The sequence below is a fragment of the Lygodium microphyllum genome, chromosome 20 (assembly GCF_053477565.2).
Source record: "Lygodium microphyllum isolate KBCC chromosome 20, Lygodium_microphyllum_v1.1.10, whole genome shotgun sequence".
Lineage (NCBI taxonomy): Eukaryota > Viridiplantae > Streptophyta > Polypodiopsida > Schizaeales > Lygodiaceae > Lygodium > Lygodium microphyllum.
In genome coordinates this window covers 56,091,399-56,163,487 of record NC_141154.1, presented here as the reverse complement: position 1 = coordinate 56,163,487, position 72,089 = coordinate 56,091,399, and positions in this window count along the sequence as shown.

The following is a 72,089-nucleotide window of genomic DNA, read 5'->3' as shown; positions in this document are numbered from 1 at the left end:
ACTATTACCAGGCCAGATTTGAGCTATGCTGTTGGATTGGTAAGTCAGTTTATGCAGGCTCCAAGGAAACCACATTTGGATGCGGCTAGACGCATACTCAGGTATGTGAAGTCCACATTGCAGTATGGACTATTTTATGAGACCGGGGTTCAGATACAGTTGCATGGATACACTGATTCTGATTGGGCTGGTAGTATTTCTGATAGACGATCTACCAGTGGATATGTGTTCTCTTTTGGGAGTGCTGCAGTCACTTGGAGCAGCAAGAAAGAGCCTACAGTTGCCTTATCCAGCACAGAGGCTGAGTACAGGGACGCAGCAATGGCTGCATGTGAGGTAGCTTGGTTGCATAAGCTACTTTATGATATGCATCAACCTACAGATGGACCAGTTGTCATTTATTGTGACAACATGAGTAGTATACACTTGGCAAATAACCCAGTCTATCATGCTAGAATAAAGCACATTGAGGTGCATTATCACTATGTACGAGAGAGGATTTTACTAGGTCTTATTGATCTAGTTTATGTCAGCACAAAGGATCATGTAGCTGACATATTCACGAAGGCATTGGGCGCAGAGAAGCTGCGCAAGTTCAGAGACCTGCTTGGTGTGCAGGAATTGGGATTGAGCTCGAGGGGGAGTGTTGAGATATCGAGCTCCACTTGTGATACGCCAGGGTGACCGTTGTGTATTTATGTCACTGACTTGTCAGTTGCAGACGCGGTTGGTACACTGCCCATGAATAATAGCTACATGATAGCTATCCTTATTTACTCTAGTTTGTGGCTCAGTTAGTATGCCACCTTAGTTAGTTGAGTTTGGTTTGAGACCCATATATAGGGTTCTTCTATTTCTTTGTACTTGAGTTCTTTTGGCTTACACAACTAAGAAGAGAAAAACTGTTTTCAGCCTCCACCCTTGTGTGTATTCCCCCATTGTGCAAGCAAGAAAGCTTCAAGTGAGACTCCTTCCTGCTCTCCCACAATCTTGACAGTGTGTACAGCTGTCTACATGTGACTACATTAAATAAGTCGGGTTAGTAGTCAGTCAGTGACCTGACTAGAGTTAGTCAGTCTAGTCTACATTTACACTAGGTCACTTTATCTTGTAGTGGGAGTGTGCTTTTCAGTAGAGTGTGTGGAAATGAAGGAATGAGCATGAGAGCCTGAAGGCTCATGGATATGGAGTCTTCCCTTTCTCTCTCACTACTCTTTGAACACCAATATGGTGTGAGGTCTACTCTAAACAAATCTCATTCACTGGACATTCTAAAAAGGTTCCCTATCCCCTGCAACTTCTCTTGTGGGTATGCAGGACATGATCTGGCCATATATTGTTGTTTTCCCTTGCGTATGACCACATAGAAGTCAAATTCCAAAACCGAAAGTAACCATCATGCAATGTGTCCCTTTACATAGGGTTTATTCACAAGATAAAGCAATGCTTGATGATCCACAAAGAAGGTAAAGGGTGTTGCTAGAAGATAGTGTTTGAAATTCTTTACAGTGAACACGATGGCTAACCCTTCCCTCTCCATTGTGGAATAGTTTATTTCTGTCTCAATGAGATGTCTCCTAGCAAAGCTCACTGGATAGTCTAAGTTATGTTTGCTAGGTTGGCACAACACTGCCCCCACAAAAAAATTTGATGCATCAATGTGCACTCAAAGGTAATGGATTAATTTGGGGCTCTTAAGATAGGAGCTAAAGTTAGAGCTTGTTTAAGCCTTTCATAGGCCCAGGATGACATTCTTTGGTCCACTTAAATACTATCAATAGCCTGTACAAGGATCTAGCAATCAATGCATAGTTTAGTACAAATCGCTGGAAGGATCTTATGTGGCCTAAGAAACATTAAACTCCCTTGAAGTTAGTCAAATGGGAAAGGTCTATAATCACCTTGTTTTTAGAGAATTCTAAGGCTATTCCATTCTTCAACACACCATGTCCTAAGTGTCAAGATTGTGGGAGAGAAGGAAGGAGTCTCGCTTGAAGCTTTCTTGCTTGCACAATGGGGGAAGACACACAAGGGTGGAGGCTGAAAACAGTTTTCCTCTTCTTAGTTGTGTAAGCCAAAAAAACTCAAGTACAAAGAAATAGAAGAACCCTCTATATGGGTCTCAAACCAAACTCAACTAACTAAGGTGGCATACTAACTGAGCCACGAACTAGAGTAGATAAGGATAGCTATCATGTAGCTATTATTCATGGGCGGTGTACCAACCGCGTCTGCAACTGACAAGTTGGTGACATAAATACACAACGGTCACCCTGGCGTATCACGAGTGGAGCTCGATATCTCAACACTCCCCCTCGAGCTCAATCCCAATTCCTGCACACCAAGCAAGTCTCTGAACTTGTGCAGCTTCTCTGCGCCCAATGCCTTCGTGAATATGTCAACTACCTGATCCTCTGTGCTGACATAAACTAGATCAATAAGACCTAGTAAAACCCTCTCTCGCACATAGTGATAATGCACCTCAATGTGCTTTGTTCTAGCATGATAGACTGGGTTATTTGCCAAGTGTATACTACTCATGTTGTCACAATAAATGACAACTGGTCCATCTGTAGACTGATGCATATCATAAAGTAGCTTATGCAACCAAGCTACCTCACATGCAGCCATTGCTGCACCCTTGTACTCAGCCTCTGTGCTCGACAAGGCAACTGTAGGCTCTTTCTTGCTGCTCCAAGTGACTGCAGCACTCCCAAAAGAGAACACATATCCACTGGTAGATAGTCTATCAGAAATACTACCAGCCCAATCAGCATCAGTGTATCCATGCAACTGTATATGAACCCCAGTCTCATAAAATAGTCCATACTGCAATGTGGACTTCACATACCTAAGTATGCATCTAGCCGCATCCAAATGTGGTTTTCTTGGAGCCTGCATAAACTGACTTACCAATCCAACAGCATAGCTCAAATCTGGCCTGGTAATAGTCATATAAATCAAACTTCCTACTATGCGTCTGTACATAGTAGGGTCTTCTAGAAGCTCACCTGCATCTGTGCTCAGCTTCACATTCTGCTCCAAAGGAATTGAAATAGGCTTACAGCCTGTCATCCCATATTTGGACAGCATGTCCAATCCATACTGCCTCTGCAAGAGCTGTATCCCACTTGGTGATCTAATCACCTCAATGCCCAAGAAATAACGCAGCTCTCCCAAATCCTTCATCTCAAACTTCTGCTTCAATAGCATTTTCACATGAAGGATATCTTCATCACTGTCACCTGTCATAATCAAATCATCAACATAAATGACAAGTAGCATAATACCTTTCTCTGTTTTTCTCACATAAAGTGAGAAATCTGAAAGCCAATAATGACAAGATACTGTCCTATCTTGTCAGACCATGCTCTAGGTGCTTGCTTCAAGCCATACAAGGCTTTCTTCAACCTACAAACAAACTCAGGATGAACAGCATGCACATAACCTGGTGGCTGCTCCATATAGACCTCTTCTTGCAAATCACCATGCAAGAAGGCATTCTTTACATCCATCTGATGTAAAGACCATCCCTTTGATGTAGCCATAGCAATGACCACTCTTACGGTTGCCATCCTTGCAACCGGACTGAATGTTTGTTCATAGTCAATACCATATGTTTGTGCATACCCCTTGATTACTAATCTTGCCTTGTATCTGTTCACAGAACCATCTGCATTGTGCTTCACCTTATAAACCCACTTACAGCCAATTGCATTTTTACCTTTAGGCAAAGGTACCAATTCCCATGTAGCATTTGCTTCCAAGGCATCCATTTCTTCATCCATGGCTTTCTCCCATTTTTCTTTTCCCATGGCTTCCTCAAAAGAAGTGGGTTCTGGTTCCTGTATCACTTTGACCATATATGCATAGTGAATGGCTGTAAATCCATCATATTTCAGCCTATCCACAAGATACCTAGCTCTCGTAGACCTGCGCAAAGTAGGTTCACTCCCAGGTGCTCTCAAAACATCCCTGGTCTTCCTTACTCCAGGTGTAACAATAGAAGGAATACCCAACTCATCATCAATGCTCTGTTGTGAGCCACTGGATTCACCATCCACATAAGAGTGACCTACATTCACATCAAACATGGGCTGATCAACCTTCTCTTTTCCTTTTCGTGATACATGCATACCACTATCTGCATTACTTTGAGAAGATTCTCCTGATCTCAATCTGCCTGTCCATGGCGAAGAATGTGAACCACTGCTAGAGGACACTCCAGGTCCACTAATATTTTGTGACTGCTGCTGTGAATCTTGTGCAGCATTACCATTTTGTGCATCTACATCATCAATCACATTTACTGGTTTATACCAGCTACTCATCTCATAAAAAACAACATCTCTGCTCACTGTAAACTTACGAGTAGAAGGGTTATAGCATCTATACCCTTTTTGCTGCAGAGAGTAACCAATAAAGATGCACTTCTCAGCTTTTGGATCCAACTTGGATCTCAACTCATCTGGCACATGTACATAGGCAATGCAACCAAAAATTTTCAAATGAGAAATATCTGGTTTCCTACCAGTATACCTCTCCTCTGGATTCATTCCATGTATTGCTGCAGTGGGAGTCCTGTTCATTATGTAGACTGTTGTAGCAACTGCTTCAGCCCAATAAAAATCTCGCAAGTCTTTTTCATTGAGCATGGCACGAGATACCTCTCCAATATGCCTGGTTTTCCTTTCTGCAATTCCATTTTGTTGTGGGGTATGACTGCATGAATATTGCTGCATTATGCCATGCTCCTGCAGGAACCTTGCAAACTCATTTGAGAGGTACTCTCCCCCTCCATCTGACCTTAGGCATTTTATCTGCAGGCCTGTTTCTTTTTCAACCATCGCTTTAAGAGTTTTGAAATGCCCAAAAACTTCACTTTTCTTTTTCATAAAATACACCCAAACTTTTCTGCTATAGTCATCAATAAAACTGACAAAATAATGACAGCCTCCAAGAGATGCAGCTTTAGTTGTCCACACATCAGAGTGGATTAATTCCAATGGCTTCTTACTCTCTTGAACATGTCTAGGAAATGGTTTCCTTGCCTATTTTCCAAATTGACAGGCTTCACATACCTTATGCATTTCTGTAACCTTGAATTTCGGCAAACCTGCAACAATATTTTGGGCCTGCATTGATTTAAGTCACTGTACATTAACATGACCAATGCGTTTATGCCAGATATCAATATCTGCAGCTACACCGGTCCCATGTGCAAACATTGCTGCACTCAATTTAGACATGTCTGCATCCAATGTAAACATTCTGCCCTTCTTCTTTCCTTTTGCTATCAAGCGACCTTTATTTTTCATATCCTCAACAAAGCATCCATGAGGATTAAATTTGACGTGCAAGCCCTGTTCAACCATTTGACCAACAGAAACCAGATTCTTGGTGATATTCGGGACATGAAATACATCGGACAGGTATTTCTTTTTCCCATCCTGCATAGACAAGGGAATTTTTCCAATCTGCACAATAGGATGTGCAGTATCATCACCAGTCTCCACAAATCCTGGTTTTTCCATTTTCCTTGCATCCTCCATCCATTCTGCATGACCTGTCATGTGGTTTGATGCACCTGAGTCAACATACCATACATCATTGCTTTCTTCTACATTTGTCACAGAGTTGTTCATGTGCTGCACCATAAATAGATGCTCATTTCTGTCATCACCCTGTCTACTAGAGGATGCATAATTTCCTTGTTGCAGTTTTCCATTCATGATGACATTCTGCTTTTTATAGCAGTCTTTAGCCATATGACCCATTTTACCACAATAGTAGCATTCAACATTACTGTTTGCATTTTGGCCTCTTTGCCATCCACCACGACCTCTTTGGCTCCCCCTGCCTCTAGAGTTACCACGTCCTCCTCCATAGGACTAGTTTTCTTGAGTTTGCTGCATATTCTGATTTCTACCACGGCCTCCATATCGGCCTCCTCTACCTCTGCCTCTACCTCTTCCAGCATTTGAGTAGAAGACAGCTTCTTTTGAAGTTCCTCCTGAAGAAGATGCGCCACCATTTATTTGCTCCTCAGAAATTAGAAGAGCAATCAGCTCCTCAAAATCAGGAAATCTTTCACGAACTGAAATGGATGTCCGAAACTGTGCATAATCCTTTCCTAGACCATTCAAGGTCACATAAACTAAATCATCATCTTCCACTAGTGACCCAATGGAAGCAAGTGCATCTGCAATCTTCTTCACCTTCATGTGGTAGTCGTTGATGCTCATATTTTCTCTTTGCACATTGTGCAACTCTTGCTTGAGCTACATTTTCCTGGCTTGCATATTTGTGCTATACATTTTTGACAAAGTATCCCATGCCTCCTTTGGCGTACTTGCATCCTGAATATGCACAATCATAGAGTCTGAAATGTTGATAGACAGCCAATACATAACTTTCCTGGCTCTCTCATGCCATGCTTTAAATGCCTGCATTTGTTGTTGATTGGGAACATCAGGAAGAACTGGTTCTTCTTCATTTCCTGCAACAAATTCCCAATATCCTTTTCCCATAAGGAAATTCGTCATTCTAAACTTCCATGCTTGGAAGTTGTTCTTGTCAAGCTTTTCAGTGACAATCTGTGAAAGAGAATCAGATGCCATTATAGAAGACTGCAAAAAATTCTGTCACTGCAAAAACCACAGCTTCACCCTCGCAAGGGAAAATATGCAAAACTGGCGAAAGTGGTATTTGACCACATAGTCACTTCCTAGTGACGATTTTGCATCAACAGGCAACATGGATGATTCTGTAACTCCCAATGTCTCTGCGCACAAGCATACAATGCAATTTTTACAGTAACTATTCACCGACCTGTAGAACAGTGGCTGCACAGCATAAAACTGAGCCTTTTCTTGAGTGCGTGCAGAAAACTTCCGCCTCCAAAACAGGCCCAGAAATGGCCTTAAATCAAAAAAACAAGGTTGCCAATGGCTAAAGCCCTGTCCCGCAGCATATACTGCCCTCTTGCTTCACCGCGAAGGGCGTCTCAACCTGAGACAATGCACTCCTGCACTTTCCGGCTGTGCTACCTGCAGAGATCTGCTCCCAAAACAGAAGATGAAAGCAACACTGCTCCTCTTACCAGAACACCGCGAGCTTGGCTTGCTTTCTTGAGCTCCTTACCACGAACAAGGCTCTGATACCATGTCAAGATTGTGGGAGAGAAGGAAGGAGTCTCGCTTGAAGCTTTCTTGCTTGCACAATGGGGGAAGACACACAAGGGTGGAGGCTGAAAACAGTTTTCCTCTTCTTAGTTGTGTAAGCCAAAAAAACTCAAGTACAAAGAAATAGAAGAACCCTCTATATGGGTCTCAAACCAAACTCAACTAACTAAGGTGGCATACTAACTGAGCCATGAACTAGAGTAGATAAGGATAGCTATCATGTAGCTATTATTCATGGGCGGTGTACCAACCACGTCTGCAACTGACAAGTCAGTGACATAAATACACAACGGTCACCCTGGCGTATCACGAGTGGAGCTCGATATCTCAACACTAAGATGCAACCATGCTTTATCCAAAACTAGCACTTTAAGGGGTTCAATGAGAGACCATAATGTTGATGCCGTTCAAAAACTATTCACAGCTTTTCCAGGTGCCCTTCCTAGTTGTGTGGGTACATAAGTCATCGACAAAGACTTCTAACCATTCTTTGAGCATGTCCTTGAACATGCACACATGAGGTGCTGAAAGGTAGCAAGAGTATTAGTCAATCCAAAGGGCATGACTATGTAGGCAATTGCCCCCCCCCCCCCCCCCCATTCGATGGCAAATTCCATCTTGCACTTGTCATCTAAATGGACTTGCACTTGGTTATAGCCTGAGAAGCCATCCAAAAAGCTATAGGCTTATTTTCTTACCACTCTCTCTAGCATATGCTCTGTGTATGGTATCGGTTAATTATCTCTCTTGGTGACTACATTGACCTTCTTATAGTTTATGCATACTTGAATCTTGCCATTTTTTTTCATTACTATGACTATGGGTGACACCCAGTTCTATCTCATAAATGAATCTGCCTTTAATAGATTATCAATCTCCTCCTTCGTGGTGTGTGCATGCTTAGGATTCATTGCATATGGTCACTCCTTGACTGGTACTACTTTGTGGGTCATGGGAATGTTGTGAGTTACGATACTTGGATCTATTCCCTTAAATTCGTCTAAGGACCATGCAAACACATTAGTGAACTCCCTTAGGAGATATATGAGATTATTCTCTTCCTCCTCAGCTAGGTTGTCTACTATGTACATGGGTTGAGGCTTATCCTCTCCTCTCACCAAGTTGATCTCCTTAACCTTGGCTGGGTTCACTTGCTTGCCCTTCCCGTTTGGTTCCTACCAACACCACTATTCTATCACCCTTTTTATACTTTGTGAAGCACTTGGGCAAGTCCTAGGGTTTCTTCTACCATTCAGCTTTTGACGACTCTGGATGTTTCTTTTTCTCCTCCTTTAGGCTTCTACACCTTAGGTGGACTAGAATGTCCCCCTTGGTGCATTGGGTTCCAACAAGTGGTCAATGTATTTTAGGGTCACTATCAGAGCTTGCCTATGACTCGGAATTACACTTGTCAACTTCACTAGAAGAGGCTGTCTCCCCTAGTGCTTGCAACTTTGAAGTTGAGTCCGCTCCAAATAGTGGTGTGGTGCAAGGACAAGCTAGTTTTGCTTGCTCATAATCTACCACCTCGAGGCATTCTAGCCAAGCTTGATCACAATCTACCTTGGCAACTCCTTTGCTCACTCGAAACGTGTTGAACTCTCAAGGTTTAGTGTCCACTTTGATTTGCTCAATCACTCTACCATCTGTGTCATATTCTATGGTCCTTACTTTCTCTTTACTCTCCTCATTAATCGAACAATAGTCTTGATATCGATTGTCAAAATCCTCATACTAGAACTATGTGTCACTTGCACACAGTTCCTAATTCTGAGCTCTACCACACTTGTCATGAGATTCTAGTTATATGACAAGTTTAGGTTGTGCACCTTAGTCCATTGCCAATCTCTAATTTCCATAAGATCCTTGAGAGGCTTTAAATTGATAGCTAGATTACCCACAACCTGACTTGATAGGTACCCAAGGATTTTGTGAAGTTCTAATTTTTTTGCTAGGACACGATAGGTGATTGGTGTTGGTTGAACCATGGAACTCGCAATCATCATGCACAAGGGTACCATGGGTAAGTTAGAAGTGATGGTAATGCTAGGTTTGCTAGCTAAGTCTACAACTTGCCTGGATCCACCCTTGTCCTCCAAGAATGGCAGATCAATGGTTTCCAATACGTGCATCGAGTCTCGTTCATCCTCGAGGTAAGGAAGGTACCTTGTTAGAGCTCCATAATCACTTCCAAGCCTTGAGTCACCCTTTAGTAGGGTAGAGGTGGTATTTACGTCCATTGGTGAGATTTTCCATTTGTTTATCTCTATTTAGATTGCTTCTAATCAATTACCCAAGAATATTAGGCCATTACCCCAATCCTCTATCACTCTAACATTCCTTATCCATGGTCTTCCAAGCAAAATATCATAATTCACTCCCTTCATAACTATGAAGTTCACTAAGAATTAGATTCCTGCTATCTTTAGAAGCCAGTCCTATAGGACTCCGAAGGGTCTAACCTTCATTCCATTTTCTATAGTGACATTGAGTTGTGCAATTTCCACCGATGGGCTTCCCCAAGCTTACAAGACTATGTGACTAAGTACACTAACCCCTAATCACGTGTCCACTATCCCCTTTCATGTAGCATCTCCTAAGGTAACAATAGGTAAGACTGCATGCATCTCAGTGTCCGCCCAAAAGGCATTTACTTGTAGGGACTTAGACATTTGATTCAGCATTAGGCTTTGGTATGTGTGTCACTACATCATGGTCTGGAAAGTCTTGCGGTTCATATTCATTACTACATTCTACCCATCGCTTTAATTCTTTCCAAAGTGCAGAGTTTTGCCTAAGCAATTCTCCCAACAACAATGTCACAGGAGTTGTTATTAGTGTGGTTAGCAATTTTCCATCCATCCTTCCCTCCTCAGCTTCATGCGCTCCTTTCCAATGCTCATGAGCTAGTTGCGCAGTCATGGCCCCCTTATTTTTTCCATGCTGGTGGTGTTGTCTCTCCTACCCTTAAATATGTGAGAGAGATTGGTGAGTGCATGGTTGAGAGTTCGTTAATCTTGTCTCAAATGATAGTTTCGACATCTTGAAGGTGAGCTTGTGCTTCTTTTATCCACTCCTTGACCTTGTCCATAGCCCTCAGACTGTTGGTTGGGATCAGGGTACTCTCCAAACTTAGCACTTCCCTTCTCTCTCATCTTAGGAGTAGATGTTTCTAATTTAGCATTAGTGATATGTTTTCCTTTGGTTAATGTGATCTCACTCTCAATCTTGAGTGTTATTTTTGCATCGGTTCTCTTTTTTCTTCATCGTTGACTCTTCTTCCCTATAGAGGATACATCTAGGTTGCTAGGTCTAGGTAATGACATACCAGTGTGCTTTGTTTGAGCTCATGTCATGACATTTAGGGAAATAGGTGTGGCATCATTGTCAGATGACTCAACACAAAATAGTCAGAGTGGCATAGATGGTATGATTGCCAAGCTAGTGGAGGGTTTCTGCCTAGGGCGATCAATGAACAAGTGCATGACCACATGTCCAATATGGGTTCTTGGTTTTAAGCTCCTTTTCAAGGTAGCCAGACAAGATATGCCCTAGATGGCCACATGTCCAATATGGGTTCTTGGTTTTAAGCTCCTCCTAGGCCTCTACCTCGTCCTTTGCCTAGGCCATGACTGGCACAGTTCTATAGTCCATCAATATGGGATTACCCTCTTCGTCATAAGAGACATAAGAGTTCAAGTAAGAATCTTTCTCTATTGGTTTCTCCACAAAGTGTACTAGAGCATCACTTGGTGGATGGGTCACGATAGGTCTTGGAATTCTAGGGATTCCCATCAGGTGATGTCTATATATATTTATTTATTTATTTATAATCATTAGACATAGGGAGAGCCAAAGGGGCTCCCCTTTAGAAATATGTTTGTCTAACTCCTGGATAATATGGTTGAGTGTAATGCTGTTGGTAAGGCAACCATCTTGGCAAATGGTAGTGCATAGTGTTATGCTCAAATCTTCCACAATTGGCACAAGGCCTTGATTTGGGATTGGGAGATTTGAAAGGCATGGGGTTCCCTCCACAATGCACACACTACATGTGAGGTTGTAGTGGCCTTCGTATTGACACTTGTAGTCTCGCCAGTTCCGATTTTAGGTCAGCTATAGGTTAGGTTTGGTCAACTCTCTTCCCTTTTTCTTGTTAACTGGGGGCTACTCATTCACTAGTTACTATAGCTCTCTTTTTGTTCCTAAATGCATTATTACCTTAATGTGTATCCTGAGAGCTTCTCTCCCTAAGCAAGTCATATATCGATATGGCCTCCTCAAACACTCTTGAAAGCACGTCCCTTTCCATGTTTGAGTTGCTTGCAAGGGCCTTATAGAGTTCTTCATTGTAGATCCTATTAATGAATACAATAGAGACTACTCTCTCATTGGATTGCTCAGCTGCAAGTATCCTCTCATAGAGACTCCTCACATGTGTGACGTAGTCTCATATGTTCTCTTTGTCTTTTTGGTTGACATACATTAACTTAACAATGAGGTTATCAGAGTATCTTGCCCCCTCTGAGAATCTCTTGATGAAGAGATCCTTCAACTGAGTGAAGTTAGTACATTCAACATTGTCTAGATTGGTGAACCAAGTTCTTCCCTTGTCTCCTAAGGAAAGACCAAATGCATGTGCTCATTGAGCGGGGTTTGTGAGGTTATTAGCCTCACACACCTACTCAAACTACTCGACAAAGCTATAAGGGCCATGTTTATCAAGTTACTTTACAAATTTGGGCATTTTTGTTTGGCTCTTGGCATTTGGGGTAACTCCCAATCTGGCTAGCAATGATGCTACCAAGGCTGCCTCACTTTGCTCAGCATTGGTATTGTCTAGCAATATTTTTGTGAGTAGCTACCTCTTTGTAAGGTTGCCTTCCAGGGCTCTCTCCCTATCAGGGTTGCCTCCCATTCTATTATTATTGTAGACGGCTAGGATCTTGTGAATCTCATTGAGCTCTCTCTCATGATGCAACCTTTGAGCCCTTTGCTCTTGGCTATAACTCACAATGTGTTGCAATGTTATCCTTGCTTGTCTCCTCTCTTCCTCAAGGTTAGATATGACATCATCTATTGGTCTTCCATGGTGCACTATCCTCGTCCGTTGATCGTATTCTATACCAAGTCATTGGATGTCGTCTAAGTACTCAACCATGTTAAGGTCAAGGTCAAGGTTGAGGTTGAGACTACTCTCATTCGAGCTAGTGACTGCCATAATAGTTGCCTTATGACACACTAGTGTGTCTATGAGGTCAACTAGGCTAGCTAAAGATGTATCCCTAATCTTGGCTAGTTCTTCCTTTCCTTACAAGTCTGATGGGTGTGTCTCCTCTAGATCTTTATGCTCAGTGTCTTTGGTCACTTGTCTGACTCTTATGATTATACTCCTATTGGTGGGTTTTTAAACCTTAATCCCCCTTAGCATGTTTTTTGTTAATCCAACAATTTAAAAATGTGCAATACTTATACATCAACAGTGCGACTCGATGTGTGCGCTATGTAAAATCAAGCTTTCCAGATTTCACATTTGTTTAAATGCCTAGACTGTCGAGTGTGACCTTTGATTGAGTCAACTGTGTCAATCAATTTCCTAGTCTTGCTGCTTTTGGAGGGGGTTTTGAATACTCCTAACAATTGAAATTTATTTCTCTATGGGGGGTCGTGACAGGTAGTCAATCTCGAACGTTCCAGTCAAGTGAGTCAACTTAGGTATCTACCTAGGTAGGCAATCAGACATTCAACCAAGTGAGACAACTTAGGTTTCTACCTAGGTAGTGGTCAGTTCTTTCAATCCCCCCACGGATTGCTAAGTTGAGGATTTGTAGAGGCGACCTCAACTGCCAAGACCCACTGATCGCTTATTCTTCCAAGTGTTTCAAACCAAGTACTAATGACTACCTCTCACATAGCTGATGCTCTATCTCTCTCTACGAGTGTAGTGAGCTTACCTCCATGCCTGATTGAGTTTCCTCCTCTCTCGAGCACTCCGGTAGCTCCACAATCCAAGAGCAAGCTTCAAGCGAGCTTGATCCTCAACCTCCACACTCCAAGCTCCATTGTCGCGAGAAGAGAAGAGAAGAGAAGAGAAGAGAAGAGAAGAGAAGAGAAGATGGAGAGCTTCTCCACCATGGTCCCTCACCCTCACACACGCATTCCCTCACACTCTCACACTCCCTCTCTCAAGCATAAGCTCAAGCAAGCAAGCAAGCAAGAAGAAGAAGAAGAAGAAGAGAGCTACTTTTGGCCACAAACAAGAATGAGCTTCTCATTCACTTTTCAACTTTGTATACAAAACCCTAATCCTAATTCCCTTTGGGCGGTCATCCTCTTATTGGTCTATTCCTCCAACCCTTCTCCTCCTCTTTCCCTATTGGCATGGCCTCAACCCGTACCTCTAAACATTTACAATTTGCGCGCTCTTTTACAAAATAAATCATGGTGTGCCTTGCGCTCTTTTACAAAAGTATTGACTTGCACTTTTTCTTATGCACCTCTCTCCTTCATTTAGGAATTTTTTGCACTTCTTGTGTTTCCAGATTTTTCATGGTGCACCTTCATCTTCCTTTGGTGGTGGTGCGGATGAAGGTTGTTCGTGGCACTTTGTTGCTTGATTCGTTGGTGATAGGGTTGTTGTAGCTGGTGATAGGGTTGTTCCTTGTTGGGAGTGGCACTCATGACTGGCACAAGTGTTGGTGTTCTGGGGATTCTGCACGTGACGATTCTTTGGTGGGCTTGCATGATGATAAGGACAAGAGTTCAGAATTGAGTGTTGATGAAGACCTAACAGTACTTTCGTTGGAGTCTTCAATACCTACAATTGAAAACCTCTCCTATGGTCTCTCCCTAGGGGTTAGTGCTAGTTTTTTTATCGTGCACAAGACGTAGTTTGATTAGTTTGGGAGACATGTCAAAATCTAAGAAATCCGACACTATTGTCCTACACTTGAGGACCCAAACTGCGTATAGATTGTGGTGCAGATATTATGTGAGTGCACGTGCATACTTAGATATTACATAGTTGGAAGACTGCTAGTCTAGTTCCTCGTAGCAAGGTGTGGATGAAGTGAGAGTTCAGTGATTTGAAGGGTGGTTGGTGAGTTGATGATGATGGGGCCTCTTGGGGATTAGTCGTTGGAGAGAAGCTAATCAAAATGTTGAGGTGGTGGAGGCCGGAAATGGTTAGAGTGGATGACGAGGGCCTTCGAAGTTGGTGGTTTGCAGCCTTTATCTGTACCTGAAAAGAAAAGAAGTGTGCTACCTAGGGAAAGTGTCTACCTTACTGTGTGGTACATTGTGCTCGTGCTAATGGAATTGGGAGCTAGGTCTGTTGGCCACAGGGCAATCATGGGTGTTGCCCCACACTTGAGGACCCAGTTCATATATAAGGAAGATGCGACAGGTGTGGCTTAGGGAGATAGGTCTAACCATAGGCGAGTGTGACCTCCCTAGGTATGTCTTCTCCTTGATGTACCCTAAGCATGATGCAGGGAATCAAAATGGCCTAGGGGGTTAGGGATAGAGCTGGCCGATCGACTGAGGCCACCAGATGCTCCTAACTTGAGAATCCCTAGGTGCAGCGACTGTGGCCTACGTGTAGTGAGGTGATTTGGTTACTTTTTCTTATGATTTCTTTCTCTTTTCTTTTCTTTTTCTTTTTCTTTTTTTTTTTGGCCTCCCAAATCTACTTTCTCCTTTTTCCTCCTTACTTCTTATTGCTTCTCTTGTGTAGTCTTTTTCTTTGCTTTCTTAGCCCTTCCATGGCTAGATTGTGTTTCATTCTCATTTTCGCATAGTCATAGTGCCACAATTCCTGTTGAAGGCTCGGAGGAATTCTGTGCACTGATTATGTTTGCCATTTGGCCAACTACCTCCATGTACTTTTGCAAATTGCATTGCTCCACAATCTGTTTTATAGCTTGCTCCTCCATGGCTATATCGTCCAAGTTCAAAACATGCAAACTTGAAGTGATTAAAGGCCCTCATTTCAAATAAGAGGCTTTTCCTACTCTTCCTCCAAGAACGACAACTTGTTGGTCTTTTCCTATCTTGCCATAGTGGGTGCTTATCATTAAGCCATGCTCACAATTAGTTATCTTAAAATAATTTCTTGCGAAAAGAAAAATATTATTTGCTTATGAACGATTGAAATGCTTAAGTATAGAAAGATATTTTTCCTTCAAGCAGTTCTATCCATTTCCAAAATTTTTGGCACTTTTCATCAATCACAAGTTGATTTTTAATGATTCTTTTCTTTTGGACATTGTTTTTTCCTTTCATATTTCATTCATCTTACATGTTTGATTCATCTTACCCCCTCCCCCTTGGAATTGAGAAGAATCCTTCCTTGGAGTAAGGGCTGAGAGGTCAAGGGCATTCAACTCATGCTTGCAATGCTCTACCTTCACATGAGCCAAGCATAAAAGTTTGGGTTATACTCCAAGTTAGAATAGTGGTCCATGTCGAAAAGGGAAGATGCATGCTTCAGTTCTGTAGGTGAGAACATCCATTAGGAAGTCACTAGAGTCTATTTTTCTGGAAACGTGTAGTGCCTCCTTAGTCAGAATTTGATCTAAATACGGGTGGGTCACGATGTGCTCTTCTAGGGGTCGGTTATGAATTGTGATCAACACCTTATAGGAGGTTGGAGCTACATAAGTGGGATCATACTCGGAGGTCTTAATGGCATGTCGCTGCTTAGTGTTAGTCATGATTTGGAAACCTTCTTGTTCCCACTACAGTCTAAGAGCATACCACTTCCATAAGAAAGATGAGTCATTATCGGTTAACTTGCAGAGTTTTTCAGCCCGTGGCAGTGACTCTACTCTTGTTGTAGGAGGTGATCAGCTATTGTTTGAGGGCTTGATCTCGAGATATCTTGGTATCATTGATCAATTCCTCTATGATCATGGGAGTTTTCACCGTCTCACAAATTCATATTCCTCCCAGGTGCATGGCATGGCGTGGACTTCCAACGCTAAGGATGGGTTAAGTAGACCTGGGTCTAAGCACTCATAGCTCTTAGCAAGTAGAGTGAAAGTGGCATCTAAGCACTTGATGTAGGTGACCAAGGTGTCTCATGTGTTTTTAGCTAGGTCTTTAGCCAACGTGAGGATCGACTGTTGTTCATAGGATGGTTTAAGACCTGCTCGCAGGTAGGGTCAAGATGGACTAGACAAGGGAGCTTGTAGTAGTTGATCCTAAGGTGGGTCCTTAGCAGTAATGGCATCCTAAGGGACCATGGGTTGGCCATTTGGCACAGAGGATGTGCTACACTCAGCTTGAGAAGTAGTTGGGTCACTAGGCTTTTTGGGGGTGGTTGAATCAATGGGAGTTGGCTACAATTTTGGTCAATGGACTTGCTGCAGTGCCAGTCGCTTGATGATCTTGCACTCTATGGGTTTAGTAGCTCTAGGCTTTGCACGCTTGGGTATAAAGGTCTCTTGGGGCCTTGCTTCCTTAACTACTGTTTGTCTCCCGTGGATGGGTTTGAGGGTGGCACTTGATTAGTACCCTTGGCAGTTTTGGACTTAAGCGCCCATATCTAGGTGTTACCCTCGTAATAATAACATCGTGCCTACAACAAGATCTTAGGGACCCATCATTGTTTGATTGTTTGTCGATGCCTATAGTTCCTTCTCTGCCTCCTAGGTTTTAAATACAAATTCCTAACCTTGCAAGGTCATGATTGGGTGCTCTGAAGTGGCGGTCTTGAATGTTTTGATACCCATTTTGAACTGTCATGTATGGGGCCTTGGCTTTGATTTTAGTGGTTTGCTGGCTTTGAGGTTTGGTGGGTTGTGACAAGTCATGACCCTCCTCCTTAGCCTTGGTGATGGGTTTCTCTATTGGTGGCCTTGTGAGCTTTGATGGAGCTGCATTACCCTTACTGAAAGTAGTGATTATTCGTACATTGCCGATAGCAAGGTGAATATGTTGTGAGTCGTAGTCAACATTGCAAAGTGTCTACCTTTTAAACATACGTCCTAATAGTGATTCTGTACTTGCATCCCTCGCATTTAGCAACACATAAAAGATTAGGGGTATGCTTTTAGACTCAATAAAGATTGCAACCTTGCACTTTCCCAGAAGTGCATGTGATCAATCCCCAAATGGGCTGAGTTTGGCACTCGAGGGGAGGGGGGGGGGGGGGGTTTCACTATATATATATTCTCTATATAACGTGTGTTCATGGCCTATTTATAAATATCCTAATCTGTGAATTTTTCTTGAATAAAACACAACCCTTTTCTATTCAATCTGTAAGTAACCCCTTTAAATGACACCCTTATGTATGTAAAAAATGTAAAAATTTGGTGTTTTAAAAACCCCTTATTTTGAACTCACGTTATATATACATATATTCATGAGTGACCCCCCCAAGGCTTGGCGTTGGTGGGTTGTAAGTGTGGTTTGCCAATTTGAACCCAATGATCATGAGTCAAGTTATTAAAATCAGAGCCATCATCAATCAATGCCTCAAATGTGTGTGTTTTCTTGGCAGTGACAATCATGCATAGGTAAGACAGAACTACAGCTTCCTCATCTTCATCTTCTATTTTTGTGATAGTGGCCACTTGTACCTTGATAGGGGATCCTAGCAATGGAGGCTCGTGTAGTGGGTAGTAGTCCTTAGTGCTAGAGTAGTAGTCCTCATATTCGCTCTCGTTCACTGAAGGAGTAGTAGTCCTTGTACTCATTGTAAGAACTATCCTCATCCGATTGCTCATCATATCCTAAGTCTTGATGATGTGGCATTTCCTTTTTATCGGTGACTAAGGCCCGATTGTACATTAAGTTCAGGTTGTGCACCATAGTCCACCGCCACTTGGGGTCATCTAAGAGATTGTTGAGAGGTTTCAAGTTAGCTGCCAGCTAACTTGCCCCTCAGGTACTCTAAGACCTCTTGGAGTTTTGGCCTATTGCTAGGGATATGGAACGTGACAGGTTTTGATTGGTTGCAAGGGCTTCTGGCCATCATGCAAAGTGGCACTGCATGCTCCTTCTTGGACACTCTCTCTTTCTCTACAACTTGATTGTACTCCTCTTCCTCATCTCAGAATGGCAAATTGATTGTAGCAAGTACATGCATCCAATCTTTCTCATCCTCTAGGCAAGGGATATACTTTGTGAGTGGCCTATAAGAGTTTCTAATCTTTTGCCTATCACCCTTCAGCATGGTGGAGATGGCATCTAGGTCGGCTGGTGTGGTCTTCCATGCATCAATCTCTACTCTCACTGCTTCTATTCAATTTCCTAAGAAGATCAAACCATTTCCCCAGTCTTCTATTACCCATGCATTGCGCATCTAGGGCCGGCAGCCTAAAAGGATGTCATAGTCCACTCCCTTCGTGACTATAAAGTCAACAAAGAACTAGATTCCTACAATCTTTAAGGCTAGTTCTTTAAACACTCCAAATGGCCACACTTTCATTCCATTGGCTAGGGTGACATTGAATCTAGCATTCTCAACAAGCGGGTTGCCCCAGTTTTGGAGTATTGCATGGCTCAGCACACTAACTCCTACTCTCGTATCTACAATTCCCTCTCTTGTGGTGTCACCTAGAGCTAGGACCGATAAGACTGCATGCCTTTCAGTGCCTTTCCAAAAAGCATTGATGTGCAAGGACTTGGGCACCGAGTGCAACATCAGACTGGGTATCTGAATTATCATGTCATGATCATGTAGATCAGCTGCCCCTTGCTCCATTGGTCCTTCAACCCATTGCTTCAACTCTCGCTATAGCATCAAATGATGTCTAACCAAGTCTCCTAGGCTTAGAGTCATCGAGGTGGTCACTAGCATGGTGAGGAGGTCATTGACTTCTTGCCTCCTAATTCTACATTTCTTGGCCAATGGCCCTGACTGGTTTGCTAGCCCGTAGTGTGTATGCTCTGTTTAAGTGACATTGCTTGTGACATAGTTGTGTCTCTCGACTTTGGTCATGGAGGCGAGACTGGTGTGCTTACGCTTGAGAGATCATCAATCTCATCTTCCAATATGGGCTCAGCATCCTTTAAGTGCTCCTAGGCTTCTTTCACCCACTCCTTGACCTTTTCAATGGCCTCAAGTTGGCGTTTCACCTTTTCACTCCCCTTCTCAGTCATCTTTGGAGCCGATGTTTCCCCTTCTACGTCTGTCACCTTTTTTCCAGTAGGTAGCGTCGTGACACTCTCAGTTTTTAGCATGACATTAGCATCAGCTTTCTTTCTCCTTTGCCCATAGCTTTTCTTTCCAATTGAGGTTGTATCTAAGTTGTTAGGCCCTAGCAATGATATGTTGGCCTGCTTTGTTTGCACGTAGGTCATGACATGCAATAAGATGGGTATGTCCTCTCTGTTAAATGTCTCAACTCCAAACAGCCCCAATGGCACAAATGGCTCATTTGTTGCACTAGAGGGTGGCTTTCGTCTAGGGCATTCAGGAAACAGGTGAGTGATTCCACACTTTAGGTTCTAAGATCTGCCTTCTCCCGATTAGCCTACTCCCATTTGGGGCAATGTGAGGAGATATGTCATGGGTGTCCACAAGTCTAACATGAGATTTGTTCTTGGGTCCACCCTCCAAACCCTCTGCCTCTACTCTACCTAATGCCATCACTGGTATAGGTTGATACTCCATAAGGATTACATTGCCCTCTTTGTGCCATACGATACATAGGGGTGCACATAAGGCTCTTCACCATTTGGCTCCTCCAAATAGTGGACTAGAGCGTTGCTCGATGGATGGGTCACGTAAGTTCTAGGTGGTCTAGGTATGCCTATGGGGTTTATCTCCATCCTAGGAATGATCGGTTTGGTGTCATTAGGTGCTGGGAGAGCCAATGGGACTCCCCTCCTGAAAAAGTTTTGTGGCCTATTTGCTAGGTAAGGTTGTCTATATGGTTGCAAATATGGGAGTCTCCTCAATAGCATGCAATGCAGGGCATCATGATCAAACCTACCACAATTGGCACAAGGTCGGGACCTTGGGTCTTGATACTCGACTGGCAGGTGGTCTTCGCCACAATACATGCATTGGATGTGAGGGCGTGTTGGTCGTCTCATCATTTCTTGTAATTTGGCTAGCTCTATCTTCATCTCTGCTAGCTCTTGACTTGCATCTGTGCCCTTTCTGTTATCCTGAGTGCTTGGGCATGATTGATGTTGAAACTCTCTCAGAGTTTCTAGTGCTGGTCTCCTCTCAGGTCAAGCTCTTGGAGCTTCTCTCCTTGAGTTGGTCATCCACTCTAATAGCCTTGTCAAAGACCCTAGCTAGCATGTCTCACTACAAGCTTGAATTGCCTGCCAAGGCCTTGTAGAGTTCCTCACTACGTATCCCATTGATGAAGACTATGGAGACCACTCTTTCGGTGGGTCACTCACCAGTTGGGATCCTCTTGAAGAGACTCCGCAAGTGGGTGACATAGTCTCTTATGTCCTCTTTGTCTTTCTGCTTAACATTCATCAGCCACACTAGAAGGTTATTGGAGTACCCAGGCTAAGAGAATATCTTGATGAAGAGACCCTTGAGGTTATTAAAGTCAGTTCTCTTAGTAGCAACCAGACTCCTATACTAGGTCCTACCCTTATCTCCTAAGCATGGATCAAAAGCTTGTGACACAGAGTAAGATCAATGAGGCTGTTGGACTTGCAGACCTGCTCGAACTGCTCTAGGAAACTATATGGATCATCGTTTGGCTAGTACTTGCTTAACTTCTTAGCCATGAAAGGGATTCTTGATTGGCTCTTAGAGCCTTGGTTAACTCCTAATCCTGCAAGCAATGAGGTTGCCATTGCAGCAGCGCTCTATTCTGCTGATGAGTTGTCTAGAAGTCACTTTTGTAAGAAGCTCACTCAATGTGAGATGGCCTTCTAGAGCTCTTTTCCACTCTGCATCAGGTCCTATCTTATTTTCACTTGCTAGGGCTATCTCATGCATTTTTATGCTCTGTTGCAAGCTTCTAGCTTGTTGTTCCTGATTTTAGGTTACTATGCCTTGCAAAGATTCTCATGCTAGTCTCGTCTCCTCTTTGAGGTCTACTATGATGTCCTCGTACATCCTATTGTGGTGGTCGGTGGACTGGGTCTGTAGATCATAATTGGTGACTAGCCGCTAGATTTATGTCGAGAAACTGCCTAGGTCAAGCTCTTCACCATGTCTGTGGTTAGTGCTTGACTCTGCCATGTTTGCAGTCTCGTGCTCCACTAGGTTGTTGATGAGATTGATCAAATCGGGTAGATCCACTCCTCCAATGGTGTCAGTCCTTGCAGCGTCCTAACTCTTGAGTCGCGTCCATGCTTGGTCCTATACTTGGGGTTCTCGATCACCTGACTACATTTTAAGGTCTTCTCCTACCAGTGGGTTCATTCTAATTGTTAGGTCTGAGTGAGTTCCTTATTATTTACAAATAGTCCTCAATAAAACTCACTCGGTGTGCGCATGCTTTCTTCCATACATGGTGCGAAATCAGGCTTTCAACATTCTTCAGTGTGCTTCAAGTGTTCAATCAGAGTGGTGTCGACCAATTCTTAGAATCGGACCAACCCAATCGGATGGGCCAACGGCTAATTTTTGGTGGTTCGATTTTACCAATCAGATGGTTTGATTTTCATTCGCATCCAATTTTGGGCTTCGTCCGATCTTGGTTTCATTCGATTCTCAGAACCGGACTAACCAAATCGGACGGCGGGCCTAGGGCTAATTTTTGGTGGGTCGATTTTGCCAATCGGATGGTTTGATTTCCTCATGCAATTTCCTAGTTCAATTTTTAGTCGTCTGAATCGGATGGGTCTCGTATGTCCGATTGGATGGATCTTTAGGGTATCTAATCCAAAAATCAAACCCATCCGATTCTAGGAATCGGGCCATCTGAGTTCAATTTTGGGAATCAAACTCTAGTAATAGTGTCCAATTCCTATGGACGAGTTTCCAGGGATGATGAAAATCAACTCGATTCTAATTATTTTGGTTATGAGAGGTCACACAAACTTCCAGAATATAAGAATAGATTCTAATGAAAGATTGTGTATGCCTAGAATAGCAAATAAACTCCAAAATACAAATCAACAAACAAATCAAACCCTCTTACCCTATTATAACAACAAAAACCCTAATGCCTACTTTCCTTTTTTTTCTTTGTTTTTTCCTACCCTAATCCACCCAAATCACAAAGCAAACACCTACATTACTCCAACATGCTTTTTCAAATCTAAAAAATCAAAAACTTACTTGCTAAGGAGATCGAATACCTCTTCAAACTCCCTCACTTCCTACCTATCTACCTCAAGCACCAGTTTAGGGAAAATCCTACTTCAATTCTCGATTCGGAGTACACAAGCACTCAAGGCTTGAATACGTTGATCCCGACAACGGAACCAAAATGTAGAGGCAAGCTCAACCGCCAAGACCCATGGACTGCTTATTCTTTCAAGTGTTTCAAGTGGAGCACTAATGGCTACCTCTCACATAGCCAACACACTATCTCTCTCTACGAGTGTAGCGAGCTTACCTCCATGCCTGATAGAGTTTCCTCCTCTCTTGAGCACTCCGATAGCTCCACGATCCAAGTGCAAGCTTCAAGCGAGCTTGATCCTCAAGCTCCATGCTCCAAGCTCCATTGTCACAAGCAAGAGAACAGAAGAGAAGAGAAAAAGAGAGAAGAAGAGAGGAGAAGATGGAGAGCCTCTCCACCACGGTCCCTCACCCTCACGCACTCACTCCCTCACACTCTCACACTCCCTCTCTCAAGCACAAGCTCAAGCAAAAAAGAAGAAGAAGAGGAGGAAGAGAGCTACTTTTGGCCACACACAAGGATGAGCTTCTCATTCACTTTTCAACTTTATATACAAAACCCTAACCCTAATTCCCTTTGGGCAATCATCCCCTTATTGGTCTCCTGGGCTTGACCCATTCCTCCAACCCTTCTCCTCCTCTTTCCCTATTGGTGTGGCCTCAACCCGTGCCTCTAACCATTTACAATTTGCGTAGTGCTCTTTTACAAAATAAATCATGGTGCGCCTTACGCTCTTTTACAAAAGTATTGACTTGTGTTTTTTCTTGTGCACCTCTCTCCTTGATTTAGGACTGTTTTGCACTTCTTGTGTTTCCAAATTTTTCCTGGTGCGCCTTCGTCTTCCATTTCACTTTTTCCTTGGCCTTGTCTTCTACTTTATATTTTTTGGATTTTCCACCTTGTTCGTCTGAGGGTTAACATGATTTTGAGTGTAAATAGTCCTATGGTTTCACCTACTAGTCCAACCTACTTGCTAGTCAATTGGAAATAGGCCCTAACAAGCCCCTAAAGGATTAAAAAATAAGCCATTCAAGTCATAGATTTAGCCATCTAAGTGGACTCTAACTCAAATGAGGGGTGCCTATCTGAGCGTCCGAGTGGCCATGCGAGGCCCAAAGTTTGGCTGTCTGAGATTGAGTGGTCAGGCATGTCCGAGTCGGATGTCTGAGTGGTCACTTAAGTGGCTCGGATGTCTAAGCCACAGGTCGTCACGACTTGGTCATTCAAGGCCTATGATCGTCATTTGAGCTATTGGGATAAAAGGCCCTTGGGCCTGCCATGTACACTGATCGCCCATATTTTTTATTCATATATATGAGATAGTGCAATAAGGCTATCATGTCATTCTTGATAGCACCTACATTGTCTGTGCTCCTCTCTCTTGCATCTTCCTCTTCTCCTTCTCTACTGACATTGTATCTCCTTCAACTAGTATCAGAGCGGGTCCTTCACGAGTGCTTCCCGACCAGCATCATCGACACAAGGTATGGGAGTTCTTCTCTCACTTAGTTTTCAATTCATAGGTACATCAGGGTTTGGAAGAGCAAGGGCAGCCATAGCTTCACTCTTTGGAGCTTGTTTCTACTTCCCCTTGACTTGAGCCTTTGTAGGCTTGTTTAGGCATACTCTAGGCCTCCATTGGGACTAGTCTTGCCTCCCCCTACCCTGGTTTTGTACAAAAACGTGATGCTAGAATGATTCAACATTTTGTGCCATTTTTAGACCTATCTATAGCTTGTGGCCATCATTTGAAGCAACCCCTTATCAATAGGGCACTTGGACATGGCTTCTGGAGCCCTCGGCACTTGATTTCAACCTTGGCCTTGGTCTTCAAGCTTGGAATTGAGCATTGATGTAATTTACTTTAGATTTGGGACTATTATACATAGTTTACAGGTAACCCATAGTAGCGCTACATTAGCATTTTATGTCTGGACCACTTTGGCATTGACATTGGTTGCCCGATTGGTCTCAAATGCTCCCCGAATGCTAGGGGAATGTATGCCTATGATGTGAGATGCTTTTAGGGCTAAATTTCCTCAGTCTTTGAATGTTTTACATAGTCCATAGGTAGACCAAGATAGGGCAGCCCCCTGTCATTACATTTTTGCTTATGATACATGGTCATTTGATGCCCGATTATGCCTGGTTGGTGCCTATACATATGGGAAAGTATGCCTAAGGTTTCCTGTGGTTTTGACCTTGGATTGAGCCACTGTTTGCTCAATTTTGGGCATTTATTTACTGCTGAAAACTTCAGGGCAGAAGCTATTTATGCTATAGTTGGGCTATGCCTATTGGTCACAAGGAGCTCTCGGCTATGTGGGGTTATGTACTAATGTATTTGGATGATGCCACATGGTTCTTTTTGCTCCCGGAATGCTTTTGAGCAAGAAGTAGAGCTCAATTTTATGCTTCACTATCATTTTTTATTTGCAACTGGCATTCTACTTATGACTGCTTATGCCTAGCTACCCATGTGGGCTTATGTCTTGGATTATGCTTTTGGGTTCGCGGCTGCAGTATGGTAGATGTTTGGGCTTGAAAAGACTTGCATTTGAGGACTTTTGTGGATCAATTGGACATTGATTTGGCTTTTTCCGTTACGACCTTGGATGTTTGGTGGATGATTCTACATGTATGAGCAATGATTGCTCTACTATTTAGCAGTTGGTTGATTGAGCTTTGATTGCTTAGTGATTATTGGATCTTTGCGGGTTCTTTTTGGTTGATTAGTGGACTTCCCCATGCTTGGGCTATAGTTATGGATTTCTTGCTCCTCTATCGTCTAACTTCTATGGCTATTGTTTCCCGTCCATGTTAGAGAGCAGATGCTATGTATGCTTACCCATCTATGCACATTGTATATTGTCATATACCTTACAAAACCAATTGTATGGATGATTGTACATGTATTTGGGCTTCTCCTAGAGCTTGACCATTACAGGATCTTATGCCACTTATTGGTCTTGCATTGACTTGGATGCTACTATGTGGCCTAATGTACTGCAGAGTCATGTTTACCATTATGGTTATGAGCCGATTTCATGGCTGAATACCATATGCTCTTATGATAGATTTCTTATGCTTTACCATACTGTGGTTGGTTATGTCATGCAGTTGGCTACGATTCTTCTTCATGTGGGAACTTTTGCATCCTTGGTTGATGCCTTTATGTCCTCCTGTCCATTGAGGTTTCATGAGCCTTTGCAACATGCTTCTACCACTAATGTACTTATAGATTATCTTTATGAGCAAGTTCCCTTTGTTGGGATAGCCCTCGACTCCTTGAGCTCTGTGGATGCTATGGATAGCCCTATTCATGATGACTTGGATTCCTTGTTGTCTACTACATGTTCTTCAGTTACACATGTTATATGCTTCCATCGTGGAAAGCTTGGGCATGTTAAAAGAAAATTATTTCGATCTATTAGAGAGCAGTAGAGATAGAGACGGACTCAACATGAGTAGAGAGTCAACGATGCAGCAGGCATTACCACTCTTTCTAGTGGTGAGGTACATGGCCTACGCCTTTGATTGGCTTTTGGATCCTTCAGTATTTTGTCATGTTACTCCGCATAGAGCATGGTTCTTTGCATATAGGGAGTTTGATGGATGCGTTGACTTGTGTTGTGAGCAGACTTATGCTATTCTTGGCACAAGGGACACCTAGCTTTGCCTAATGGAACTTCTCTTATGCTCAGGGATGTTTTACATGTTTCCATGCTCAGTAAGAGCTTGATTTTTGTTAGTCAATTGCATAATGCAAGATATATTGTTTCTCTTCAGGATAGGTCGTGGAAGATCTATCGTTGTTGCTTGGTTTTGGCCAGAAGTTGGTTCTCATTACCTAGTGCATCTCTCTCATGTGGGAGATTCTATGGTTGCAGCTATCCGAATACCACATGCATTGTTATGGCATTATCACCTAGGCCATATGCACCACACAGAGATAGAGATCTTATCTCGTTATTCATTGCTGCCTCCTATGTCATGTCAAGATTGTGGGAGAGAAGGAAGGAGTCTCGCTTGAAGCTTTCTTGCTTGCACAATGGGGGAAGACACACAAGGGTGGAGGCTGAAAACAGTTTTCCTCTTCTTAGTTGTGTAAGCCAAAAGAACTCAAGTACAAAGAAATAGAAGAACCCTATATATGGGTCTCAAACCAAACTCAACTAACTAAGGTGGCATACTGACTGAGCCACGAACTAGAGTAGATAAGGATAGCTATCATGTAGCTATTATTCATGGGCGGTGTACCAACCGCGTCTGCAACTGACAAGTCGGTGACATAAATATACAACGGTCACCCTGGCGTATCACGAGTGGAGCTCGATATCTCAACACTCCCCCTCGAGCTCAATCCCAATTCCTGCACACCAAGCAGGTCTCTGAACTTGCGCAGCTTCTCTGCGCCCAATGCCTTCGTGAATATGTCAGCTACCTGATCCTCTGTGCTGACATAAACTAGATCAATAAGACCTAGTAAAACCCTCTCTCGCACATAGTGATAATGCACCTCAATGTGCTTTGTTCTAGCATGATAGACTGGGTTATTTGCCAAGTGTATACTACTCATGTTGTCACAATAAATGACAACTGGCCCATCTGTAGACTGATGCATATCATAAAGTAGCTTATGCAACCAAGCTACCTCACATGCAGCCATTGCTGCACCCCTGTACTCAGCCTCTGTGCTCGACAAGGCAACTGTAGGCTGTTTCTTGCTGCTCCAAGTGACTGCAGCACTCCCAAAAGAGAATACATATCCACTGGTAGATCGTCTATCAGAAATACTACCAGCCCAATCAGCATCAGTGTATCCATGCAACTGTATCTGAACCCCAGTCTCATAAAATAGTCCATACTGCAATGTGGACTTCACATACCTAAGTATGCGTCTAGCCGCATCCAAATGTGGTTTCCTTGGAGCCTGCATAAACTGACTTCCCAATCCAACAGCATAGCTCAAATCTGGCCCGGTAATAGTCATATAAATCAAACTTCCTACTATGCGTCTGTACATAGTAGGGTCTTCTAGAAGCTCACCTGCATCTGTGCTCAGCTTCACATTTTGCTCCAAAGGAACTGAAATAGGCTTACAGCCTGTCATCCCATATTTGGACAGCATGTCCAATCCATACTGCCTCTGCAAGAGCTGTATCCCACTTGGTGATCTAATCACCTCAATGCCCAAGAAATAACGCAGCTCTCCCAAATCCTTCATCTCAAACTTCTGCTTCAATAGCATTTTCACATGAAGGATATCTTCATCACTGTCACCTATCATAATCAAATCATCAACATAAATGACAAGCAGCATAATACCTTCCTCTGTTTTTCTCACATAAAGTGAGAAATCTGCCTTGGAAATCTGAAAGCCAATAGTGACAAGATACTGTCCTATCTTGTCAGACCATGCTCTAGGTGCTTGCTTCAAGCCATACAAGGCTTTCTTCAACCTGCAAACAAACTCAGGATGAACAGCATGCACATAACCTGGTGGCTGCTCCATATAGACCTCTTCTTGCAAATCACCATGCAAGAAGGCATTCTTTACATCCATCTGATGTAAAGACCATCCCTTTGATGCAGCCATAGCAATGACTGCTCTTACGGTTGCCATCCTTGCAACCGGACTAAATGTTTCTTCATAGTCAATGCCATATGTTTGTGCATACCCCTTGACTACTAATCTTGCCTTGTATCTGTTCACAGAACCATCAGCATTGTGCTTCACCTTATAAACCCACTTACAGCCAATTGCATTCTTACCTTTAGGCAAAGGTACTAACTCCCATGTAGCATTTGCTTCCAAGGCATCCATTTCTTCATCCATCGCTTTCTCCCATTTTTCTCTTCCCATGGCTTGCTCAAAAGATGTGGGTTCTGGTTCCTGTATCACTTTGACCATATATGCATAGTGAATGGCTGTAAATCCATCATATTTCAGCCTATCCACAGGATACCTAGCTCTTGTAGACCTACGCAAAGTAGGTTCACTCCCAGGTGCTCTCAAAACATCCCTGGTCTTCCTTACTCCAGGTGTAACAATAGAAGGAATACCCAACTCATCATCAATGCTCTGTTCTGAGCCACTGGATTCACCATCCACATAAGAGTGACCTGCATTCACATCAAACATGGGCTGATCAACCTTCTCTTTTCCTTTTCGTGATACCTGCATACCACTATCTGCATTGCTTTGAGAAGATTCTCCTGATCTCAATCTGCCTGTCCATGGCGAAGAATGTGAACCACTGCTAGAGGACGCTCCAGGTCCACTAATATTTTGTGACTGCTGCTGTGAATTCTGTGTAGCATTACCATTTTGTGCATCTTCATCATCAATCACATTTACTGGTTTATACCAGCTACTCATCTCATCAAAAACAACATCTCTGCTCACTGTAAACTTACGAGTAGAAGGGTTATAGCATCTATACCCTTTTTGCTGCAGAGAGTAACCAATAAAGATGCACTTCTCAGCTTTTGGATCCAACTTGGATCTCAGCTCATCTGGCACATGTACATAGGCAATGCAACCAAAAATTTTCAAATGAGAAATATCTGGTTTCCTACCAGTATACCTCTCCTCTGGAGTCATTCCATGTATTGCTGCAGTGGGAGTCCTGTTCATTATGTAGACTGCTGTAGCAACTGCTTCAGCCCAATAAAAATCTGGCAAGTCTTTTTCATTGAGCATGGCACGAGATACCTCTCCAATATGCCTGTTTTTCCTTTCTGCAATTCCATTTTGTTGTGGGGTATAACTGCATGAATATTGCTGCTTTATGCCATGCTCCTGCAAGAACTTTGCAAACTCATTTGAGAGGTACTCTCCCCCTCCATCTGACCTTAGGCATTTTATCTGCAAGCCTATTTCTTTTTCAACCATAGCTTTAAGAGTTTTGAAATGCCCAAAAACTTCACTTTTCTTTTTCATAAAATACACCCAAACTTTTCTGCTATAGTCATCAATAAAACTGACAAAATAATGACAGCCTCCAAGAGATGCAGCTTTAGTTGTCCACACATCAGAGTGAATTAATTCCAATGGCTTCTCACTCTCTTGAACATGTCTAGGAAATGGTTTCCTTGCATGTTTTCCAAACTGACAGGCTTCACATACCTTATGCATTTCTGCAACCTTGAATTTGGGCAATCCTGCAACAATATTTTGGGCCTGCATTGATTTAAGTCGCTGTACATTAACATGACCAATGCGTTTATGCCAGATATCAATATCTGCAACTACACTGGTCCCATGTGCAAACATTGCTGCACTCAATTCAGACATGTCTGCATCCAATGTAAACATTCTGCCCTTCTTCTTTCCTTTTGCTATCAAGCGACCTTTATTTTTCATATCCTCAACAAAGCATCCATGAGTATTAAATCTGACCTGCAAGCCCTGTTCAACCATTTGACCAACTGAAACCAGATTCTTGGTGATATTCGGGACATGAAATACATCGGACAGGTATTTCTTTTTCCCACCCTGCATAGACAAGGGAATTTTTCCAATCTGCACAATAGGATGTGCAGTCTCATCACCAGTCTCCACAAATCCTGGTTTTTCCATTTTCCTTGCATCCTCCATCCATTCTGCATGACCTGTCATGTTGTTTGATGCACCTGAGTCAACATACCATACATCATTGCTTTCTTCTGCACTTGTCATAGAATTGTTCATGTGCTGCACCATGAACAAATGCTCATTTCTGTCATCACCCTGTCTACTAGAAGATGCATAATTCCCTTGTTGCAGTTTTCCATTCATGATGTCATTCTGCTTTTTATAGCAGTCTTTAGCCATATGACCCATTTTACCACAGTAGTAGCATTCAACATTACTGTTTGCATTTTGGCCTCTTTGCCATCCACCACGACCTCTTTGGCTCCCCCTGCCTCTAGAGTTACCACGTCCTCCTCCATAGGACTGGTTTTCTTGAGTTTGCTGCATATTCTGATTTCTGCCACGGCCTCCAAATCGGCCTCCTCTACCTCTGCCTCTACCTCTTCCAGCATTTGAGTAGAAGACAGCTTCTTTTGAAGTTCCTCCTGAAGAAGATGCACCACCATTTCTCTGTTCCTCAGAAATTAGAAGAGCAATCAACTCCTCAAAATCAGGAAATCTTTCACGAACTGAAATGGATGTCCGAAACTGTGCATAATCCTTTCCTAGACCATTCAAGGTCACGGAAACTAAATCATCATCTTCCACTGGCGACCCAATGGAAGCAAGTGCATCTGCAATCTTCTTCACCTTCATGTGGTAGTCGTTGATGCTCATACTTTCTCTTTGCACATTATGCAACTCTTGCTTGAGCTGCATTTTCCTGGCTTGCGTATTTGTGCTATACATTTTTGACAAAGTATCCCATGCCTCCTTTGGCGTACTTGCATCCTGAATATGCACAATCATAGAGTCTGAAATACTGATAGACAGCCAATACATAACTTTCCTGGCTCTCTCATGCCATGTTTTAAATGCCTGCATTTGTTGTTGATTGGGAACATCAGGAAGAACTGGTTCTTCTTCATTTCCTGCAACAAATTCCCAATATCCTTTTCCCATAAGGAAATTCGTCATTCTAAACTTCCATGCCTGGAAGTTGTTCTTGTCAAGCTTTTCAGTGACAATCTGTGAAAGAGAATCAGACGCCATTACAGAATACTGCAAGAAATTCTGTCACTGCAAAAAACACAGCTTCACCCTCACAAGGGCAAATCTGCAAAACTGGCGAAAGTGGTATTTGACCACACAGTCACTTCCTAGTGACGATTTTGCATAAACAGGAACCAAGGATGATTCTGAAACTCCCAATGTCTCTGCGCACAAGCATACGATGCAATTTCTACAATAACTTTTCACCGACCTGTAGAACAGTGGTCGCACAGCATAAAACTGAGCCTTTTCTTGAGTGCGTGCAGAAAACTTCCGTCTACAAAACAGGCCCCGAAATGGCCTCAAATCAAAAAAACAAGGTCGCCAAGGGCTAAAGCCCCGTCCCGCAGCATATACTGCCCTCTTGCTTCACCGCGAAGGGCGTCTCAACCTGAGACAATGCACTCCTGCAATTTCCGGCTGTGCTACCTGTAGAGATCTGCTCCCAAAACAGGAAATGAAAGCAACACTGCTCCTCTTACCAGACCACCGCGAGCTTGGCTTGCTTTCTTGAGCTCCTTACCACGAACAAGGCTCTGATACCATGTCAAGATTGTGGGAGAGAAGGAAGGAGTCTCGCTTGAAGCTTTCTTGCTTGCACAATGGGGGAAGACACACAAGGGTGGAGGCTGAAAACAGTTTTCCTCTTCTTAGTTGTGTAAGCCAAAAAAACTCAAGTACAAAGAAATAGAAGAACCCTATATATGGGTCTCAAACCAAACTCAACTAACTAAGGTGGCATACTAACTGAGCCACGAACTAGAGTAGATAAGGATAGCTATCATGTAGCTATTATTCATGGGCGGTGTACCAACCGCGTCTGCAACTGACAAGTCGGTGACATAAATATACAACGGTCACCCTGGCGTATCACGAGTGGAGCTCGATATCTCAACATGTCACATGCAGATCTTGATGCTTGCCCTGATTGTTCTTATGGTCCTTGCAGAGGCCCTTAAGCTCATGGCGATCATGAGAGGCATGATCCTCTAAATCTTGTCCATTGTGCACTATATGGACCAATCCCTTCCCAATCACTTGGTGGAGTGTCATACTTTATGACCTTTGTGGATCATGCTACCCAGTGTGTTTAGGCTTTTGCCTTGGTACAGATTGATGGTACAGATTGAGGATACCATAGTTATGCTTGACAGGTTTATGGATTTTGCTAGTTGTAGGCCTAGGTGTGCTTCCAAATGGATTATGAGAGTCATGCTATCTCTCCCAACTTTCAGTCCTATTGTCAACAGTCTAACTATGATTTCCTATGCCCATGGTATTATGGGATCGCTCATGGCATGTGTCTGACTCTACAGGCAAAGGTTGCTTCTATGCTTACCACAGCTAGGTAATCTTATGGCTTTTAGGCTAAGGCCCTTATGGCGGCAATCTACTTGCTTAATAGGACGTCGTGTCTAAATTTGGATGGTATTACACCACACGAGGCATGGAGTGGCATGAGACCCTCCTATGATTACTTAAGGATGTTTGGCTACCAGGCATTTGTATATGTGCCAGATATGCCTATGTCATGCAAATGTAACCTCCTTGGTTATGGAGATGGTGACTTTCAAACTTAAAAGTTATGGGATTTGGATGCCCAGTAGATTATACGCAGCCGTCATGCTATCTTTTATGAGACACAGACATCTCTCAAGCCTCTTGATGTGCATTCAATGCGTTTTATGGTTGATGCTATAGTTTTATGTCAGTATTCCACTTCGCTGAGGCCGCATACTATCTTGGGACCCCATTTAACATGTGTCCAAGATGCTGGCCCTTCTTCTATGATTGACTTTGGAGAGTCTATGTGCTCTCAATTGTGTCCTATGTGCCATGATGATGCTATGCACTACTCTGATGCTTATACATTACAACCTTGCACTCATGAGTTGTGCTTGCTTCATGAGAAGAATTCTTGGAATGCTGCGCTGTATTATTTTCTTTCTTTCCCTGTTTCCCTATATCTTGGTTATCCAAAGAGTTATCTTTTTCTTTTTTTTCTTATTTTCCAAACCTTAATGCCTCAAATCTGATCAAAATGCACAACTTCTACTCTAACCAATGCATAGAAAGCTTCCTAAACCTAAACTAATCCACAAAAGAAATCGAATAGCCTTTGACTCCCTTGCTTCCTACCTAAAGCCAAAGTTGAACTCCTACTTCGTCGCTCAATTTAGGATGCGCAAGCACTCAAGCTTAAATATGTTGTCCCAGCAACGGAACCAAAATGTGGGAGCTTCTTGCTCAACCACCAAGACCCACGAACCGCTTATTGTTTCAAATGTTTCAAGCCAAGTGCAATGGCTACCTCTCACATATCCGTGTGCACTCTCACACATATGAGTGTAATGAGCTTACCTTCATGCCTGATCGAGTTGCCTCCTCCCTCAAGCTCTCTAGTAGCTCCACAATCCAAGGTGCAAGCTCGATTCTCAAGCTCCAAGCTCCAAGCTCCATTGCCAACAAGCATGAGACTAGAGAAGAAAAAAAAAGAGAAGAAGAAGAGAGGAGAAGATGGGGAGCTTCTCCACCATGGTCCCTCAACGTCATACACTCACTCTCTCACTCCCTCTCTCAAGTGCAAGCACAAGCACAAGCAAGAAGAAGAAGAAGAGAGCTAGTTTTGGCCACATACAAGAATGAGCTTGTTCATTCACTTTGTGCCTTTTTATACATGACCTACTCCTCTTGGGTACCTATCTCTTTTTTACATGACTACTGACCATTTTAGCCTAGGTCCTCTTTCTCTATTCCTTTCCTATTTACATTTTTTCTTCACACATGCCCATCTACGTTTACAAATTGCACAGGAGGGAGCCTAAATCTATTTTACTTGAAGGATCTAGGGTGCACTTTTATATTTAAAATGTGCATTGCCCCTTTGCACTTGCCTTGGATCTTTGAGTTTTCTTCTTGTGCTTTTGGCCCTTTTCCTCATGTTTTTCTATTAGGCCATCTTTTTCCACTTTGTCCTATATCTTTTTTATTTGCTTTCTTTTCACTTTATCGGGGTTAGCAAGGCAAGAAGGCATTCTTGACATCCATTTTCTACAACTCCAATTTTTTGCTGCTTTCAAAGCAATCACACATCTATCAATTGCCATCCTAGTAACTAGACTAAATGTCTCTTCATAATCTATATCATATGTTTGAGCATAGCCTTATACATGCTAACTAAACCATCTACATTATACTTGATAATGTAAACCCACTTACAACCAGTAGATTTCTTGCCCTTAGTCAAGGGTACCCAATCCCAAGTCTTGTTGGCTTCTAATGCAGTCATCTCCTCATCCATTGTTGTATCCCAATGAGCATGACCAATAACATCCTCAAAACAAGTGGGCTCAACATCCTCAACTACCTTCACCATATAAGCATCATCAAAATAAGTGGCCTCAACATCCTCAACTATCTTCATCGTATAAGCAAAATGATGAGCTACATAACCTTCAAAACCAAATCTTTTAATAGGGTATCTGACCTTGCTAGACTTGCATACCACTGGATCACTTAGTGGAACCTTTACATTACTATGTGCTCTCTGTACACCTGGTGTCTTGATTAAAGGGATACCAAGCTCATCATCCAAACTCTCTAAACCACTAGAATCTCCATTAAAGCCCAAAAGACTAGTAGATGCATCATTATCATCCAATACTTTCTTATTTCCTTTATCTTTACTTAAAATACTTGTAGATCCACATGAAGATGTGAGACTACTCCTTACCAAGGGCTAACTGTAGGTATAGTACTAAATGATGTTTTTGGTCTAGTAAGGCTCTGTGATTCTTGCTTCTCTTTCTACACATAGCTATCATGATCACTATTATCATCTAATACATCACCAATAGATACATATACTAACTGCTTGTCTCGTTAAAAATAACATCCCTACTTACTCTAAACTTGTCTGTGATAGGGTTATAACAATGATACCCTTTCTGCTCTAAAGAGTATCCAATCAAAATATATTTTTTAGCCTTTGGATCAAGCTTCTTCTGCAACTCGTCTGGCACATGAAAATATGCAATACAACTAAATGCTATTAAGTGTGACATATCCCGCTTCTTGCCTGTAAAGCATTCTTCAAGGGTCATCCCATGAATTGTAGCTATGGGAGTTATGTTCATAATATAGATAGCAGTATAAACAGCTTCAGACCAAAAATGTTTTGGATTATTCTTTTCAGCCATCAATGCCAATGCAACTTCTACAATATGTCTATGTTTTCTTTTGGCAACCCATTTTGCTATGGGGTATATCTACATATAAACTATCTCTTTATCCCATGAGACCTCAAGAAGCCACTAAACTCATTAGAGATGTACTCTCCCCCTCCATATGATCTCAAGTACTTAACTTTCAAGCTTGTTTCTATTTCAACAACCACCTTGAAATATTTGAAGTACTCAAATACATCACTCTTTTCCTCATAAAATATACCCATAGCTTCCTTGAACAATCATCAATAAATGTGATAAAGTATTTGTTGCCACCAAGAGATAGATTCTGTGTGGGCCCCCAAACATCTGTATACATAACATCAAGTATATTTCTACTCACATCTCTATCATGCGAAAAGGGTTGTCTTGCCTGCTTATTACCACACACACTATCATGCTTCACACACTTTATAAAATTCTGCAACTCTAAAAGCAAGCAACTCCACAACCAATCCTTTGGATTGCATTAATTTTAGCATTTGCAAATTTACATGTCTAATACATTTATGTAATATTTCAATGTCTGCAACCACTCCTTTTCCTTTAGCATATATAAAGCATTCATCGCAGAAATTCGAGCATCTAAAGTGAACATGTAGCCAACTTTACTTCCTTTTGTGACCAACTTACACTTATCATTAAAGTCTTTTATCAAATAACCTTTTGTATTAAATCAAATCTGTAACCCTTACCTTACCATTTGGCCAATAAACACTAAATTATTTGTCATTGATGGCACATGTAATACATCTCACAGACTCTTTATTTGGCCATCATGCAAAGACAAGGGAACCTTTCCAATGTGTAAAATTGGGTAGCATGAGTCATCACCCATCTACACATAACATGTATTTTGTAAGTTATGCATCTCTCCAAACCATTCAACATGACTAATCATATGATTAGATGCACCTGAATTGACATATCATACATTATCATGTGTCCCCTTTCCTGTAATAGCATTCATCATATGTTGCATAACAAATAAACACTCATTTTTTACTTCATTTTGTCGTCATGAAGATGATGCATAGCTTCCTTGTTGCAATTTACCACAGTGGATATCATCCTTTTTAGCATAACAATGGGCTGCAATATGACATATTTTGCCACAATAATGGCAAACAATAGGAGAATTTCTAGATCCTTTGTTGTACCATCCATCTCTTCCTTTAGATCTCCCCCTATCTCTAAAGTTTCCACAGCTTCCTAAAACATGCATTTCACCAAATTGCTAATTTAAACTATTTTGTTGGTTATCACGACCATATCCCATGGCCTCTCGAAGAGGATCTACTACGTCACCTTCTTGAACTTGAGTAAAAATCTTGGCCCTATACCATTTCTTTCAAATGAGTCACCTTGCATGATGATCTTTTCGGTATGAGAGAGACTCACTCATCAAAATCTGAAAATGGCTTCCGTACATATACGAAAGTAACAAATGATTTCCAAGCCTTCTCATTATTAAGGCCACCCAAAGTAGATAAAACCAAATCATCATCATTAGACATTGCATCAATCTCTACTAAAGCATCTGCAATGCTCCCCACCTTCAAAATATACTCATTGACATGCATTTTCCCTTTCTTCAAGATATTCAACACTTGCTTGAGTTGAATCTTTTGTGCATTTGTGTTTACTGAAAATATATTCTCAAAAATTGTCCAAGCTGCATGTGAAGTTTGTATATTCTCAATATGTCCCAACATAGTATTATCAATGACTACAAATAACCAATACAGCACATTTTTGTCTTTTGTATTCCATTCTTTCCACACCTTTAATTCATATGCACTCACAAGGATACTTAGCTCTCTAGCTCCTTTTTTTCACCTAAAACGAACTCATAAAGGCCATTTCCAATTAGGAAGTTTATCACACGAAACTTCCATGAAAAAATAGTTATTCTTGTCCAACTTCTCAATGATGGGATTTCCACTTTTCTATACCATTATCACAAAAATGATACAAAACAGCAACAAGTCTTTTACAACCTTTTACAACAATTGCACATTAATACACCAAGCAACATTCTTCATTGTGACTGCTCAATAATACATATAATCTACAATATTTTTGTAGATAAAGCTTATATTTGCTTACTAGCAAACACCTCAAGAATTACAGATCCAAAATTTGCAACCTATGCATCCACTTTCGATCGATACAGTCAAAATCACAGTATACCCTGGAACTGCTATCCCCAACCTTGCGGCTCTAAAACAATGTATGAAATAGCCTCACATGCCTTAAAAAATAGTGAACAAGTCCTTTAGGGCTTGTGTATAGAATATACAGTGATTTTGTTGTATAATAAATCTCACTGCAATCTAAGATTTTTACTCTACTCTGCTTTCAGTGCCTCCACATGCACTATCCAAGAGAAAGAGTGAAAGAATGGAAGAGCTTCTTACAAATTTCTTGCTTGCTTGAATCCTTGCTTCTTCGCCTTTATTTCAACCTTCAAAACTAGCCTCTCTCAATGACGCCGCTTTAATACCATGTCAAGAACCGTGTGGTAGGGGGGGGGAGGGGAACTTGCTTGAGCTACCATGCCAAACACATACCATACACATAAGAGGAAGCTCACTCAATGACACAAGAAGAGAGATAGAGGCCAAAACATTTTCTTACTATTTTCTTCTTCTTATTCCACACATAATATAGTGTACACAAAGAGTATAGATAAAATATAGCATAAAGAAAAGTGGCCTACAAAGTCTAACAATGCATAACTGACTATACTAATCGGCTGACGCTATTACTATGCCAGATGTAGATAGATAGAAAAAACTAAATATAATAAGTGATAATTCAATGGCTATGTGAGGATCATAATGACTATCGACGTGCTAAATATAGATGTGTGGATCCCTCTAGCCATGTAGTCCATCATTTATATTCTCACGTGTTGAGCTTGCCATCTCAAAAAATCAATAGTCTTACCATCTTGTATATAAAATACATATACCAAGTATATATGAGGCCTATCCCTTCATTTAGAAGATCTTCTTGAGGTGAGTCTTGAAAGCATCCATCTTAGCATGAGCACTCACGACTATAAGTATATTATCAACATAAAGTACCAAGATAATAAGGCTACCATTATGGGCCTTCTTCTTGTATAAACATAGATTCATACCACTATGGGAATACCCTTTGAAAATGCATAAAAGCATCAAACTTATGGTACCACTCCCTAGTTGCTTGCTTAAGCCCATAAAGACTCTTCTTCAATTTACATACTAGGTGTTCCCTGTCTTTCTTAAGCATATTATCAACGTAAAGCACCAAGATAATAAGGCTACCATTATGAGCCTTCTTCTTATATAAACACAAATCCATAACACTATGGGAATACCCTTGTGAATGCATAAAAGCATCAAACTTGTGGTACCACTCCCTAGTTGCTTGCTTATAAGCCCATAAAGACTCTTCTTTAATTTGCACACTAGGTGTTCCCCACCTTGCTTTGTAGAACCCTTAGGTTGCAACTATAAATCTCACTATGCAAGTCCCCATATAAGAAAGCTATCTTTACATGCATCTCATAAAGATCCAAATCTAACTAAGCAATCAAGGCCAAGACCAAGCATAGGGTAATCATCTTAACTATAGGAGAAAAGACTTCATTGAAGTCAACACCATGCTCCTACTTAGAACCCTTTGCAACTAATCTAGCCCTATGTACTAACTTAGGGTGAACATGGATACTCTAGCTTGTACACCCACTTGCATGGCAATGTAGGTTTCCCATCAAGCAAGGAAATGAAGTCCCATGTAAATCTTTTCTACAACAAATCAAACTCAAACTACATCACCCTCTCCCAAGAATGAGAATCACCTCTATGCATAGCTTCCTTCACAAGTAAGTACCTCACCAAAGTCTAATACCATGCATAATCCATAGAAGGCTCATAACAATTAGGAGGATGTAAATCTCTACATCTCTCAAAGTTAGCTCTGGGGCCTGTACAACATGTCCTCTCTATCTAATAGCATGATCCTATACAATAGGTGGATCCTAGGCCACTACATTATCAATAATAGGTTGTCTATTTGGCTATATTGTAATAAGAGGCTCCTTCTAAAAGACCACCCTACATGCCTCAACTACCGGCTCAAGATACTTATGCATCTTCTCCTCATGGAAAATCACATCATAGCTACAAATGAACTTCTGATCTTATGGATCCCATAGCTGATAGCCCATCTCACCTATGTCCCCATAACCAAGAAATATACATTTCACTAATTTAGGATCCATCTTATTGTGTTTGTCTTTGGGTACATGGCAAAAAGCCTCACATCCAAAGACTCTAAGATGCATATATTAGGGAGGTTGTCTAGACCATACCTCCTTGGTAACCTAACAATCAATAGTACTACATTGGGATCTATTAATGAGATGTGCAATAGTAGTAATTTCCTTTAACCCAAAAATACTATGGTAACCCTACATGACTAAGCATACGGACCCTTTCCTGAATAATCATCTTCATGCGCTCTGTAATACCATTCTACGGTGGGTTATATAGGGCACTCAATTGACACTTAATAGCTCTCTCATCACATACTACTCAAAAGACTTAGAGGCATACTCATTCCCATTATTAGACCATAGGCAACTTAGCCTATACCCAAATTGGTTCTCAATAAGAGCAAGCCAATGTTGAAAGGTAGGTAATACATCCAATTTTGGCCTAATTGGATAAGCCCAAAAATTATGTAAGTATTCATCAATGAATTTCACAAAATACTCCGCACTACCCAATGAGTGATATGGCATGGAGCCACATACATTGAAATGTACAAGAGCTAGAGGCTCACCCATGCACGTAGGATCAAACTTCTTATGTGAATTATGAGTCCACTTGCCATAAAGAGAATGATCACATGAATCAAAATGCAAGTAATCAAGAGGCACAAGATATTTCAAACAAGTCAAGACTTTCATTCCTTTGAAAGACATGTGCCCAAGGTGACGATGCCATAAAGATAGACATGCTAAATCGATCACAATTAAAACATGGTCAATAGACCTAGATACAAACAAAGGATAGAGGTTGCTAGTCTTGGCTCCTTGAGAAAAGCCAAATGAGCACATGCAACCTTCTATGCAAAATCACCAAAAGCGACATGATAACTTGCACCATGCAATATCCAATAGAGAGTAGGCTTTTGGTCAAAGGTGGTACATGAAATACATTATACAAAATAAAAGAGCTACTTGACGCAAAGTATAGTGTAACATCTCCAATGCCTATGGGACTAAGACCAAATATGACCCTAATGCCCACAATAATGACATGTCAAAGAGGACTTATTTTCGTTGAAATTATATGAGACCGTCCATGAGATTGAGACTTGCTCCTGTTGGACTATGAATCTCTACCACATTTAATTTCCATCATTTTTGCAACTAACAACCAATGCATGAGAAGTGTGGGCTGCATCAATATTCTTCATGTTTACCTATTTTGTCAGTAGAGCACTCTCTACATCATTATATTTAAAACCACCCTTAGGGGGATGAGCACACATAGCACTATGAAAAGTGTCTCATGACTCAAGTAGTGTGACAACCAAGAACAAGACTTGATATTATCCTCAAACTTGATTTCCTATGAAACAAGCCAGTTGAAAATAGAATTAAACTCATTTAAGTGAGTAGACATAGGTATAGCCTCCATGCAAAGGTCCACAAGTTTTTCCAACTAGTATAACTAAGAGGCAGGATTGTGCTTACTATAAAGATCACAAAACTTTTTCCATAACTCATAGATATCACCCTCATTGTCAATAATTTTAAAATACGCCTACCTCGATAATGACAAAATGATAGTGGACTTACAGGCTTTATGCCTTCTTGCTTTAATGGCTTAACCTGCCTCTTTTGCACAAGGACTTGCCATATTTGCATCATTCAATATTAGAAGCTATTACCATCAAGCTTTTCAATATTGAAAATAGCTCTATTAGAGGATGCCCTTGTCATAATGCTTGCAAATATCTACAAATGACAAGAGTATGAGCTACTGTAAATCTAGCAAAACATTCCCAAAATTGATCCAAAAGGGCAGGAAAAAGAGAAAGCACTAGAGCTATCCACAAATTGCAAGCAAAAGAGTGCCAAGACAATCTGTTTGCTCTCAAAAAGAATGTTGAAAACTATAGTTACAATATTGTTGTAATAAATGTAGTAGTTTGATCAAGACCAATGTGGCCAAATAATCAAGAAGTACCAATCTTCCACCGCCAAGAATATATGGGCAACTACTAGGATATATAAGAGCAACTGGTAGTGAATAGGCATACAACTAGTACTAAAGCTTGTCATAAATTGAAAGTGTTAATAAACAATATATCCCATAGGTATAGACATTGTGTATACAAGAGATCTCAAGATCAAGTGTAGAGATCCGTCAAATACACAATTGACTGAGAGCAAAGAGTAATGAAGCTCAATACATAACCAAGAAGCATGCATACATCACTAAGATACTACTAATAGAGGTAAGTACCAATGTCTAAAGGATGTAAAATCAAATCAGCCCACTAACAAGTGTAACTACATCCAAGACCATCTAAAAGAGCATGTATATAAGGCAAGAGTCAAACTATCTCAATAAGCAAAGCTCAACTACACAAAAGATCCAAAGTTCTAATGCAAAGTATCCAAGTAAATGTAAATATTTCAAAGTGCATCCATTGAATCATATTCAAAGTTTAAAAGAGCAAAGCAAGGCTTATACATCAAGTATATAACATCCAGGTGCCCAAAGGCATCAACCAATACATATGAGAGCATAAAACCCAATAAGTCTTCAATATAATGTCAATAACTAAAGAAACTAAAGCATATGACCAAAGCTCCAAGACATCAAATGTAGCTCAAAGTCAAGTGCCAAAGCATTCCATTCCCATATGCAGGTCCAAGCAATAATGCTACATATCAATATATCCACATAGTATACCCAAATGTCATTCAACCTAAATAGGCATAAGCTTCCCAATTAAAATCTTGTTGCCCAAACAATATACAATAGTAAACCCCTGCACAAATTGAGCTATTTGAACTCAAATGAAGCCAATAAGAACCCCAATATATTTCCACAACATCTAGGTATCAATGCCAAGCTCCACATGCATCATATAAGAAATGAGAAGCTCAATATATGCTCTCTTGGAGTGTTTACAATAGGCTTGCAATATTCCATAGTTAATGGCTGAGGTATTTCACCTCAAGGAAGGAGCCAAGTAAAACCAGGAAATGTTGGAGGGCGTCACAAGTGTTCAACCAAGTTCCAATAGGGTCCAAGAGATTAAACAAATGTGAAATCTAAGTTGCAAAGGGGGGAATGGAAGCATGCACAATCATGCCAAATCTAATTGCTAGCTAGAAGGGTTTGAAGATTAGAGAGCACACTACAGTGCTCAATGCATCCCCATTAAGGTCCTAAACAAGCACTTAGAAATTGGAAGAGAGTTGAGATCTAGCTCTCAAACTCATATAGGGCTTGTGGAGGGAATTATAATTTTCCATATCGCCATATGAAGATTCACACATTGCATTCTCTATTTGATTATATGCAAAGCATGTTTCCTTTGTATTTAGGTAGTTCACAACAGTTATTGCCTAAAGCTTCATCGTTGGAGTTTTGTTCATCCAACACAACAATAGAACACATTCATGCTTTTCCTTATAGGTTGTAAGGTCCATCTTTAATCTAGGCTCATTAACAATGAGTACACATTTTTTTCAATGATCATTCTTCCTTTTGAGCTACTTCCTTCCTCTTGTTTTTAAGCTAAGTGTAAGACATGATATGGTTGTATTAGTGGCATGAGAGAAGTGGAGGTCAAGTGGGATGAGATATGTGAGCTAAGAGAGAAGGATTATGGTGAGGGTACAGAGTATAAAAATGCATAAAGTTAGTGTTGAAAATGAGAGGATGCATATCGCAATATGTGGGGCACAGAATGAGGATAGAGTACGATCATGGCAAAGATTTCATGGTTGATTGTCACTTGTGACATGTGCATGAGTAGTGCCATGCAAGGGTACCATGATGCCATGTTGCCTACACAATATTGCACCACTCTATTAACTTTTGGATGCTCTCAAAGTACTCAAATTCATGAAACTTGAAACAATAATGGAAAATCAAGCAAGGACAACCAAAAACTAGAATCTAATTACTCAAAAACCAAAAAGAACACCTAGCATTGCTTAGTCATTACAAGGGTTGCATCCTTAAATGTCAAAACATATAATCAACCCTTAATATGATTAAATCTCATCCACAAGGTTGGCTTCTAAAATGGAACTTAGCAATTCAAAAATATACTTTTTAAATTCAATCTTGCAAAGGTATTAAAAATAATTATTAATGATACTTCTGACAAAGACACACATCCCAAATACAATAGTAGATTGAGTTGCCTAGGTATACAAGTAATAACAAGACTACATTCACAAGGCCAAGAAATAGAAAGAATTTAGGAAATTCCAAAACTACAACCTAAGAAAAATGAAGATTATATTTAAACTAATGTGCTATATTATAAAAAATTGTAAACAATGTAAAGAAGGGAAAATATAAGTACTTAAGGAAAATAGGGGAAAATATTGGCTACACGGCCAAGTATATAAGACGTACGGGATTTCATTTTTGCATGATCACTTAATATGAATACCCTTCCATCTTCATCTTCTTCTCCTTCAGCTTTCGTGGCTTCTCCTACCTTCTCTCTCCTCTTCTTGGTATTCTATCTCTTCTAGTCTTTCTCCCTTCTCTTCTTCCCCTCTTTCTCTCTCTTCTACTCATTCTCCTAGTCTTTCTCCCTCCTTGTCTTTCCCTTTTTCTCTCTCCTCGTCTTTCCCTCTTTCTCCCTCCTTGTCTTTCCCTCTTTCTCTCTCTTCTACTCATTCTCTCCTCTCAACTTCCTTCATTACAATTGGTATCACAACCTTGGTCTTTGGTCCCTTCTTCTTTCTCCTTTCTCACATCCATTTACATTTTAGGAAAAAAAGAACAAAAAAGGGAAAACCCTAGTCAAACAAGTACAATAGAGATAGGAGATGTCAAGAGTAGTGATAGAGTACCATAGGGTGCTGGCGGCCTTTCTTGGACAAAATCCATGGCTAAGTTGGAGGTACTCAAGTCAAATTTAGCAGTTCATTTTCAAATTTGATTTTAAATTTTAGGGTTCTCGGTTGAAGAAGGCTCAAAGGACTTGGAGAGAGTTTTAACTATAGTTACTTTTTCAAAAGAGTTTCTTCTTCTTCATTCATGAGAGCTTCCATGGAAACTATAGTAAGAGACCTCTTCCTCTCTCTTGAACCTTATCTACCAACAACAAATGACTAAATAAGGAAACTCTTGTCATCTCAAGCTTGAGTTAGAGCACCATTTTGTGGAGTTCTTTGAGCATATAGATGGTAGCCCTTCCCTAGATAGTTTGCATTATTTATGCAACCTCAATGTGAAGAGAATGTCATCACTTACTATGATGTTGAGCTTTCATTTGGGCTTGGCACATTGATCATGTGCTAATTGAGATGAAGGAATAACAACATTCTACTTATTTTGTTATCATCTAGTTTCCCCTCAAAGGGTTCAATGGTATTCTTCTCACACTTGGCATCTCTGGTGGTCTGACTACTTGCTGCTCCAATTGCACAAGTGCTTAAAAGATTGATGCACACCTTTTTCCTATTGTGTTGACATAAGAAATCACAAACATTACTAGCATCTTTAGCTATAAGATGCATGCCCTCTTTTGTAACCCTAACTGTAACATTCTGGGTTGTGTTCTCCCTGAAAGAACTGTCTCTTGCAAGAATGCACTTGCTTGGGCAACAATCTAGATAAACAAGACATTGTATCCCCATGGCACTCCTTGTTCATTAAAACACATAGAATGGAAGGTCTCCATCAAATTTCATTTCTCTTCCTTTGTATTCCATGAAGGGGATTTGTTCTGGGGTTCATGGTGATCATATAAATTGTTGAAGGGTCTCTATTGTTCTAGTAAGGGTATTGGTTTGGTCAGGCATTGCAGGATTGCATATCAAAACACTTCTTGATGTAAAAGACTAGTTGGGTGATCCATCTTTAGAAATTTGAGTCCCCCAAAAAGGGACGAGAAAGAAGAGGATTGGTAAAGAAAGGGGATGAGACTGGATGCAAGGTTCCAGATTGATCCTACACAGATGAATTGCTAATTTTCTAGTCTAAGATCAAGGATTCATGGCCACCACCAACACCATTAGAGGCATATTTTGTCAAATCTTGGCATATGATCCGATTGCAAGTAAAATTTTGCTAGCTTCTTGAGTTACTACTTGTGACACCTACAAATCAACTTAAGCCATCTTCTCTAGATTCAACATCTTTGTTTGCATCTGGTGATCATATTGACCACTTTGGTGCTATTACTGGTCCCTCGTAAGGATTTTTCTCATATTCAATATCAAGAGCACTTTGGAGTGCATGCTTCACTTTAGTCAAATGAAGAGATGTAATGGTGCAGAAGTATGACCAATAAAAACAAGAGCTGACATAGTTACAATAGTTGAGGGCATTGAGTCTATACTTCAATTTTGGAAAGATTGATATCTTAGAGTTCCAAGCACTTTGCCTTCTCTAAATTTGCACCTAGCTTGAGCTCTGAGGCAGATTGTTCATTGAGTGGCTTCTTAAAAGCAATTAAGTGTGCTTGGAGATGGTATTCATGTTAATGTTGATGAGGGTCCAAAACATAACCAGCTAGAAGCTTTAACAAACAGCACTTTCAATAGGATATTCTCAAGCTCTTTTCTCAAAATGTCGTGCAAGTTGTGCTTCCTCTTATCGTGTAGGCTCTCATGAATGCCAATGTGACTATCCTGCAAGCTAGTTAATATTGCATATGAACCTGCTTGTGCTTTAGGTTCCAACTCTTTCTCCTCAATAAGACTAAGCTTTAAAGGGCATGATACTTGTAATATGCTCCTGTAATGGATGCGTAAAATCCTTCTTGCTCTTTGAGAGCACTCCCTTGAGCTAAGTGAAGTTGAAGAAAATGCTAGAGCTAGATATAACCATGAGACCCAACACTTCTTTCATCTCTCTAGATCTTGAAATGGATGTGTAAAAATCTTCTTGCTCTTTGAGAGCATTCCCTCGAGCTAAGTGAAGTTGAAGAAAATGCTAGGGCTAGATATAAGCCCTGAGACCCAACACTTCTTTCATCTATCTAACCATCAAGAGAACTTGCCTGCGAAGAGAAAGATTCTACATAAGGCTTCATGCCATTGGAAATATTGAATAAGGCATATAGAGATGGATGATTCCTATTAGCATATATTCCAAATTCACTACTATCAGTATTGAGCATTCTTGTAGAGAAACTTATAGAATGTGAAGATAGAGGTGAGGTTGGAGATAGATGATCAATATCCATATCATTACAGCCACTAGGAAGTGCTGCACTGGTCCAAGAGTTCTACTACTCATGTCTTGTTAACTAACATTGATGTTGGCATTCAAGGTGGCTTGATGCATATAATGAAGCAAAACACAGAGAGAGAGGGACAAAGGTTAGGTAAGAAGGAGAGCAGACATGCTCCCTATCAAACTTCCATTATATTCCACACTCTAACTTGTGTACATACGACTAAACATACAAAAGTAAAGTGAGCTAGATGTAACCATGGTTGAGTCAGTGTGACCCAAACCTTATTCAACTAAGACAACCAAATCAAACCAAAGGTACATGAGCTTGAATCTCAACACTCCCCATCAAGCTCAAGTGTGGTCCTTCACTCCTCCAAGTAGCTCCCTAAGAGTAGCTTCTAAAGACCCGTGAAGTGCAAAGGAGCAGATTAATGCACATTTTATGCGGGAATGTAAAGCCAATGGAAGCGAAACATGAAGATTCGACAATTTTTAAAGACAGAGGAAGACAAAAATGCAAACTTCGGTCACGTTGTGATGGTTGTGGATTTTTAGTAATTCTTTCAATGGTCGAATTGTAGCCTGCAAGGAAGCCACCAAACTAATCATGGCAATCTCCTTCCTCAATTTTTCACTCTACGTCGTCAGTCTCTGATTGGGGTTGCAACCTGCAAGGAAGCCACCAAACTGATCATGGCAATCTTCTTCCTCAATTTTTCACTCTACTTCATCAGTCTCTGATTGCACAATGGCTGCCCGATGAAGATGTTGAAAAATCAGTCTTTCTCTCTCCTCCCTCCTCTCTCCTCTTGATGCCTATTCACATGTGTGATTCTATGGAAGAAGAGGAAGGAGTTGAATGCAAGATGTTGATAGAATAATGGGATTAGAGCGAAGGAGATTGTAGATCAGAGTTGAAGAGAGCATTGGCGGCCAAAAATGAGCATCAATGGGGCCTCCCAACCATTAAATACACGCCTCTAAAATTGGGTTTCTATGCATAAGCAATCATTTCATCTATTTCAATATATGTTTGATGAAATTGTTTGTAAATGGATGCCTTTGATTGATAATGCTGAAACTTATTAGAAATCTTGAGGAAAACCAGAAATTTTAGCGCGCAAAACCCATAATTATGAGACTCATATGGAGTAGAATTGAATATAAAATCAATGCTCAGTGATTGTGATCAATCCCAATCCATAAATAATAAATATCAGAATTTTATTTAAATAAATGAAGAAAAATAGTGAAAAATAGAGAAATTTAGTTTTTTGCACTAGAAAATTAAGGAAAAGTATGCTTAATGTTCCTGAATGTATGGCATGGCTAGAGCATGAGGGATAAGCCTCAATTCACCCTTGTCTTCATGTTAAAGTCTATTTTTTCTACTTTTTACAAGAAAAACACATGGAAAAATTGCTCTTTACACCTACCATCAACTATGCATAACCGAAATGGTAGGGGGAAGAGGGGATTTGATGCTCATTCACATTTGAAATTCTAATCTACGTGTTTGTGCATACCATATAGGACGTTTATATAGTAAGTTAAAAGGGGTCAAGCAACACAAGGATGCTTGGTGCTAGCCCTTGGCAACGCAGCATGACATGTAGGCTGAAGTCATTGAAAGAAATGTTTGTTACACTTCACAATGCTAATTTATAAATCATAAAATGTTTGAGCACTATGGCATTCACAATTGCATTGTGCATATCACATGGTGTAATTCCTAGATGCATTGCAATTGGTTTCTTATACATATGACCCACGTAGAGTTGTGAGACACCTAAGCTGTAGGTTTAGACGATTGGGTTCCTTGGAAAACTATTAAGTGAGAAAATATCTTATCTCCTAGAATGTTTTAAAATAAGAGTGGAGTTTGTGACGTTCGTATTATTTGTGTTAGCGGTGCATCGAGGAGCCAATCCCCGAGGCGAAGGAGAGCTGTAGTGGGGCCACGGCATTTAACCGAGAGGGGTGTCTTCTTCTATTTGTGCTTGCGAGGTGTTTTTACACCAATCTATGTGTAGGGACTCCCTTTGAGGAGTGTGGGGAAGGCTTAATCATTAGATTACAATTTAAAACAAATGTAAAATTCACGCTAGAAGTTAGGTCAATGTGTCCCTTAGATGCTCCTGGCTATGAGGCGGCCAAGGTGGTGTGTTCTTTGAGTACAGAGAGGCTCAACTAGTGCTTATAGCCAGTGTCGGGCCCTTTTTAGGTCCTGCGACGACAGGTGGTGCATTTTTCGAGAGCCACTAATAAGTGGCAATTTTTTCGAATCTCAGTCAATAGGGACCAATTCATTGATGTATGCCAAAAATCAGTGAGATAGACTCACAAGACCATCAGGCCGAGCTTCAAAAGCAAGAAAGAGCTGAATGGGCTAGACGGCAAGCCAAAATAAATAGAAGATATTCTCCGCAAAGGAGTGGCCCAATATCCTTACAAGGGCAGGGTCTTAGTAACCCTAGCTCATCGCATAGTCCTTTAGGGGGAGGAAGCTCTAGTACTTCCCCCCTTTCAATCAGTATGTCCACTTCAAGAAGAGTGATAGTTCCACTTGTTCAAACTCCTTTAGCGAATCCAGTTGTTACCATGGTGGTGCAACCCATTGCAATCGTAGTAAGGACGCCAGACTTGCCAGCCTTAGGGTTTCCTCTATCCATTTTTAATGGGTTAGCAAAGCAAGATGCGGAACTTCATATCAATGAATTCCAAAAGTTAATGTTTAACTATCAAATTCAAAATGAGGAACACTTGATGATGTTCTTCAACATGACTCTGAAAGGATGAGCTGTAGTATGGTATCACTGCCTAGAGGTTGGAACCATAACTAGGATTGACTTATTCTTTGCAGCCTTTCAAAGAGAGTTTGCCCCTAAAATGGGAGGTCAGTATTGGCTATATGTCCTCACTGTTACACGTTAAGAACCTCACAAGAATGTTCGTGGGGGTATGCCAAGAAACTGAAGGATGTATTTCATAAGTTGCAAACCTATATTTCTATTCCAATTGATGCTCAGTTGCAATACTTTTTGAATGGGCTAGACTTTAACATTTAAGTGCACCTGAGTAGTGTTTCTCTTGACAACATTGATATGACTATTACATGAGCAAGAAGAGGTAGAATCGTGATTACAAGTGGCTTATGTCTCTAGGTCAAATTGGAATGCGAGTTTAGGGTTTGGAAATACTTTAGCACTAATGAATGCCCATGAGTCCTCCTAATGGGAGAGAAAGCATAATTCCAAATGTGCCCATGTTACCACCTCCTCCTAGTATGACCGTGCCTATGACTAGTCAGATGGCTCCACTGAGTGTTGGAAGCCCAACGATAAATCCTACCATTGTTCGGAATGAATAGCCAATCCCTAATCAAGTGGTTAGGCCAATAGAATGACAAGTAGATGATCGCGGCTATGAGTTGAGTGCCTCGAATGTCCTTGGCAAAGTGAAGCACTATACTGATATGATTAGCGAACAATATAGAAAAATAGCCATTGATGTCAATTTCCTTAAGAAACAGTAGAATTTGATAGGGAGTCCACGCCTTGAAGAGGGTGCCCCCTTAAGATTCAACTGTAAGTGGTGTGGTGACCAACATTTCCCTAGGAATTGTCCAAATGTTAAATGTGACATAGACATATGTGGAAAGTCTGGCCATTTAGCTAGTACCTGTTGGAGTAAGATTAGCTCTCTCCAACAAGGAAGTAAACAACTAGGTCAAGTTAATTATCCAAGTTAATTATTGAGCACAAGGAAATAAGTTCCACCAACATGAAGGACCGAAACAAATATTACAAAGAGGGAAAGCTATGGTAGAGAAGCTACCTAGTGGCAGTGGAGATAGCCTTATAGAAGCTCTTTGCGTCAATGGCACTAACCCAAGCAAGATGATAAGGGGACGCAAATCCTTAATTCCAATATGGAAGGTGAACCTCTTAAGGCCATAGATAGTAAAACCGACCCCAAGAAGGATAAGGAGTCTCCAAAGAAGAGGGCAAAAGTCAATAAAGAAGCACCAAAGCCGATTCAAACACCAAAGGAGCAAATGGTCTAGTAAGAAAAGCAAGCTCTTGCTAACTATCATGAACTCAATTTAGTGAGTTCTCTTTGCGAAGTTAAGCTGGATGTAAATCTTCTACAGTTGATTAAGTTGTCTCCATGAATGCGCAAGGAATTTAAGAAGATTCTACACACTGGGTATATCATTGAGCCCTTGGGAATAGCGCGAGTAGGATATGATTGGTTTGAGCACACTAAAAAGCATTGTCTGAGGGGGTAGCAGCATATGTTGATGGAATATTAGTGGACTATGCTATTGTACTGGACACATGATCCTTTGTCAACATTATGAGTTTGGAATTGAAGGAGAGACTGGGATTAGAAATAAAAAAAGATGCCTCCATGATCCTCAGAATGGCTAATGACATTTTAGGATAACTCAAAGATTGCATTACAAAAATTCCATGTGACCATTGCCAATGTAGAATGCATTCTAGACTTTAGGGTCATTAGGTTTGCAGGGCAACCTAGCTATCAGGTATTGCTAGTAGGCAAGCCATGGATATTACAAGTAGATTGTCATGTTGATATACCCACTGGGCGATTGGTCGAGGTGCTAGACATGTAGTAGTAGATGTTTATCCTGAATCTCCTCAGAGTGAGATCACTATAGAGGATATCTACCAAGTGACTTTGAATGAGCCAATAGAGGCTCAGCAGAGGATAAGGGATGCAAATGTAATTGAGCTTGACCTTAGTATGATGAATGATTCATGGCCAATTCAATTAGGATCCATGCTCAGTTTGGAAGAAAGGAAGGACTATGTGTCCTTGATTCAAGAATTCTTTGATATCTTTTCTTGGAGTTATGATGAGCTGAGAGGCATTCATCCTAGCTTGGCTATTCATACGATTCCTTTGAAGCAAGGTAGCCACCCTGTGCGACAGAAAGTAAGGCATATACCTTTCGAATCAAGGGACAAGCTATTCGAAGAATTAACAAAGCTACGAAAGATTGGTCTGATATTTTCAATTCAACACACAAAATGGTGTTCACCAGTTGTTATTAGGAAGAGGAAGAACAATCAGATTCGACTTTGTGTAGATTTCAGAGAGCTTAATAAGAAGACGGTTAAGTATTACTACCCATTGCCATTCATTGACCAAATTTTGGATCAGTTAGCAGGTAGGGAAATCTATTCGTTTATGGATTGCTTTGTTGGATATAACCAGATGGCTATTATGGAGGAAGACAAATTGAAAATAACATTTATTACGATCTTTGACACCTTTATGTATCATGTGATGGCCTTTGCTCCATGCAATGCACTTGGGTCTTGGCAATGAATAGCTGATAAGACCTTTGGTGATATCTCCCCAGGGGAGTTAAAAGTCTTTATTGATGATCTGGGGGTAGCCACCACAAGGGAGTCACAACTGATTATTCTGAGGAAATGTTTCAAGCGTTGTAGACAATTTTGCATTGCTCTTAACCCTAGAAAGTGTGTATTTGGAGTACCCTATGGGTTGTTACTTGGCCATGTGATTAGTTCAGTTGGTATTGTGACTAACCCTAAAAAGATAAAGGTTAATCATCCACCACATACTTCAAAAGAGGTGCACATATTTTTGTATCAGTGGGATGTTATCAAAGATCTATCAATGCACTAGCAAAAAGAGCGTTGCCATTGATGAACCTTCTATCTTTTAACTGTATGTTTGAGTGGAATGAAGCCTGTCAAGTATCCTTTGAGGATGTGAAGCAGGAATTAGCAAAACTGCTAATCTTAAAAGCACCCAGACAAGGTGAATTTTTCCATATCTTTTCAGCAGCCACAATGCATAGTATCAACTGCTGTTTAGCTTAAATTTAGGAGGAGAAATGGTATTATCCAATTGCCTTTGCTACTTGGAAATTGGGGATATCTGAAGTTAATTATACGTACATGGAGAAATTGCACCTTGGAATGGTCTTTGTGACGAAGAAATTTAGGCATTATATTCTCTATGAGAAGGTAGTATTCTTTACGAAGGCAAAATGACTCAAACTATTGCTAAACAAGTTGTAGCCGACCTAATCGATTAGCAAAGTGGTTAATCACTTTGCAAGATTTCGATTATGATATTAGGAGAAAGCCACCAAAAGCTGCAAGGTATTGTAGAATGTCTTGTGGATTTCAGGGAGCCAATGGAAAATTTGGCTGAGGGAAGTAATATTGAAGGCCTATTTAAAATCGATATAGCTTCCATCCCTTCCTAGTATGCAGCTATAATGCATTATTTATCTATTGGAGGATTTGGGGCTACTTTATCAAAGAATGAAAAGACAAAGATCAAGCAACAGCCATTACACTTTTCGATTATAGTGGGTGTCTTGTATCGGAGGGGAGTAGATGATATCTATCGTTGTTGTGTAGCACCCGATGAGGTACCATTTATTCTTGAGGAGTGCCATGATTCCGCATGTGGGGGACATTTTGCTAGCCAACTTAGCATCCAAAAATCTCTCAGTGCTAGATATTGGTGGCCATTGATTTTCCAATATGCTTTCAATTATGTTAAGTGATGTGATGTCTGTCAAAGACACGCTACGAGGGAAAATCATGGATTACCTCTAAATCCCATTTTGGCTACATTACCCTTTGAAAAATGGGATATTGATTTTGTGGGACCGATATACCCTTCATCAATTATGCAAAAATAGTATATTATTGTGGCAATAGAGTACTTTACAAAGTGGTCTAAAGCTCGAGCAACGGTGAAGGACAATGCTAAGGAGACAGTCAGTTTCATTATGGAGCAAATTTTTTGCCATTTCGGTCAACCGAAGGAGATTGTGTCTAATCGAGGGACACACTTCTTGAACAAGATTATAGTGGCCCTAATTGAAGCTTTGAAAATTAAGCACAACAAGACTACCCTGTATAATCCTGAAGCGAACGATCAAGTTGAGAGTACGAATAAACAACTGGTGGGAATCTTATCCAAGATAGTATCGAAAAGCAAGCATGACTGGGATAAGAAATTATATGTGGCAGTGTGGGATTACAACACAACATTCAAGAGAGCCACAAGCCACACCTCGTTTAAGCTGGTGCATGGGGAGGAGTGTGTTTTGCCACTAGAAATAGAGCTCCCCACTGTGTGTTTTTCCCTCAATCATTCATTGGGAGAGGAAGAAGTGTTACAAGAATGGTATACTTCTCTGCACATCTTGATGAGATTCGGTTGCAGCCCTTACTACATCATGAACTAGGGAAGAGGAGAATGAAAGCCCTTCATGATCTTCAAGCTAAGAAGTATAAATTTGCGAAAGGTCACTTGGTGATGTATTATCATGCTCGTCGGGAGCTCTTTCCAGGAAAATTAGAACAATCCAAATGGGCTGGACCATACAAGATTATACATTTAGAAAAGAACGGCTCTACGGCCCTTCTAGCAGATTTGCAAGGGGTAGAGTTTAAGACTAAAGTTAACTTTAATCAGCTGAAGCCTTATTATGTGTATAAGAGCTGATGTTGGGCTTGGTGCCTATGCATGTCCTTTAGGATTCAACTTTAACGTGTAGTAGGTACCAAGATGAGTGGATGGGATGCATCATTCTCTATTCGGAGCATCCGTACCTTGAGTAACATTACCACCAAGGTCGAGTGATCTAGTGGAGTAAAGGGTATTAGGTTGCTGAGTGGCAAGATGGATCCTTTACATGGGAAATTAGGGTCTACTACCACCATTGTCAACAACTTTTGACTAGCATTCCTATCGAGTTCAGCGAAGAAGGAGGGATTGTACCTCCTATGCATCCCCTCTCTCGGCTTGATTTTGATTATCATAAGTACAAGTGAGCCGATTATTATGACATGGCCTATCAATGAAGCATGGGTTTATACTCTATATTTTGACGAAGCTTCCAAAGGGCCCGCTAAACACGCAAGTATTGGTGTGGTCATTAAAGATCCCCGATATAGGGTTGTCATGAAGATGGGATTCTATTTAGGACCCTCTTTTACTAATAATATGGTAAAATACAAGGCCTTGATCATGGGGCTAAATGTAGCTCGATGTGGTGATATCCACTTATTATTGGTTAAAGGTGACTCGTAGTTAGTAATCAATCAGCTAAATGGGACCTATAGTGTGCAGGATCCCATCTTACGAATGTATCATCGTGTAGCCTTGGATATGTTGCATATCTTTGAGATGGTGACTTGTCAGTTAGTTCCTCGACAATGGAATCGCTTTGCGGATTCCTTGGCTAACTCTGATTTTGTGGAAGATGTCTTTTTCAATTGTGGTCTAGGGGAGCCCTTACAATTACCTCCTAACATTATCCTTGGACTACTTTGAGGTCTTCTTGCTAACACATCATATTTCGTCCATTGATGGTTAGTTTGGATTATGAGTCAAGTAGCAAGTAAGCACCTTGCTACTCTATCATGGATGAATAGGATTGTGTATCGTCATATTCATTGGAGGCCCTTTGATATTTATGCACGGGGTTAGCTAATAACCTGATGCATTTAGTATAGGGCCTAAGAAGCCTCATCCTTGGTCGGTTTTGTGCTTAAGTAGAGTAACATTAGGACCAAGGGATTATTTCAAAAGTACTCTATGCTGAATGGTAGTAAAATATTTTATTTCATAAGGCCAAGAGGGTCATTTCTGTCAAGTTCTAATGCTCTACTTCATAAGGCCAAGAGGGTCATTTTGTTGGTTGTGAAATGTTATATCTCTTTAGGCCAATAGGACCATACATCTGTTTGGTGCAAGTACATTTAATTCTATTTTAGTGATTGCATCACACAAGTTGGATGAAGTGCTTGGAGGGAGCCTTTGCTGCACGAGAGCTTCTTGTGGCCATTCCAGGTGGTGTCGTCGCCTTTTCAAGGTTTTCTCCTTAAGCTAATACTGTTATATGTGTATGTGGGGGTTATTTTCTTTTCACTTATGGGGACCGGCAATCAAGGCATGAAGTCCTAGGGTTTGGTTAGGTATATCTAGGGGAGATTTGAGTAGTCGTCTACCTCCTGTTAGGACATTGTCAGGCATTAAAGACCTGTGATAGAGGGTAGTCCTTGTGACCATGTCCTTCCTGCTTGCTAGGCAACTGTCCTAAGAGTCCCTGCTAGTGTGAGGCAGTTAGACAAGCCTGTCAAAATGGCAAAGAAGAGCAAGTGGTGAATATATATAAAGATAAAAATTACAAAGGTGTGTAAAAAGGGGTTCTAACCCCTCAATAAGAAAAGAAAAAGGGAAAAGAAATTTCCTACAAGTAGTCGATTATCACCTTGCGGAGGCCTGGTAAGTTCATGGGGATGAGTCACCTAGGGCCACTGACCCAGGCCGATGCCTTGTCTTCCTAGGGGTGATAACTAGTCGAAAAGAAAAGAAATAAGGAAGGTTGGAGCGAAAATAAAAGTGAGTGAAACAGAAAAGGATTAAGTATCACCTCGCGAGAGCTTGGTAGGTTCTTCGATATCGAGTTAGGATAACCCGAGGAGGCTGATGCCCTATTCTCCTTGGGTCAGTCTACGCTCAACTCCCTCCTTTTTACATGCCCAAGTATGGAAACTTTGGGAGGCAAACATGTTACAATAAAAATATGATGACCAGGCTATAGGAGTCCTCACCTAGTAGGAGGTCATGATCCAGGTGTCCTAAGTTAGATAGGTAGTTCAGGCCACCACTAGGATGACCTCTTTGATAAGTCTTTTTAGCCAACGAGCAGTTGGTTAGAGACTCGCTCTAGATTTCTGTCAAATTATGCTGGGTCTATCCCTTGTGGATTCTCATGCCTTGAAACTGTCAAGGGGTAGGATGAGAGCTATTCTTATGCTCTGTTGAGTATATTTTTTCTGTTAGCTTCATACTTTCTTTGGTTGTTGTTTTTGTGCAAATCATTCATGGGATTCGACGGGCTGAGTCGCCCTATCCCCCGTGGTCGCCAATGAGAGTAGATTTTAAAGACTCATGAAGTGCCAAAAAGGAGCAGATTATTGCAAATTTTATGCAGGAATGTAAAGTCGATGGAAAAGAAACATGAAGGTTTGACAATTTTTAGAGACCGAGAAAGACTAAAATGTAAACTTTGGTCGTTGCGGATTTTTAGTAATTTTTTCGACCGTCGGATTAAAGAGGGGAGCTTCTTGGCTGTTCGGTATGTCAATTCAGACAGGCAAGATTTTCAAATTTGGAATTGGGCACCGAATGGAAGAGATGCGAGAAGCTGGGAAAATTAAAGGTTAAAAGTGACCAAAGCATCAGGCATGGCCTTTAGGAGGGGGCCCTTTTTTTTTAAAAAATCGTTTTTTTTTTGGGGGGGGGGGGGGGGGGGGTGATGCATCTTGTAAGGAAGCCACCAAACTGATCATGGCAATCTTATTCCTCAAATTTTTACTCTACTTTGCCAATCTTTGATCACACAATTGCTACCCGATGAAGAAGTTGAAAAATCTGTATTTCTCTCTCCTCCCTCCTCTCTCCTTTTGATGCCTATTCACATGCGTGATTCTATGGAAGAAGGGGAATGAGTTAGATGCAACATGTTGATGGAATAATGGGATTAGAACAAAGGAGATTGTAGATCGGATTATGAGAGAGCATTAGTAGTGGCCAAAAATGAGAGTCAATGGCCTCCCAACCATTAAATGTGTGCCTCCAAAATCGGGTTTCTACACATAAGTAATCATTTCATTTGTTTCATGATAGATGTTTGATGAAATTGTTTGTAAATGGATGCCTTTGATTGATAATGCTGAAATTTATCAGGAATATTGAAGAAAACCAAAAACTTCAGTCATTTAACAATTTATATCAACACACACAAAACTCGTAATTATGCGATTTTCATAGGAATGATAAATTTTAGGGGTTTTGTTGTGATTTTGGGGTTCATATGGAGTAGAAATGATTATGAAATCAATGCTCAGAGATTGTGATTAGTCCCAATCCATAAATCATAAATATCAAAATTTTTATTTAAATAAATAAAGAAAAATAGTACAAAATGGAGAAATTTAGTTTTTTGCACTAGAAAATTAAGGAAAAATATGCTTTATGTTTGTGAGTGTATGACATGGCTAGAGTATGAGGGATAAGCCTTAATTCAGCCTTCTCTTCATGTTAAAGTCCATTTTTTTCACTTTTTACAAGAAAAACATATGAAAAAATCGCTCTTTATACCTATCAATGATGCATAACCTAAATGGTACGGAAGAAGAGGGATTTTGATGCTGATTAGTTGCTAATAACATTTGACATTTTGATCTACTTGTTTGTTCATACCATATAGGATGTTTATAAATTAAGTTAAAAGGGGTCAAGTAGCACAAGGATGCTCGATGCTAACCCTTAGTAACACAGCATGACGTGTAGGCTGCAACCATTGAAAGAAATGTTTGTTGCACTTCACAATGCTGATTTATAAATCATAAAATATTTGAGCACTATGGCATTCACAGTTGACATAGTGCAGCACAAGGATGCTCGATACTAACCCTTAGTAACACAGCATGACGTGTAGGCTGCAGTCATTAAAAGAAATGCTTGTTGCACTTCACAATGCTGATTTATAAATCACAAAAAAAATTGAGCGCTATGGCATTCACAATTGCATTGTGCATATCACATGGTATAATTCCTGGATGCATTGCAATTGGTTTCTTATACATATGACCCACGCTGAGTTGTGAGACACCTAAGCTGTAGATTTAGACGATTGGGTTCCTTGGAAAACTGTTAAGTGAGGAAATATCTTATCTCTTAGAACATTTTAAAATAAGAGTGGAGTTTTTGGTGTCCGTGTTATTTGTGTTAGCAGCGCATTGAGGGGCTAATCCCCGAGGTGTAGGAGAGCTGCAGTTGGACCACGGCATTCAACCAAGGGGTGGCTCCTTCTATTTGTGCTTACGTGTTTTTATACTAATCTATGTGTAGGGACTCCCTTTGAGGAGTGTGGGAAAGGCTTAATCATGGGATTACAATTTAAAACAAATGTGAAATTCACGGTAGAAGTTAGGGCAGTGTGTCCCTTAGACGCTCCTAGCTATAAGACCGAGGGATGTGTTCTTTGAGTATAGAGAGGCCGGGCTAGTGCTTATAGCCAGTGTCGGGGGTCCATTTTAGGTCCCAACACTCTTTGAAATGCACAAACTTATCTTTACCCAATGACTTGGTAAAGATATCTGTAACTTGGTCTTTTGTCCTCGCATGGACCACATCAATGTCACCTGCAATCACTTTTTCTCTAATAAAGTGAAAATGTGCCTCAATGTGCTTAGTCCTAACATAATAGACAAGATTACTGGCTAGGAGTGCACTACTCATGTTGTCACAATAGAGTGTGATAAGCCTGACTTCCTGCATCCCCAAATCATCAAGAAGCTTCATGAGCCATGCTGCCTCACATGTAGCAAGTGCAACACCTCTATACTCTGTCTCAATACTAGAGAGTGTGTGGGAGCTTTCGCTCAACTGCCAAGACCCACGGACCGCTTCTTGTTTCAAGTGTTCCAAGCCGAGCACTAATGGCTACCTCTCACATAGCTGACGCGCCATCCATATCTATGGGTGTAGTGAGCTTACCTCCATGCCATTCAAGTTACCTCCTCTCCCACACACTCTGGTAGCTACACGATCCAAGTGCAAACTTCAAGCAAGCTCCATCCTCAAGCTCCACGCTCCAAGCTCCATCACCGCGAGCAAGAGAAGAGAAGAGAAGAGAAGAGAAGAAGAGAGGAGAAGATGGAGAGCTTCTCCACCCCACAGTCCCTCACCCTCACACACTCACTCCCTCACACTCTACACTCCCTCTCTCAAGCACAAGCTCAAGCAAGCAAGCAAGAAGAAGAAGAAGAAGAAGAAGAAGAAGAAGAAGAAGAAGAAGAAGAGAGCTACTTTTGGCCACACACAAGAATGAGCTTCTCATTCACTTTTCAACTTTATATACAAAACCCTAAATCCCTTTTGGGTGGTCATCCCCTTTTCCCCTTTTTTACATGGCCGGCCGTAGCCTAGGCCCTTTTTCCCATTGTCCTTATATCTTCCTAGCTTCCTTTTCACCGCCCATCTACATTTACAAATTGCACGGGTGAGAGCCTGACGCTCCTTGAATTAAACCATGATGCGCTTGCGCTCTTTTACAAAAGTTTTGACTTGCACTTTTCCTTGTGTGCCTTTGTCTTCCGTTTCTCTTTGCCTTGGCCTTTGTCTTTGTCTTCTGTTTTAGCTTTCGGGATTTTCCACTTCCTGGAACTCTTTTACAAGATTTCAAGGTGCGCCTTTGTATTTTAAAATGCACCTTTCCCCTTTTGCATTTGCCTTGGACTTTTTAAGGTTGTCCTTGCGCTTTTGGCCTTTTCTTTTGTTGTTTCTTCAGTCGGGCTACCTTTTTTCCGCCTTTTCCCTACGTCTTTTTTATTTCATTTTGCTTTCTTTGTGTTGGTGTTAACATTACCCCCCTCCTAGACGAGTTCCAATCCCATGGCACTCACCGTCAAAGGTAGCATGCGGAGCTTGCACCGAAGACATGGGTGGAAGGGATTGTTGTGGTGTGCCTTGGAGGAGTTCTGATGTAGGTGATGATGAAGGTCATTGATGGCATGTTGCTGTTTGAATTGGCTGGTGATATGATTGTTGTAGGTGGCGATAGGGCTACTCGTTGTTGGGAATGGCCACTCATAGCTGGCACAAGGGTTGTTGTTCGTGGGATGCTCATGGTGGATTTTACTCGTGATGATTCTCTAGTGGTTTGCACGATGAAGTAAAGGACAAGAGGTCAAAGTGGAATGTTGATGTAGAGCTGACGGCGCTTGCGTTGGAGTTTTAATACCTGCAATTAGAAAACCTCTCAGGTGGTCTCTCCCTAAGGGGTAGTGCTAATCTTTTAGCATGCACAAGACATATTTGATTAGTTTGGGAGATAGGTTGAACTCTAAGCAAGCCTAGAGTATTGTCCTGCACTTGAGGACCCAAACTGTGTATAGACTTCGGTGCAGATATTATGTGAGTGCACGTGCATACTTAGATATTACATAGGTAGAAGACCGCGGGCTGGTTTCTCATAATGTCATGTGGATGAAGCCAAGTGGTCAATGATGGAAAGAACACGTGAAAGTGGGTGCAACATCCTTTGCATTGTGATTGCACAACGTAGGAGAATAGAACACAAGGATAATGTACCAGCCTTAGGAGGGAGACATTGGGCCTGTGTGATGAGGATGGTGTACAGTTCATGGCCATTTGTGCGGTGTGTGCCCCAATTGATTGCCATGGTTTCAAGGCAGAGTGTAAGAGGGAATGGTGAGAATGGGTCAGGGTGACAGGTCTTAACCATAGGTGTGACATCTCCGTAGGTTTGTCCTGCCCTTCATGTGCCCTGAACTATTGTGAGGGGTGTTAAGGGGCTAGGGGACTAGGGAACTAGGGGCGGAGCCAGCTGACCAAGGGCACTAGACACACCTAATTTGAGGGCCCCTAGGTGCTGTGTTGTGAACGTGGGTGCTTTTTATATTTCTTTCTTTTGTTTTCTTCTCTTCTCTTTTTTCTATTTTTCTTTTTTACCACAGTACAACCATTGCAATATGCGGAGGCTATGAGCCTTTCAATGGGTCGAGACATGTCAAGCCTCGGAGGCTTAGGAAATGGATATGACCGTGAGGATTTTGCTCTAGCCTCGTTGTTAGGGGAGCCATTGTTGTGATATTGGCGCAATTATAGTGACACCCATCGTGAGCTCACTGTAGAGCTTGGCCCAAGAAGAGAGCGTAGCCCATGATTATGCTTTGGTTCATGTAATGTGGGCACTCGCAAGGGTGATTTTTCACGTTTAGCAGCGTGACTTTGTTGCGGTTCTTTGTGCGGTTGGTGGTCTTGCGGTGGCCTGGCCGTTGAACCCGTTTGCACAAAGACTTGTGTCATCCTGCATCCACTTGTCACTTCGTGAGAGTATATTCTTGTTTGCGTTAAGCACATCGAACAAATGCAATCATGTTAAGACATAATTTTTCAGAATGCTATGATGCCTATTGCGATGCCTATTCCATTGCTTGTTAAGGTCGCATACATTAACAATAGGTAAAGGAAATGTGTACAAGTGGGGGATCTTGCCCCTTTACTCATCAAAAGACAAAAATTTATGGCATGATGACTTGTCAAGCTACTTGTACATCATAGGGGCTTAGTCAACTTGTACTAGGCAAGGTGAGTCGAGTTGGTTAGGCAACTGGGCAGTGCTGGTGCGGGACTCCCATGAGGTTGGGCAAGGAACATCTCGGCCGGGACATGAATGGTGTAGTCCTGAGCCACCACCATTTTCAAAATTCCTTTAAACAATTCATTAAATTCTTCCCTGTCCCGAGCAGCCTTTTCAACCCTTGAGCATCTGGTGCTTGAGCGTACGTTGGGGGTTTGTGCCACTGGTGTTGCCACATCTTGCGTGCTTCATTGAGCTTCGATTTTCCTGGCCCGAGGATTCTTCTGCCTTCGTCCAGGGTGGTGTCGCTTAGGTCCTCGTCTCTTTGCATATCTTTTGAGAGTGGGCACATAGCGCACTGGCGGAGGGGCGTGTGCTGCATGTTCCCATCATCTGCGAAGAGCGTCTCTGCAAGCCAGCTACTCGTGGTTCTCCATGTTTTCCTTGTGGGGGGGCCTGCAAGATGCAACCCAAGGGTTAGGCTTTGATACGAAATAAGATCGTTCACATGGGAGGGATTTCAGTGTGGGTTATCAAACACATATGACTAGAAGAGGAGGGGTGGAACATGTTATACTCATTGTAAAGGGATGGCCCCCATGATGGTGTCCATTTAGCCTCTAGCCACTAGCAAATCTTGGCTCATGCCAAATTACATCGGCTGGTGGTCATGGGTTTGGACAGGGCTCATCCTCGGAAGGATGGACCGGAAAGGGAAAGGTGTATAGAAAGGGACTGCACCTTGCTTACATCATCAGAGATGTTGATCAGGGCTTTTCACGGTGGCAATGCAAGGTGCATGCCCTTCGCCCGGAGGTGGAAATGGTCATGTGAGAGGGGGATCGGACGAGCCTAGCCTGTTGGCCCCAACTCTTCTATCTGTGCTTGACTACTATTGCTTGTGTGTGTTGATAGTGTCTATACAGGGTGACACAAAAATCATTGTTTATATATACACATATTTACAAATCCATGTCACTTCACAAGGATAGAAACCAATTGTAGAACTCAGGATTGTACTGGAGCGTGGCACACGCATCTAGTACACGTGGCAGCTTACTCAAAATCGATAGATATTTTGCCACGTTCGAGGTTTCATTGCTATTAGGAGAGGCATCAATGGGTTCATTGGTGGATGGACTCGATGCTTTATTCATTAGTTCTCCATCGCTCTTTGTCTCAGTGTTCTTGGGGTCCACAACCACCTGCAACTGTTGTTGTTTCCACTGTTTTCTCCTCTTTTTCTTGGTCAGTGCAGGTGCATCTTTCAACGACTCAAGACCCTGGACTAGGTCAACCGTTGTTGTGCTTGGTTGTGCCTTAGCCTTTCCTTTCTCTAGTATGTCCACATGGGTCATAGCCGTGGCTTGCTGATTAGCCCCGCCAAGTTGTGAGGGTACAATTGTCTCCCTTTTGGAAGAGTCTAGCTCCTCCGCCAATTCCCATGTGTTTAGCTCCTACAGCCTAGGCTTTAGACACTTTGGGGGTGCTGGAGTTGTCAAGGAAGTTGGTTGCGACGTTTCCTTCACAGGTAAGCTGCTAAGGACACGCTCCGTGAGGGGCATTGTCACAGCTAAGGGCTGTGACTACTGTGATCCCTGATTTGAAGTACTAGCAACTAGTTGAGTGAACTTGCTACCATTGGTGGATTGCGGTGTCCAGTCCTTAGGGCGATCAGAAGTGGTCGTGTCTTTTGTTGCCCTTTGAGCATTTATCTGTGTTGATTGAGCATAAGTTGATCTGGTCCCATTGGGTTGCACAAGTGTATCCTTGGGTCAAGAGCTATGGCTAGTGTCATGTCCCCCCTCTTGGATATTTGCAAGCTTTGATGGAGATAGAGATTGGGAGTGAGCAGCCGCCATTGATGACCGCTATCGTGCTTCCTATGTCCGTTTGGAAAAGGAGGATGTAGGAGATCTAGGACTCTTAGGTAGACTTGGCACTGGGGCTGAATGGTTTGCTCGTGATTGTTAGACGATTATGCGATTAGCTTTGTTGAGCAATCAGCCTTATCATGAGCGATGTTGTGCCCGTGGTGCTCATTATCCTCTTGGGAAGTCAAAGGCTCTTTGGGCCCTAATGGCTTTTGTGTACGCTCAATGGCCACGTATGACCTCTGCTTATTAAGCATGCTAGGCTGAGGCTCTTTCTATCGAACACTCATGTCTGGTTTCTTGCCTCGAGTCCTAGAGTTTTTCTTAGATCTCCTCATGTGCTTCGTTGCTTTTGATGCAATCTTGTCTTCAGCCAATAGAGATGACTTAGTAGGGGTTTTGGTACCCAAATCCATTGGCTACCTGCGTAATACCCTTGAGCATGTAGCAATGCTTTGGATATCCATCGCAGCATTGTGCTGACCCTCCATCGATGCCTTCATCTATAAGGCTTGGGCTTCTTTTGGGGCCTTCTACGATATTTGTAAGTCCAAAGCCCGTCCTTGGTATTGCTTCTTGACCTTCTTGTTTCAAACATGGCCTCATTCACCGGTTCTCATTGTTCGACCTGTGCTTGTATCAACTCTTCCAACAAGTCCTTGCTCTCGTTAGTAGGCTTGACTATTATGTCAGCACCTTTCTTTCCTTTCCCTTGAGGTTCGATGAGGTCACTCTTGCTAAAGGTTGTGACTATCCTCACACCCAGTAGTGTCAAGTGTATCATTTGTGCTACATAGTCAGCCTCGCATTTGGTCGCCCTTTTGAAGGGTCTTCCCAGGAGGGTTTCCTTACCATATTTAGCACTATTTGGAGGAACATGAAATAGGATAGGCAAGCTCTCGGTTTTAATTGTTGCAAAGATATTGCACTTCCATGTTAGTGCTTGTGGAGGTCTCCCATAAGGGCTAAGAGTTGCATTAGTCGGTGTCAGCTCTGGTTGGCCTAGTAGGGTCCATGCCTCATAGGTCAAGATATTGAAATCTGCTCCTTCGTCAATTAGAGAATCGATAGTATGCTCTCTTTTCGCAATGAGTTTGACCCTAAGATAAGAAAGTGGTACTATGTCTTCATCTTCTAGGTCTTGGCTTGTAAATTTAAGCCTTCTAACAAGTGCCCTTGAGTCCCCAACTGCACGACCAGATGTGGATTCTCCACTGATGTCTTGGCTCGTCAGTGCGGTACTATTCAAGGAGCATCTATTGTCAGGAGTGCCATATCTAGTCATTCTCACTATTGTAGCTTGATGTTGTTGCTTTTCGCTTTGACTAGATGCAGTCTGAATGCAACACATATGTGTTTTTGCAGTGTGGCCTTCTTGCGCTTGTTGGCTAGATTGGCCCATTGAGGTTCTAGGGTCTCTGTTTCTCTCGGTTCGGGTATGGGCTTTTGATTGCTCTTTTGTCAGTGAGAATCCATGTTCGTGTAGAGCCATTACTATACTAGGGTCTAATTTGGAGGACCTGTCACGGCGCGCGTCTTCTCTCCAACCTACTTAGGGGAGGTGCGGAGGGGGCAGAGCTCCTTCAACGGGGGTCCAAGGGGCAATCCCCTCCCCGGCCCATAGGGCCATTACGGTAAACACCATGCGAAGTTTGGAGGACCGTTCAGCCAAATATTGAACTACTTGCTCTAAGTTTCAGCCTAGTGACCGGACCTGTGCTAGGGTTTCGGCTTTGTGTAGCCCGTGGGGCCAATTTCGGGGTTCGGAGTTTTCCTAATTTGTTGCCTCATTCGTTTTTGGTCCAATCAGGCTTTACAACGCAACAGTTTGCATCTAAGTCCCTGGGTCTCGCAATTGCCTACATCTAGCTGCTAAGTGGATGTGCCCTACGATTTTGCATATTCCGTGTGCCAGAATTCTGAGCATCCTAAGGGCTTTCAACAATTTGCGACGCTGATTTCTAGTCGGGTCAGGTCAAATTTCTAAGAATTTGATCAGAATTTTTACTTGGCCTAGCTGGTCCAAATTGCAGGGGCCAAGTGCCCTATCCGGCCACTCCGAGGGCTGAATAGAAGGGGCCGTATGTAAGTGTCTGAATGCCAAATTCAGCCAGTCCGAACCTAGATATCCGAGCGCTGAGTGGGCCGAGGCCAAGTCAGGACAACCGAGTAGGCCGAGTTCCAAGTTAGTCCGGGCGCTCGATTCGGACGGCCCGAGAGGTGGGCGTCCGAGTGGTAGTGGCTGAATGGTCTGAGGACCAAGTGGCCAAGGGCCGAGTCGAGTGGTCTGAGTGTAGTGGGCCGAGGGCCGAATGGCCGAGCGATCCGAGGGGAGGGCCGATTCTGGAACTCCGCCCAGAATTGCCGTCACTCGGACACACCGAGCGTAGCGCGTTTTTTCGTCAGTCCTTACGAAATTTGCCATGCCGAGTGTTGGAGGCCTTCCCCTTAGTTAAGCAACTCCAGATCCATCCTACTCATGTAGGGGAAGGTGTAGAGTTACCTGGGCTGGGCAAATATCTCTCGGATGACAAGATCGAAGTGGATCCACTCACGAAGCTTTCCTCTTCTCTCCTGCTCTCCTGAAACCTTGCAATGCACAATGTGGCCTTTCTTGCCACTCTTGGCCCTTATACCCCTTCCTGGGTATGGTATTGATGCCCCCAATCACTCACTTGCTGATCTTAGGCATCACAAGCGGGCCTTTTACCATTTTTTGCATGGTTTTTGCCATGTTCTGCAACATTAAATCCTAATGCTTATTTTCTTTGTTTTTCTTTGTTTTCTCCTACTCTAATGCATCCAAATCACAAAGTAAATACCTATATTACTCCATCCCACAACATAAATCTCAAAAAAGCAAAAAAACCTACTTGCCAAGGAGATCGAATACCATCTTCAACCCCCTCACTTCCTACCTATCTCAAGTACTGGTTCGGGGAAAACCCTTACTTCGATGCTCGATTCGAAGTGCGCAAGCGCTCAAGGCTTGAATCCGTTGGTCCTAGCAACGGAACCAAAATGTGGGAGCTTTCGCTCAACCGCCAAAACCCACGAACCGCTTATTGTTTCAAGCGTTCCAAGCCGAGCACTAATGGCTATCTCTCACGTAGCTGATGCGCCATCCATATCTATGGGTGTAGTAAGCTTACCTCCATGCCGTTCGAGTTACCTCCTCTCATGCCCACTCCAGTAGCTCCACGATCCAAGTGCAAGCTTCAAGCAAGCTCCATCCTCAAGCTCCACGCTCCAAGATCCATCACTTCGAGCAAGAGAAGAGAAGAAAAGAGAAGAGAAGAAGAGAGGAGAAGATGAAGAACTTCTCCACCCCACAATCCCTCACCCTCACACACTCACTCCCTCACACTCTCACACTCCCTCTCTCAAGCACAAGCTCAAGCAAGTAAGAAGAAGAAGAAGAAGAAGAAGAAGAAGAAGAGAGCTACTTTTGGCCACACACAAGAATGAGCTTCTCATTCACTTTTCAACTTTATATACAAAACCCTAAATCCCTTTTGGGCGGTCATCCCCTTTTTTCCATGGTCGACCGTAGCCTAGGCCCTTTTTCCCATTATCCTTCTATCTTCCTAGCTTCCTTTGCACTGCCTGTCTACATTTACAAATTGCACGATGCTCCTTGAATTAAACCATGATGCGCTTGTGCTCTTTTACAAAAGTTTTGACTTGCACTTTTCCTTGTGCACCTTTGTCTTCCGTTTCTCTTTGCCTTGGCCTTTGTCTTTGTCTTCTGTTTTAGCTTTTCGGATTTTCCACCGCCTGACACTCTTTTACAAGATTTTAGGGTACACCTTTGTATTTTAAAATGCACCTCTCCCCTTTGCATTTGCCTTGGAATTTTTAAGGTTGCCCTTGTGCTTTTGGCCTTTTCTTTTGTTCTTTCTTCAGTCGGGCTACCTTTTTTCCGCCTTTGCCCTGCATATTTTTTATTTCATTTTTCTTTCTTCGTGTTGGGGTTAACAGAGTGCAAGCAACTGTAGGTTGCTTCTTACTGCTCCAGCTGACCATACTACTACCTAGGGAAAATGCATACCCACTAGTAGATCTCCTATCATAGGCACTTCCTGCCCAGTTAACATTTGTATATCCTATAAGCTCCAAAGGCTTACCATGCTCATAGAATAGACCATAATTTGATGTAGCCTTCACACATCTCAAGATCCTCCTCACTGCATCCAAGTGATTCTTTCACATGAATTGGCTAATCAGTCCAATTGAATAGCTAAGGTCCAATCTAGTAATGGTAAGGTAAATCAGGCTACCCACCATCTGTCTATACATTGTGACATTCTCAATCCCATGCCCAACATCTACAAGTAGCTTAACATTTTTTTCTAATGGAGTGCCCAAAGGCTTGCAATCCAACATACCATACTTGGTTAACATGTCTTGGGCATATTTCTTTTTCAACAACCAAGTACCATGAGGTGTAGAAACAACCTCAATCCCAAGCAAATACTTCAGTTCACCCAAATCTTTGACATGAAATTCAACATGTAACATTTCCTTGATCTCTCCAATTTCCATGGCATCATCACTTGTAATGATCAAGTCATCCATGTTGAGATATTTGCAATCACACCTATTGTAGCCTCTTTGTATGAGGCAGTTCTGGGCTTAGGACATGTAGGCAGCCTGAATCCCATATACACAGAGAGGAAAACTATAGCCATCCAACAACTATAAAGCATTGTACTTGACTACCACTTTTCATATAGAATGAATACAATGTCATGATGCTTTGTACTTTTAGTTAAGTGTCTTGTCTTGTTGCCTACACAAGATTGTGTTTATGAGTTCAAGCTTCCATCTTGGAACCTAATTCACTTGTGTAACAGTTGTGGTCTTCAGCCAATGTCATCATGAGTTTAGTCTATGCTTACAAGTTGCCATAGGTGGTGCATTTACAAGGAGCCGCTAATAAGTGGTGGTTTTCAAACCTTGGTTGATTAGGGATTAGTCAATTAAAGAGCACTAAGGTTGACCCATTATTTTCTGATAAATATTGTCAAGCCGAGATCCAAAAATAAGAAAGAGCCGAAAGGGCTAGACAGTGGGCTGAAATAATTAGGAGGTATTCCCCTCAACCTAGTAGTCTGATACCCCTACGAGAGCCAAGTCTTAGTGACTCGAGTAGCACAAATAGTTTGGTAGGAGGAGGAGGAAGCTATGGTGCTCCCCTTCTCCTAGTAAGTCAGCCCACTTCAAGTGGAGTTATAGTTGTTGAGATATTAGAAATCACACCTAATGTAGCCTCTTTGTATGAGGCAGTTTGGGATGAAGACATGCAGGCTGCAGGAATCCCATATGCACAGAAAGGGAAAACTCTACCTATCCAACAACTATAAAGCATTGTACTTGACTACCACTTTTGATAGACGAATGAATACATGATGATGCTTTTCTTTATCAGTTAGTGTCAATCTTGTACTTTTCAGTTCTACACAAGATTGTGTTTATGAGCCCAAGCTTCCATCTTGGAACCTAATTCACTTGTGTAACAATTATGGTCTTCAGTCAATGTCATCATGAGTTTAGTCTATGCTTACAAGCTGCCATAGCCATGCTCTAGATCCCGTGTATTTTAACATGGTATCAGAGCTCAGTTGAGCATGGCCCAACTCTCCTTTCACTCCTCTCAACTCCTTTCCATCTTTGCTCAACTCAGTTTGAGTACTGGACCCTATCTCCAACTTCATTTGCATTCCTACCTTCAATGAAGCTTCTATGGCAGCCATAGCCAGTAGCACCTTGTCAGATTAAAGCTTTCATATCTCTCTCCATAGGTAAAATATCTCTAAACTTCCCTCTAGAGAAGTGTTTCTCTACTTCCAGAGCTCCTCCTTAGCACTTCAATCATTGAGATTGGGCAACTATAGCTTCAGTATTGCCTCTTTTCAGAGTCGCTACCATAACTGTGTCTGTGGACAGCACCTACCTACCTCTATTGGAGTAGCCATATCTCATCAACCAAGCCATATCTCTTCAAGCTTTCTTCTCAAGATTTGTTCTTCAAGTCAAGCTGCAACTTGTTGGCACCAAAAATCAAGGAGATTGATACACACCATGCCCGACATTTGCATTTTTCCAAATCTGGGCATAGTTTTGACAGCGATCACTTTGAAGGCTTAGATCTCTCAACTCGTGCAAAACAGGTGCAAACCCTCTTAGGGGGAGTTAGACCCATTAGTGAGGATCCTCCATTTCAAAGGGTTTGAGCATATTCGACCTGTGGAGCTTGTGGGAGCTCATTTACCAGCCACTAGTCCCTGTTTTGACAAGACAACCATAGCCACTTACCTTCAAGCTCATTTTTCCTTCATTTTCTCTCTCCTGCCACTTAAACTAAGCCAAGGCCATTCTAATATGAATTTTTCAGCAAGTATTCAGCCATCAAATCAACAAGGAGGGGAAGCTATGAAGAGTTTTTGAAGATCATCAAGTCAAACTCAAGCAACAAACATCAAATTTTAAACTAGTATCTTTTGATACTTCACTGCCATTGCTTGTGTCTTTTGACACACACAAAGATCAACTCATTCTGGTTATTCTCAATCATTTGAAGCTTATTTCCATCATGGGAATGACCAAAATCAAGTCTTTTATGAAGATGCTTCTCATGAAGAGTAACATTACTCTTGTTGCTCAATTCAACTACATGGAAGACTTGTTTATTCCCCTTGCAAGGATAGATGTATTTACTTGTTTTGAAGAGCAATCGATGAATTTATTTGAATATTTTGAAGACATTTCTGTTTCCTCAAAGACAATGATACCTTTGCTTGAGGGGGACATGGACATAAAGGCTGATACAATTGATGCAAGCAAAGTCAATGAAGAAGCAGATCAAGAGGACCAAAAGATCAAAGAGGAAAAGAATAAGAAGAAGAAGCATAAAAATCATGAAGACTTTGAAGTGGCAAACAAAGTGAAGTAGAAGTACAGGAAGCTAGACAAGAACTGCAATGAATCGAAGATCTATGTCAAAAGAAATGCTAAAAATCGCAAGGGCCTCACGGTCCTTGATCCTATTTTTTACCGACTTTTTTTAGCCTTGTATTGCCTAGCCCAAATGTATTTATCATAAGCTTGTAAACTCCTCATTTAGCCTTGTGTTACAGCCTCTGTAAGGCACGTGCTATAGCCTCTGGATGACCATCATGTTTGTGGTACCCACACTTAGCTTTTTTTGTGACAATCTCTGATGTTTTGCCATGTTTATGGTGTGCCCATACTTTGTAGGTGTTACTTTCACTAAAGCCTCTACACACTTTGTACTTTTTGGTTGTGATTGAGGAGGGGTGTTGAGATATTTGCAATCACAGCTATTGTAGCCTCTTTGTATGAGGCAGTTCTGGGCTTAGGACATGCAAGCTGAATCCCATATGCACAGAGAGGAAAACTGTAGCCATCCAACAACTATAAAGCATTGTACTTGACTACCACTTTTCATATAGAATGAATACAATGTCATGATGCTTTGTACTTTCAGTTAAGTGTCTTGTCTTTGTCACTCCATTACACAAGATTGTCTTTATGAGTCCAAGCTTCCATCTTGGAACCTAATTCACTTGTGTAACAGTTGTGGTCTTTAGTCAATGTCATCATGAGTTTAGTCTATGCTTACAAGCCGCCATATCCATGCTCTAAATCATGCGTATTTTAACAATCCACGTAGATGACTACTATCACATAATCAGCCCTTTTCTTCTTTGTGAATAGGCTATGATCAACCTTGCCCATAGTGAAACCAAGCTTCTATAAGCATGCACTTATCTTAGCATTCCAAGCTCTAGATGCTTGCTTCAACCCATACAATGCTTTCTTCAATCTACACACACTTGTAGGAAAATCAAGATGTACATAGCCCTCGAGCTAATCCATGTATACTTCCTCAACCAAATCACCATTGAGAAAAGCATTATTCACATCCATCTGATACATACTCCATCCTCTAGATGCTGCCAATGCAATCACCGTTCTCATGGTTGCCATTTTAGCAATGGTGTTGAATGTCTCCTCATAATCAAGACCATATTGTCATGCATATACCCTTTTGCCACAAGTCTTGCCTTGTATCTTTCTAATGTGCCATCTAATTTGCACTTCACCTTGTATACCCATTTGCAACCAATAGGCATTTTTCCTTTAGGTAAATCAACCAAATCCCAAGTGTCATTTTCAGA